Here is a 72,089-nt window from a genome sequence, read left to right on the forward strand (position 1 = left end):
CCGACCTTCAATCACTTGTTTGGCTAGGCGCCCTGATATTTTTTTAACAACTGCCGAAAACCGGACGCGTTGTGGCCACTGTGGCCGAACGGTTACGTCCTGGGCTTTCTAGCGAACGACCAGGGCTCAAGCTGCAGCAGCGTTTTTTTCTTCTTTATTTGGTAGGGAGGGTGGACCGGGGAATTGTTTTTTAGTGTAAAGTGCTTTTCCAGTTCAATTACACAGGTCATTTTCGTAAATGGTCGGGGTTCAGCAGCTTTTAGCTGGGTTTATGCTGAAGGTTATTTTCTAGGTTACCTAGTCATTGATCTTTTAGGCGGGTGCGGACATGCCGAATCAAACTTCTGCATCACATAGGAGTGCCATTGCGTTCCAGGTCATTCACCTTTTTTACAACATGTGTTCTATAAAGAGTAGAAGATACTACGCCGCCTACACAACGACAAAATGCACCGCGAATAGGCGAAGCGACCACAGCGCCGCGGAAACCTAAAAACAGCTCCTAAAAAAAGTTGCTTCAGAACAAAGCTCGCTCGCGCCGTGCCTATTACGGTCACAACAGTGGAGTTTCACGTGCCCTACTTACATCGTTTCTTTTTTTTTTTTTTTTGTGCAGTGTAAAAATAAGAGAACACAGTTCGTTACGTCCCACTTTCTCTTTCGGCGATAGCAGGACGAGCGAAACCGCGCAGCTGGCACAAGTACAATTCTCCTCCACACTCGCTCCCTTGCGAGAGAGAAAAAAAAAAAAATTTCCTCGCGCTGTCCCGGCGCGTGCCGGAGCCAGGCTTCGCGACGAGTGGTCCCGCGCGCTCGTACGTATGCCCCCCGCAATGAATGACTTTCCCACGATAAGCGCCTCCACGCCGCTTCTTCTTCGTCGTCGACTAGCTAAGCGCTGTACGACGTGTTTCCGTCGCTCGCGCCGCCCGCCACCCCCTTCCAGTGTAGCGCGCTCGCGCCCGACTGCCAACGAAGACGACAGAACGAGCCTTACGTGACCCACTTGCCGCCCCAGCGACGTATCAAGCGCAAGGCCATGGCTCCTTCCGACTGTTCTACTGCCGGCGAGGCGTGAGATAACCTTTGATCGAGAGCAATCAAGTTTTCCTTGGCCGACGACACAGAGCTCCCGCATCGGCCAGGGACGCCGCCGCGCCGTTTCACAAGACGCCGAACTACTCGGCCGCCGCCTCCCTTCCGCATAAGCGTACTCGGCGTGACTCGCTGTCGTCTGCTTTCAACAACGCCTGCTGTCACAGCAGACGACGCAGTTGAAGGTAATTACCCCGACGGAAGACTTGGCGCTGTAAGTGAGCCCTTGTGCCGTGATCGCTCTGAGCATACGCTGAGCTCGGACATGGAGGGACACATTGCTGAGACCATCAACAAGGTGATCGAGGGTCGATCGGTGGAGTTTTGGACGCTGGCGAAATACCTGTGGGACCGGCCGGAGCTGGCGCTCAAGGAAGAGTCCGCGCACGCGAAGCTCACGGAGTTCCTGGAACACCACGATTTTAAGGTCCAGCGGAAGTACCTGCTCCCCACCGCGTTCAAGGCCGTGTTTGACGCTCCAGGAGGAACGGAAGGTGGGGTGTGCTTCTTTTTTTTATAGGTAGCGTCTATTATCCCGAAACCATGAGAATTACCGTCAGATATTTCTCACGGCAGTCGTCTCACTGGCTAAGCACGCCACCCATAGATTCTATGGGATAAATATTTCTTAAAAAGCCGTCCTTGCAGCTGTTCCCGTAGCTCTTTGGTGTAGTAGTTTGTTTTAAATGTGAAGGCTCACGTTGAAATCCGCAAATGCAATGTTTTTTTTTAGCTTGCAGAATTTTTCGGCCATCGTGATTTTGTTAGTACGTTTTTTACTCTCGTTCTTAACCTATTACGTGTTCGACGCATAGGACTTCTAGAATGTGTTAATTACGTTTAATATAGGTTGTGTTCTCTGCCGTTGGGCTGGGTTAGATTAGGTTTGTTGCAGATGGGCTGGATTTCAGTATGATATGACGCGTTCTGTTAGGTTACGCTATTTGGTGATGTTATGTTATGTTAGGTTACGTCGGGACGTAATAATATCCAGGAAAATTTATGCCAGCTAGGTTAGGTTTTATCGTAACTGCCGTGAGTACTTCCCCGAGTGAATTCTGACTGCTGCCATGAGATTAGACGCAGCTTGTCTGTATATATGAAGTATTTAAAATAAGCGCGATGTTCGGGCAGAAAGGGGTTGGGGGGTTTGATGGGTTGAGTTCGCCGTTTTTGTTTTCGAGCTAGTGGGCGGAGGAACCATAATCACTGGGAGTTATTTTTTTAATTGGGTTTGTCCGCCTTCACTGCTAGAATACAATATCTGTCTTTAAAACCACCCTACTTCCCAATTTAAACAGTGGTTTGAATTCTTTCATTTTAATATAGTGCTTACTTTAAAATCGGTACGTATATTCGTCTTCACTGCTTTAATGCAACTGCGGCTCATTAGGGCGCTGTACTTCTTAACAGAGTAGATTTGAATTCTTGAGCACAACATAGTGTGTACTCAAAAATCAATGCATGCAATGGTTTTCTCATCCTGGCAGTGGCGTCATGGCTCGACATAAACTTATTTCCGAACCCGTCCGAAAAGAAAAAAAGAATACCATGTGCAAATGCGCAGTAAATGCGAGTGGGGGGGGGGGGGGTGGCGGAAAGCACAGATGTTTCGTGACTCCAGTGAAGCGCCCTTTAACGGGGGGGGGGGGGGGGGTGTTACGTTTTAGCGCAGAAACCGCTGCTATTGCTCTTGATGTGCTCGGAACACTCGTTGGTGTCGGCATGTTTTGCGGCCGCTATGGTGCCTGTCGGAATAGTGACGGCGTGTCGAGCGGAAGAACGTCTTTGTTGCCGACGCAAAGTAGGGGGAGATATCGCCTTCTTACAAGTTGCCCGGCAAATGTTGCTCTTCGACGGCGGAAGTATCTACCGGTTGAATGCGCTGCTTTTGCTCAGAACCTGCAAGGTATACCTTCATTTGAAGAGTGAGAAAGGATACGGGTCGCGAGTACTTCGTAAGTGTGTTTGGCACACACACGTATGTATGGAAGTATATGGGAATTAGGTTATGCATACACACCCGTATGGTCGGCTTACGTTTTATACACAACCATGCATATGTGCCTACCAGCACAAAGAAATCGACAGCACTGCGTGCGTGAAGATATCACAACGTGCAAAGGGTTTTGTCCAGCTAAGCTTGTTGGAAGGCGATTGAGCCGCAAATATTTCGCGAAACAAAAGATGTATTAGAGTGCTTGTTGTAGCCTGTTTCGTAATCTGTATCGTAACGTGTTTCGTAATCTGTATAAGCAGTCATTTCCGAGAACCACAACGCGAACACACTTATCCCGGAAAGGGGGGGGGGGAGGAGGAGTGGCTGGAGGAAATACTTTTATAATGTACTACAAGACACGGTTAAAGGGAGGGTGAAGCTGTTCAGCCTCTCTGCTCTGTGTGGTGTTCTTTATTCCGTGATCCCATGGGTCGAGGCCACCGCCCGTGGCCTCGGGACGATCTCCCGCTGAGATTCGAGGTAAGGGCAGCCGGCCAGGGACACCTCCTAGACCTCCCTCGTTTTCTTCAATTTGGCTTTTATTTCGGGATTATGCTTACTGCAAAGAAGAAAAGGGGGCTCAAAATAGACGAAGACAAATTAGACACAAAGAACGCACACACCACCCTGTTTTCGTTTTTTGTGTCTGCTTCGTTCTTCGTCTTAGTCTTTTAAAATCGCGCCCCCTTTTAGTTTTTGTAAGCATGAAGCGACCAGCTGAACAAGTTTTCTTATGTCACATTTTTCCTGGATTATATTGGCAGGCCCAGGCCATATAGTTCGTAAAATACGTTGTGGCAACGTTAAGCTGAAATTTAGTTAGAATAATATAACTGTATGGGTTATTGTAAAAAAATTATCATGGGCGGTCTCTACTAACGTGAAACCTGGGAGGAGCGAAGCACGCTGTCGTTAAGTGTTCGTGGCGCGTTAGCGTTTTTTCCAATAGAAATGAAACCATTGCGGGGTGAGGTACACATCTTTGCTCGAAAAGTTTTGTTTCTTTGAAGCAGGAAACGTTCTAGCGCGAGGCGCAACGAGTGTCCCGGTGTTTCTTAGTACGCGTTAGGAAGCGTTTCCGCGAGAGGCGCAAACGGGTTTGCCGGTGTTTTTTTAAGTTCAGTGTGTTTTATGGGCTCACCGTGTCGTCGTACCTCGCTAACGGTCGACGCGACTGCCGGAATCAGGCGGCGCCGTGGGACAACGCACTCAAGTAGGCTCTGAGGCACATTTTTCTGGGGGTCACGCTGAGCCTTCGAAAACCACGCGGTTTTAACAGTCATAACAGTTCGAATCTCGTGAACTGCTGGCGCTTCTCATACATCTCCGCGTTGTTTAGAGCAGAGAAAACTGCAGGTACATTTCATGCAAAATCTGTTTATATAAACGGCAGCCCCCACGTTCATTTAGTTAGGAACGCTCGTTGGATTTGTTTTTACGATGGTGAAAAAAAAAAAAAAGCGGCCGCGCAAAAAAAAAAAAAAAAAAAAGAGGCGCGTTTGATATGACTCCCAAACGCTCCAGCCGCCCAAAAAAAAAATTAAAGCCGTTCCACTCAAAGTGAAAGCTGTCCGAAGTGCAGAGCAGTGATTCGCCATAAAGGGGCTGCAGCGCCGTTATCAGCGCACGGCTTCCACCTATTCCATTTGAAATTCCCCGCCTTTCCCGTGCTCGCGCACCCCCTGCGTAAAACTGCGCCAGCGGGAGTTGGGTTGTTTTTGTGCCTGCTTTAATTTCGTATGCTGCAGCTGTTTTGCGCAATTTCGAAACCGTAATTTTTTTCTTGCGCGGCAGGAGCCTTTCTGCGTCAATCCGAACGCGCCATTTTTGTAGCGTGAGCTACACCGACCGAGATTGAGTAGCTCCGCGTGGCTCCTGAAGACCCGTGCTGCGCAAGCGCGGCACATGGTCCACTTGATCACCATGCGAGGGGTGGCCGGGTGTGGAACCGATGGCTCGTGCGTCGCAGCAACACCGGCGTGCGCCGGTCGAAACACACCCCACTCGTCCAGCATCTTCGCCGACCTCCGTTCCGCACGTGGTGGCCCTGTCCACTTAATGATCATCTGAGGGGTCGCCTTGTGTAGAACCGATGACTCGTGCGTCGCAACAACACCGGCCTGCGCCTGTGGAACCAGCTTAGCACTGGCCCGGGCGATTAGTGACTCTGCACCGGAGTACATGAGTCACATAATGCGTATACCGTGTGTGTGTGTCATTGAAGCAGCAGTAAGCATGATAATCAAGCTAATCCTAGGCAATCAGGAAAGCTAAGGATAAGCAGCTGAATTTTAAGGCACGCTACGTATAGCCTGGCATAGCCGAGCTAAGCCACTGCTAATTTTTGCTTGCGCGGTAGCTTTTTTCGCTTCCTACAGGTGAAACCAACCCAATAAGCGTTCCTAACTAACTGCCAGTTATATACAAAGATTTTGCCTGAAATATACCTGCAATTCTTTTTGCGCAAAACAACTAGGAGATGTATGATAAGCGCCAGCGTTTCACGAAGTTCGTACGGTAATGACTGTTAAAACCGCGTGGTCTTCGAAGCCTCAGCGTGACCCCCTAACGACAGTTCATCAGGCTCTACTTGGGACTGTTATCTCGCTGCTCACCGCCTGATTCCGGCAGTCTTATCGACCATTAGCGAACTACGGCGACAAGGCGAGCCCATAAAGTGCTGTGCACTTAAAATGGCGCGTTCGAGAAGCCGCGGAAAGGCTCCAGGCGCGTGAGAAAAAAGAATACCCCCATGAAATGATGCAAAACAGCTCCCGCATACGAAATTAAAGCAAGCACAAAAAGAACAGAACTTGCTCTGGCGCAGTTTTAGGCACCGGGCGCGTGAACACAACGAAAGTCTGGTCTGAAATTTTAAATGCATTTGTTGCAGCAGTGAGCTGATAATGCTGCTGCAAGCCATTACGGTGAATCTCTACTGTGGACTTCAAACAGCTTACGTACGCGTTACGTTCTAGCGCGAGGCGAAAACGAGTGTCCCTATGATTTAGTACCGTGACTACGTGAGACGACGGTTACGATGACGACATGAGACACCGACAGCCCGAGACCCTTAGGGGCTTCGCCCACAAAAAAAGAGGAGGACAAAGCATAGCAAGTTTAATTAAAGAAAACAAATCTTCCTCCAGTTTCTGTATTCATATTCGTATCCCCAAACTGTCGTCACTCGCAGAAAATAAAGAAATCACAAAAAAAAAAAACTGGAGAGGATAAAATTAAGTGGCCGGATTCCTGTCATTTTGCGAACCGTCGTCCGTCGTAGAAACTAAACAAACAACACTTCGACCGCCTCAACATATTTTTTTAAGGGATTAAATATCTGTTCAATAAATGCATACCTACTAACTGATTACCAGTTTACGTTACACGTGCGGGGAGAAATTGTGAACGCCTTCGTAATGTCAACGGTAAAAAAAATAGTATATGTATTCATACAAAAAAAACAGTCAAACGTCGCAGTCTTGTCGCAAAACTGCTATCAATGCTCTTAATTTTCTGTGTTGTCAACATAATAAGCAGTAACACTTGAAGAAGTATTGAAATGTAGAACAAATATACAATATACTCTTAGCGAACGGCGAAGAAAAAAAAAACAGAGAAATAACGAACTATATCCTTCTGAAACTAACAGATACTTGCTTGCAGCGTAGGTTATTCCTTTATAATTAACAAAACACACAGCGTTTGGTGGGACTATTTATTTTAATGCCGCTTTTTTACCCAAGTATCTTTTTTTTTTTTTTGCAAATATGCGACGGTTAGGGAAAAACACAACGCCGGTGTGCTTTATGCGAATACATGTATTGCTTAGGGGCAGCGTGTCAACCGTATCGTACTGCAGGTAATCGCACCAAAACCAATCACAAAATGCGTCAAAATGTACACTTTGGTCACAGAATGCAAAAACATTATCTTTTGACCATCGCAGCGGAAGTGTCACTGGAAAAAAAAAATACATTTCTACAGAAAACCCGTTCTACATGGTGCGTGAATTTACCGGCGAATTCGCTGCTGCGTTTCTGCTCGTGTTAGAAAACGACATGTTTTTTAGGCTCTGGTAATGTAGTGCTCGGCCGCTCGTACTGCACCGCAACAATGAATTCGCTGGTAAATTAGCATCATGTGAAATGGTACAACGAGATTTCGGCGCTTGGAACTTAAGAGGAAAGTCCGTGGTAAGCGCACCCCGTCCAGCTAATTGCCGACCGTCCAAAGCTTTCGGGATCTAGGCAGCCGGAAGGTAGGCTTAAGAGGGCGCAACAGCCCAGCCCAGCCAGCACCCATCCTGCGGGGCTCGTAGTCTTTGTCCCGGGCTGTGTTCATGAGCAAAAATAACGTCGCGATACCAACCTGTTACGGGAAAGAGTGCCCCACCTTCGATCCAAACTACGGCAAACTGTTCAATCAAGAACATATGAACTAAAAAAAAAAAAACCCGCCGGGAACATGATCCCACATACCACGGGATTCCCACGTAAACACGATTCCCACATACGACATACCATGATTCCTACATTCCCACGTATGGTGAGTTGGGGAGGCGGTGACGAAGTCCGAAGCCGTTAACGCAGTGGTTGCCGGCAGCGGCCCTGAAGCAACCAGGGCCGCGGTTTCGCCCGCCAAAATCCTTAGTTTGTTCTGAGCAGCGGCTCTCCGTCGCGTCACGGTACGTGCACTAGCAAAACACCCCCAAGAATGGAGGCCTTTCATAGGAGTTGCGCATGCCTGGGCAGAAAGGGACCCCCAGAGAGAGTTGGCGCGCTTTGCAGATAGGATTCCTAGGATTCGACGCAAAATCCTCAGGTGGTTTTTGGAGGAGATGGTTTTCTTGCTCACTGTGGCTGACAGCGCGAAGAAGTAGATGGGGAAGACGCCTCATAAGCCCCCTACGCTCGATTCGTCCATGGAGTCTACGGCTACGGGCAACTAATGAATAGAAATAATGGAATGCAGTAAGCGCCTGTAGCCATCTATAAACGGGTTATCTCTCAGTATATGAATGAGAAATTTGTTTTTTTATATATAAATGTGCAGCGGCAGCAGAAAATGCGGTGAAGTGAGCGCAAAACATTTCGCTGCCTAAACAAAATTGTTTCCAATACTTCGTTCGGATATTTTGGGTAAATTACCGGTTTCCTTCGAGTAATTTGAGACCGACGACAATTTATCCTTGCGCACTCCTTCTCGGAGTGTGTCCGCACATCTTTATTTTAAATAGCAGTAGCTGTCACAATTTTGGTGGGTTACTTTCAACGAATTTAACAATTTCTGGCAGCAACGCACATATACCGTATAAACCGGAATATAGGTCGAGTTTTTTTCCAAAAAAATCCGCACAAAAGTCACCCCTCGTCTTATATAGCGGTCATTGGCAGAATGTAAATCGTTGTCTGGCAACAATGTGCAAGCGCAGTCCGTCGCCATTGCCATTCGTGTCGGACTGCTCTCTCGCACTATCAGGCTTTTATTTGATTTCGCTTTTCTCTAGTTTTTCGTTTTTTACTCGTTTATTGTGCGTGCGTGCGTACATTTCTGTACGTCTCTGTTCCGAGATGAGTGGCGGCAGTTGATGCCAGTTCACCGCGGCGTAAGCTGGCGGCGATTGAGTCACCGAGCAGAATGCAAATATAGCGGCGCAACGCCAGTTAGGCGTTTCGGAGAAAAGTGTGCGGTACTGGCGGAGCTAGAAAGCTAAGCTGTGTGCGTGCAACCCCCGAAACTGATCGTTCCGTGGACGACAAGCGGTCCACCCCGAGTTGGAGAACAAAGTGGCGGACTTCGTCCGGGAACTTCGCTCCCGATCGCTCCGGAGGCCATGCGCGGACCGGCTCCGCGAACTGTACAATGAGTGGATAGCCGGCGACAACAAAAAGACCTATACGGGCCGGTTGCGACCGTGTCAAGTTGGGTGTCCTCCTCTTGGCAGTCGCTGCCCGACGACATGGTTTCACGAACGTTCAGGAAGTGCTTCATCAGCAACGCGCCTGATGGCATGGAAGATGACTGCGAAGCAGTCATCCTTGGACGACTCTGAGAGCTCAGGCGAGTGACTTCGGCAGGCATAGTGAGTGGCAGTGACGGACGGGCGTCGAAAATAAGTATAGACATTGTGATTGAGCTTCTGTGCCGAATTATTTTTTTTTGTGAACTTTTGCCACCTCAGGGTAGGGGGTCGACCTATATTCCCACTCGACCTATAATCCGGTTTATACGGTACCCACTGCGCAAGACTGCGCGCGAAACGGTGTTCGGCAGAAAAAAGATTTACTTCGGCTATTCGTTTGCAATTCCAATTTCCATCGCGCATGTATTGAGAGCATAAACAGAAGAGAATGACAGGTACAATCAGACCGGTATCGAATCAAGGATAGTCTTGTTTTTGGTTCGCGTTTTGCGCGGCGCGAGCTGGCCGTCTATAGCCTTGTCGGAGACGACCGCTTCCCACGGCGGTCCCCTCATGGCACTATTTTCCAGTGTATTCCCACGTAACACCGTTCCACGTTCTGCTGCGAAGACGCACGAGAAAACCTGGCCGGGCTCAGCGCGAGTTTCCGCATACCTTGACTTGTCCCTTGGCACAAGAATTAATTGTCGAGGAAGAGAGAGCAGGTGACACTAAGTCGAGGCCAGGACAGGCAGCATACACCAGCTACGAGCGTTGTCACCAAAATAACAGGTGACGCAATTCTCCCAAGTCACCAATGGGTATTCCATGCGTTTTCTTTTTTTTCGCTTTTTCCCGTATTTTCGCGCAAGAGACGAGCGTTTTTTCTACGACGTGACCCTCACGCGAGGAGCGGCCGATGTATCCGGGAAGCGTTAAAAAAGGGAAACGAGACACGAAAAACAAAATATCTTCAGCACGGTAGTTAGGTGGGACATTTCCTTTAGCCTTATTATCACCCCCCCTCCTCCTCCCCCCCCTAAGCAGCGATTCCCAAAGAGCTCATAAGTGGAATTGGATTTATTGGGAAATCTTTATTGATTCCTGCAGTGCGTATTCTCGCGCGTAGACAGGGCCTACGTCGTACTCCCGGCGGGCTTGCGGCGCAGATCCCCGCTTGCCGTTTCCGGCTTACCGCATTAATGCCTGGACAGGGCCTCGATTGCCTACGGGAACGGGTCATTGTTGTTCTTCGTTGATGCTCGTAGTCGCGGCTGTATGCGTCCTGGTTAAGCTTCATCTGGTTGCTTGATGCAGTCCCACATCAATTGTACACCGGCGGCCTTCGTCTTGAGGCATGCCTTGAGCTAGTCGTAAGGGTGTCACTCGGGGTACATTCTTTGGAGTAGTGCTGGGCTCGGCAGCGTGGCGGTTTGTAGTTGTCTGAAATCAACGGCCTGCTACCTGCTTTGCCCCGTGCATGGCGGCGGGAGAAGCCTGCAGGTTAGACGGAGGGCCTTGGACATTCCATTGCACTGAACCATAGCCGACGGGCGCCGTGGGCGCGGTCGGTTAGTCCTCACGCCCTGGCATGTGCCGTTTCATTGCAGTTTTCATTTCTCTCCGATGCCTTGCCCGTGTGCTCCGGATACCGCTCGATCCGTATGTTCTCCTTTCCTTTCACTTTTTGTAGTATGCGAACGGCCGACAGGGCGATTCTGCCCTTGGCAAAGGTCCTTACAGCCTGTCTGGAGTCGCCCAGCACGGTCTGGCAGTCCCGGTCTGCGATGGCCAGGGCGATGGCTATCTCCTCGGCCGCTTTGGCTTGTGTGCAATTCGTGCTGGCTGCCAGGCCTGTGTTTCCGTCGGCGTCGACTATAGCGGCGGCGAAACCGTTGCAGCTGGCATACTCGGCCGCGTCAATGTATCTGGCCTTGGAGCTACTGGCGTGTGTGTCTGTGAACGCCTTGACTACGGGTGTTCGTTATTTGGAACTAGATATACTGTGAGCTTGCGTTGTATGTCTTCGGGAATCCAGCATTTCGACCCGTGTTTCTCATGGTAGCCTATGTTGACGTTCTCGATAATAACTGGAACGAATTATTTTGATCAATTTCCTGCAAGTATCAGTGCTTTAAACGCAATGGTGTAAGTAAAGCGCATTGCAGTAGGAATGGGGGCGGCGGAGGGGGGGGGGGGGGGGAGGGGGGTAGTGCAGGCTTTAAAGGTATTTCAAACACTTCGCTGCCCAGTGCTCCCCAGGTGAGGTGTGATGTCACCTCGCACGATGCAAAACACTAAACATGGTCATAGGGTACGCCCCGAACCTAAAGCGACCTACGGGATACCAAAACATTATAAACGTAAACAACGAGCAAAAGGCATCTTAAAAAACGTTTTCGTAGTCATAAAATGGCAAAAATGGCTAGACGCCGCTGGGCCTCGAATCTGGGCCCGTCAGGTCCAGTACCCCGAACTCTCCTTCGGGGCCACAAAGGTTTTATTTTACGGCAAAACCCTTGAGAAAGCCGTTTGTGTGCGCTGTCCGCAGTTCAATATACAAAGACAATTGCGGGCGCTCGTGCGCGTGTGCATCGTGCTAAGCATACCCATTCATGGTGATTTGCAAATATTGGCAAAAAAAAAAAAGAATCTCCTGCGCTCGCCGCGTGCCTCGAGTGCACGTTTGGCAAGGCAAGTATACCCACGTACGGAGATTGGCCAACATTAGCAATAAAAAAAAAAACTCCAGGGTTTGCCGTATCGTGGCAACACTGGCTCGAACGAGAAAGGCACGACATAACGTACGCCCTTCGCTCGTTCGCCCTCGTATCGCCGTCCGCATGCGCTCAATACCCTAGAAGTGCCGAGACTTGAATGTCGCAGCTGCTGGAGGTGATCATATACTACAAATGGCCCGGCCTCAGATAGTTCGCAATGCCGAGGAAGAGGCCGCGCTTCCGAGAGGCTCGGCGTGCGCGGAATTGGCTCGAGACGTTGAGTAGCGCGTTGCCGAGAGGCTTACGAAAAAGGCTGACCGAAATGACGAGCTAACTATGACATTGCTCAACATAAAATCATTTTAATGCCATGTCGCCGACTTAAACCACGGCATCACAACACAGCAAAACCCGCCTTTGTGCCCGTGATTGATCACCTACAACAGTTACACCATTCAAGTCTTGCGCGTGGGCGCAAGCTTCCAGTGATTGTTTTCTTTATTGTTACACTTTGAAAAACCAATTGCGCCATCAAATCAAACACAATAACAGTAAAACTGCTAGCCAAAACCTTGCCAGCAGAAAGCGGCTGTTTAAACGCAATGTTGGGCACTAAACGTTTTCTAACGCGCTCCCTGATTTTGTAGTTACTGCTGCATGTTTCTGTATAGTAGGGCAGCTATTGTTGCTGGCCGTAATGCTGCCGGCGTCATCAGAAAGCCCCGACTCAGTTATTTTTAATGTTACCGCGCTCGTGAGCACGTGCCTTACAAGGAGCGCCTGGCGGCGTTCACGCTTGCGTGTGGCGCTCCAAAATACCAAGAAAACAGTTCCCGTGCGTCCACACCTCAAGGGGGGCGGGGCACACGACAGCTCGCGCTACAGACGCCCAGTTTGCGCAGCCGGTTGCCGCCGGTTCTAGCGCGTGCTGACACGTTCGTCGTTGGGAGAAATGTGAAAGCCTGCAGACAAAATGATCCGGGCCCGCCGGTCATGCGTGAGGAAGACAGCGATATAGATGGATATGACGATGAATACTACTACTACTACTACTACTACAGTGGAAAGCGACGACAGAATATTTAAATAACTAATTTCCAACGTAATGCAATCCGTGGCTGCGTGTCCTTTAGTGCTTACATAGAACCTCGCTATGCTTCGTCTTGCGGGATTTAGTGGAAGATCCGCAATTTTTGGAGCACTTACAGGTTCTTTTAGGAAAGTAGTCCAGCCCACCAAGTTACCAAGTGCCCGCTCCACGCTCGAATGCCTGTCTACAGTGACGCGAAAAGGATTGTGTCAGTAGCTTTCTGGAAATGTATTGCAAGTTCCGTTGAGCAGATCCGTTTACCATGCGGGGCCAGGACAGAATGTACTGCAAAGATTTAAAGGTACCGCCATGGGTTGACAACTGTTTCAGGGCGAAGCTGCTTAGCAAATCGTAAATGTTAGTGTCCACAGTTAAAAATGCCAAGAAATTATCGAGCACGCGCACGTGAGCGCAGGCCTAGAGGCGATAGTCGGGCAGTTAACAAAACCAAGTAAATGCTTAGCGCTCGTGCGTGTACTCCTCGCGACAATCGGCATGCGTCGCGTGCGCACGTTTGTCAAGCCAGGCATACCCACTTAGGGAGATTGCCCTAGATTGCGGTGACCGCCCCGCAGTAAAAAAAAAAAAAAAAAACAAGAAAATGCCCAGCGTTTGTGAGTGCGTGCCTAGCTGCAACCGCCCCACGCAATCGACGCATGTTTGCAAGCCAAGCACACCCACTTGAGAGAATGGCCAAGATTGGCAAAAAGAAAAAAAAAACTTTCCAGCGTTCGCCCTAATCCTGGCAACACTTGCCCGGAGCGAGAAAGACACGCCATAGCGTACGCCCCTACAAGGTGATGTCCAATGATTATCAGTTCCAAAAAAAATGAGGAAAGTTCGCACTTTTAGTAACAATGACGGAGTAAAGGTCGTTCAGGCAGCGAAGAAGCAAATTGGCTGCTATCGTGGACCTAAACCGTGGTGATGGTCGTGAACGTTGCGCACAGCTTCGCTATCTCCATGTCTTACGCGTTAGTGTGAGCCTCCTTCATTTTTTTCCTTACAATTCACAAGGGTGTACTACCAGTGAAACGTAGGAAAACAGAGAAGGGTATGTACCTCCCATGGGTTGTTGACTGCTACCCGTGTAAGAAGACAGTTGTACACGTGTGCCGAGAGTTTGGGACGATTTTTGTTATTTTCTTGGACGTGCTTCAGCGGACCTTTAAAAAAAAATTCTGTGTACACGGGATCCGTTTTGCACCCATTGACAGTGATTACGAGGCGTCATATGATGGTTCTGGCCCTGCACGGCATTTGGAGGTACATAGCTACTCGCCCTCGTGACGTGCATGCAAAGCGTCCTAAGGAATATTTCTCCGATTCCGTAAGACTGATGATTGAGCTGTGAGTGCTCAGCCTGAACCCTACATAGTGGCTGTCGGTGATAGAGACTCTGACGAGGTCACAGGAATTCAGCGTCGAACCCCCTTTAACAATCGTTCCATACAGCATCGAGGGAGTGACACCCCACAAGCAACGGGGGGGCGCTGACCAGCAAAGCGTGAGAGAACACTCGGGAAGGACTCACGCACCCGGCTACCCCAATTAAAAGAAGAATGCTTTATCATGAAAGGAGGAAAAGGGAGGAGCAGAACAACAGAATAAGAAAAATGAGTCAAACCTCTGAAAAATGCATAAAAATAAAAATACAAGGACTGTGAAGTGACGCCGTAGTTCATTTATTTATTTATTTAACATAGTACCCACAGCGCATATTCAGGGCATTACAGTGGGGGGTGGGGGTGGGGTGGGGTGGAGGGAAGAAAGTAGAAATTCGTTCAAAATACAGGCAAAACTGAAATATCACGTAATGCACAATGACAAGCCAAAACCCGGCATGTTCAACGAAGATACACTGCAAAGAACACGAAAATACATCATTAGATATAATTGTTAATACATTTTTGGGTAGCGTATTCCATTCGCTAATAGTTATGGGGAAAAAGCATACTTGAACAATTCGGTTCTACAATTTATTTCTTTTATTTTACAGGAGTGATCTGTGCTTAGTGAAACGTAGTCTGGACTCATTAAATAACAACTAAAATTTCACAATGTTTTTTCTTTGTAACGAAAACAAACATGGAAGCCTCATATGGTTAGTGCATTGGGTGTCCCGACCGGAACAACTATTGGCTGTCCCTATTTACAGGCATATTTCGTGTTTGTGTTGCTCTCTTCGTTTTTCTCTTTATTATCCGTTTACGTCGCGTTCGCGTGACCGACGTACACAAGTCATTTATTTTTACTACTCATATATGCTGATCTCTTTAACTATCAATTGCCCCAAGTTCCACAGAAACGTCACTTCAGATTTTGACGCTTGCACCGCAGTTAAGGCACTCGCCCGTCGTTGCACGCTGGAAACAGCCGACATGCTTACAAGCGGGAGCCTGTAAGTCCGGCCCACATGTGTCCCAGGCTTCGATTGCCGGTAGCAGTGACCGCGGGGTGCGGATTTACTGCGCAAAATGAATCCCGTATTGGTTGCGCTCCGCTCACGAGAAGGAAGCGTTCCCGTTTCGTTTTAGCGCCAAGAGTTCACGTACGGCTGTGTTAGCCGTGCCCTGCCAGATACAGTATAGAACCACTTATAGCGAACACGGTTTTAACGAAATAACGGCTATAACGAACAAAACTTTGTTTCCTATTACCATTTGTATAGGTCGAATTTGTGTCCAGATATAGCGAAAAGCGGATATAATGAACTGATTTCAATTTTACGGTGTGTTCGTTATAAGCGGACTCGACTGTATCCTGTATGTATTAAATGAGCCTTGAATACCAAATATAGAACTTTTTTTTATATCTGAACGAACTAGCTTTTCGTAATACCGTGGGCTGCATTAGAGCCACGAAAAAAGGTTTTTTTTTTCCTTTTTTAAAGCGGAAACTGTCTCAGTGGGAACTATGGCGTCCTGTAAAAAGAAACTAAGACATTTTCCTGCCATACGACGATTGGCCTACCGAAAAGCTCTGATAAGATATCGGGACACACGTTGCGTGTCGGAAACCGGGCTACCGTTTTGTGACAACGGTTACTCAGAAATCGTCAAAAAGGGACGGTTCTTGATAAGGCAACCATGGAGAAGGAATACAATAGCATACCTTGATCTTATCAACCTCGTAACGGTATAAATTTGGAACGTTCGGGAGTGCGTTCGCGTGAGGCGCGGAATGTAGTCTTGCGGTATCTTTTTTTTTTGTTTACAATTTGGGTCTGAAAGTTTCTCAATCGATTAAACCTACTTTCAGCGAAAATTGGGCAAATGTTATCAATGGGTCTGGCGCACACCAGACGCATTTTGATGTCAGTGACCTTTCGCGATTCTCCCAACTTTCTTTAGTAAGAGATGGTAAAATTTTTCGTGTACAAAAAGAAAGAGGTTTTGGAAACTTTCAAATTTCCCGGTATAATGCAGTAATACGGAGGCGAAGTTCGTAATGCGGGCCAGCACTAAAAAAACCATAGCTGTCAATGTGTGACCTGCACATTAGCATTCAAAAGATCGAATCAAATGGAGCTAGTCGTCTCGCTGCAAACGCCCGGTCAACTTTCTTGGCGGTGGATTAGGCCAGCGTTCGCCGATTGCGCACGAAAGATTCGATGACATGGTTAAAAGTTCACTGGAAAGGGCTGTGGGGTCCCAATGCTTGAATGTTTTACTCAACATCGCGACATTTTGCTCAGGATTTTCGATAAAGCTATTATCATTTATACCGGGGAAAATCAGTTTTAAAAAACACTATCTTGTTTTTGTCTTCCAGGTTGCGTAATGCTTTCGCATTCGCAACTCATAAGAGGGGATTAGATTTCTCTTCGCTCTTTTTTTTTTTAATTCCACGCATACATGATCTTGTTAGAGAGCTTAAAAAAGTGTGACATAATACTGTCAGGTCGGAAGGGCACATTTCAAGCAAAAATTGGCTGGCGATTACTGTACTCCTGATGCTATATTTGGGCGGAGCAGCATTGCGCTGCGGCAGCATTCACTCGTGGGTTCTCTAGAGGAGGCGGAAGAGTCAAACTTTATTTTATGATATAAATAAAAGAGAGTTAAGGCCTGTGGCCCTTCTCACAGCACCCCTCCCTATTCCGGGATCGAATTAGACGGCAGCTACCATGAGCCTATGCGTGGGCGGCGTGGATTGCGCTCAAGAAGAGACCGCGAACTGCGTCTTAAGCGTACGCACAACCACGGCCGCTCGATGGAAACTAGACCTAGTTTCCATCGAGCGGCCGTGGCACAACGAACGCACGAGGTGCTCGACAGCGAACGCGCCGTCGAGCGCTTCGTGTGGGGCAGCGTACTGCCCCTTCCCAACCCCTACCGCACCCTTCGGAGAGCGCTGGCTGGCACCGCCACGGCGAACCGCCCTCACCTCCCAATTTCGCGAACCCGCCGCGGTGGCTCAGTGGCTAAGGCGTTGTGCTGCTGAGCACGAGGGCGCGGGTTCGATTCCCGGCCGCGGCGGCCGCTTTTCTGATGGAGGCGAAAAGCAAAAACGCCCGTGTGTACGAGATTTCGGCGCACGTTGAAGATCCCTAGGTGGTCAAAATCAATCCGCATCCCTCGACTACGGCGCGCCTCATCGCCTGCGTTTTGTCGGCGCGTTCAATCAATAAATCAATCAATATATCAATAAATAAATAAATAAATAAATAAATAAATAAATAAATTAATTAATCAATCAATCAATCAATCAATCAATTTCGCGACCCTCTCCTCCACTGCTTTCTTTCATCGTTCGCTTCTTGTTTCACTCGTCGGTCCAGGCCATCGTTCCCTCGGTTACGCTGACAACCGGCTCAGCCCAGAGACGCCCGCCAAGGGGCAGCGGCCTGAAAAGGAGCTGATTGATTGCACAATTGTTTTTAAAAAACCGGTTTGGAAGGATGGCGAATACTAAACCCTTACATACCTCCGGCTGGAACTTGTGCCAGCACGCTGTTTGCCAGAAGTGCGCACGCTTATGACAGGGGGTAGTCAGGGGTCCGCCCTTAAAGGGACACTGAAGTGATTTGTAAACGTTGTGGGACGGAATGAATTAGTAGTTAAACCCTCCCTCCTTGTTTTGCTCGCGATGACATTCATACCTGTCATTTTAAGAGTGGGTTCTTTCTTGCAGAATTATGCACATTGTGCTTACTTCCAACGGCATCAGCGAATCCGTATAGAGCGCGTGGTGACATGATTCCGCAGGTACGGGGAATATGTCCCATTGCTTTGCCGTCTACACTTTTTTGTTTATTAGAAAACAAGTTTCAATAAAGGAAGCAAGCTTTGACCTCCATGGTTATCACTCTGCTTAGGCAAACCTTTCGACAGATAAGTGTCCATGCTTTCTCCTAAGCCAAATTATTTCGGAACTGCTATCATTGAAACACTTTATCATACCCACCTAAAGGAAGCTGGGAGAAGCGAAAAAGCTTGCGAACATCAAACGTTCGTCAAATGTGCGTTCAACCTTCGCTGGAAGTACGTGCAAGCGACTGTTAAACCTCCAGACACTCCAACGGCAAACTCAGAACGAGCCCATGCGACAATATTTCGCGCACTACGCTAACGCTTGTACGAACCATTTAAATATTGTCACGAAGCCAAGGACGACGCAGTTGTCTTGAATGAGAAATAAAAATTTACATGGTTCGCGGCAATATACAAATTAGTGATTTAAGAGATAAAGGTATACTATTGTAGTGCTGCTTTATTATGGATACGTGCATCGCCTTATCTACAAGTGCTGTTTTTTAGCGATTTTCAAGTAATCGGTTTGACGCAAAGAGAGACCAGTTTGACGCACACGACGGGCGTCCGGAGATCTTGTGGGAGGTTTGTGTTCGAAGAACCGCTCTATGGGGAATTGCATTATTTTTTTTTTTTTGTTGAAAGGACGCCATCGGTCCAACTAAGAAAGCTTTCGCTTTGAAAGTGTGTGGGTGTACGTGAGGCCAACACCTCCCGCACCAACTTTGTCAATATTTGCGGTTTAGTATCACTCGGCCAATATTTAGTGGGGTTCTGTAAGAAAATTAATGGATTTACCCAGACATCCGTTGGCTGAACGAGAAGCTCTGATAAGACATCTGGACACAGGCGCGTTGCTGGAACAGGGAATCCATTGTGTAAAAACGCTTACTATAAAATCGCGGAAAAGCAAGTGTTCCAGATAAGAAAATACACGCATCGATCATGAAGGAGTACAATAGTATACCTTTACCTCATACACCCCGTATGCTAATACATTTAGATCGTTCGTACATGCGGTTCTTGGTCGCGAAAATCGTCGTATGACTTCCTTCTTCGCTTAATTAAGATTTGTGTGTTTGAATGCTTTACAATCGCTTGGACGGAATTTCAACGAATATTTGACGCTCTTTAGCTATAATTTTGACCCCATTTCCACGCAGTTTTGATGTGGCAAAGCGGTGGCGGTGCTGTACACTTTCTTTAAGAAAAAATGGTAATTTTTGCTCACTGCTGGACGAAGGCCGGTTTCATTCGTGGGAAGATTTCGGTCGAATAGTTAACGAAGATGGCCAGAACGTTTTTGCGATGAGGGAGGGATTGTGCTGTCTCAAAGCGCCTTCCTATTGCAGTCGAACGAGTCAAACGTAGCTTACCAGGCACTCGGGTATGATATTATTGCGAAAGCACGATAATTCCCGCTTGCCTAATAGCGTGTGCGCCGTGGCTAAGATACGGTATTACAAACACCATTGGCTCCGACCGCACCTATGCGCCGGTATAACTATTGCACAGGCCCTGTACGCCGGTATGCGCACGCGTTACGTCCGAGGCATGTATGTGACCACCCGACGACAGAGCTAACGTCCTCTGTTCAGGTCACACGCCGTGAATTGGTGCCCGCAGCTTGACGGTTTTGTAACGGACGAGCCAGCACTCCAGGTCTGAGTATATAACGATAAAGATAAGAATGTCAGGGACAAGCAGTCAGCGCTCTCTTAAAAGATACGGATGTCATTCAAAGGTGAGCCTACAAAAAAAGAGAGATACTAATGTCGAAGTCTGTGCACAGAAAGACAGCGCAGAGATACAATGAGATGGTGGTGCCACTAAGAAGCGTACTGCACTCTTTGAACGATATGAAGGTCCAATGATACCGTAAAACGCTACTGTGACAAAATACAAATGGCAAAGGCCACAGGCAGGTACAGAGATATCCAAAACTACAGATGCCGACGGGAAGCGGTATATTGGTTCTCTTTAAAAGATACCCATGTTACCTGGTAGCGTGGTGTGATTTCTTGCGTGATAACCTCTCCTTGTAAGGCGCTGTCGGTAAGGCCAGGGAAACCATTCAAGACTGCTTTAGAGCTGTGCGGTTGCACGCATTCCACACGAAGGTTCTTTATGCACCAGTTGACGCTAAGAAAAGAGATTCAACGTAGCATACAATGTATTCCCTGGACATCACGACGCAACCGCAGCCCCCATCAATGATAGCTGACTTGCTCTTCACTATTGTAACGGCGTAAAGAATACGTGCAATGCCGACTATGCTCGCCAGAGCCAGTAGCGATTATTCTGTTTCCTGCAATGTGATGTAGAAAGCGCAATATAACTACTAATCATACACCCGTAAAAACATGCACAAAGATGCTGTAGAACAATGTCCACACGCCCTATAGCGTGTGTGTCGAGACGTGGTGGAGGGGGACAATTTGTGTGTCTTTGAGTAGGGGTGGGTGTCTGAGCACAGAAGACAATACACAGTGTGTTGTGATTCTTGACAGCGCAGTTAAGCGCAAAACGTTGTCATTTTGGATGGTTTTATATTCATCACAGTGTCTCAGTGCTGCGTTTTCCCTTGCGTAAGAGCGAACATTCAGATATACCACAAGGCATGCGCAACGTCGAGCAAGAAGCGTCCTCAGCAGGAGCACGGGGAAAAGCTCCTGTCATTTAGTCTTTGTAAGCAAGGATGGAGAAACCTAAAGTTGGGCGAGTTGGTACGTATTCATGATGGAAAGTAACAGCGCAATAAACGACGAGGGAAACAGAAAAAAAATCACAAGACGGGCGCTGACTCGCAACTAGTATTTTATTGGAAAGGAACAGAAATTTATAGCCGACACCAGATCACCACTTCAGTCTTCACCACACCAGGTTGTACGTGTCGGCTATAAATTAGTGTTCCCTTCCAATAAGATACTAGTTGCGAGTGAGCGCCCGACTGGTGCATTTCTTGTGTGTCTCGTGGCTCATTGCGCTGTTACTTTCCATGATGAATGATGGCAAAGTGCATCGTGCTCTTAAGCTTCGGGTCACTGCTTCTCACGCAGATAAGCAACTCGTGCCGGTCAAGCTGTATCTACAAAGCCACGCGTGCCACTCCGTGTCGCACACGTGCCTCTTTACGCGTTTCCACCAATCTGCACAGGTCCAACGGTTGCCTTCCTGTGCGAGTACGACGCCCTCCCCGAGATTGGCCATGCCTGCGGCCACAATCTTATCGCCGAGTGCTCGGTGGCGGCTGCCCTCGCCGTCAGCCAGGTTATGAAGGAGTGCCGCAACCTCCGGGGCAAGGTGAGCGACCACTGGTATGGGTAAGGCTGTGAGATTACAGAACGCATCATCTGCAATTTCTCCCTACGTGTAATTAAACAGTTCCCGGACAAAACCTCTGGGCGCTGTCTGACGATGCTTACGTGTTATATACACGACCACCCTTCGATGGAGCAATCACGCTATTTTACGGTTCTCAATCCGTCCTAATACATCTTACTCCATCCTAATGCACGTTTATTGAGCTTAAACCCTCGTAACTTATATTTATCCATCCCAACTGAAGCAAGCCCGCAATAACCCATCTTTTTGCAACTTAAGCCGTTTTAATTAATTTTAATACTCCGTATTCTTATCTTACTAACCCATAGTCTCAATAACTAAGTAATGATTACTTTGGTACTAATTATTTGACTTTTATGTACGGCTGGCAAACCTCCTGTCTGCAGTTGCCACCGTAGTGGTCACGCGAATTTCGGTACGGGTTAACGCCGCTGAGGATGAATTTTGTCAACTAATTAAACACGAGATTTTCGTATTAGTAAACACTTTTTTTAAAGTAGGGGTCACAGCCTCGAAAATAATGAAGTGAGATATATTATGTCCCCATACACACACAATCCCTAAAAGGACTTCTCTTCGAATCACACCTCATGGAAGAGAAATTCGCTGCTTTGAGAGGGCAACAACTACAGTGGAAGTAATTTTTGTCAATTTGGACAGCGGTGTCTCATGACGCACTCGTTATGAAGAGAACTGGTGAGGGGATTCACTGGCCACTTCTCCGGTTGCACGTCCCATAAGTAACGCACCCCGACCTGTCTTCAGAAACAGCGTGGCGGATGAGCAGACAGCCGTCGGTCACCTCGCGCCTCTCACCAGTACGCTGATGCACCGCCACTGGCTATGGGAATGGCGCTGATGATCGAAACCGCAAATAAATACCCCTAGCGTCTTGTAAGAGAGGAGAAGGTCATGATGGCGATGCAAAGTTATGTACAATCAGTCAAAAGTTTCTAGGCCATGCCAAATGGGGCATAGCCCGCAAAAAATTCAAATTACCAGCGTATGCCTCTCAAGCGAGGCTACAATTTAAAATGCCAGAAAAAACAGGAGAAAACACGTTTCTTTTTCACTGTAATAACATGATACGCTTGTGGTAGACGTTAATCTTTTGCTTTAAATTTTTTGTGGCCAAGAAACATTTATGTTTGTCTAGAAAATTACGACAAGGACTGTACGTGCGTACGTCTTAATGAAGAGAAATTTGTCAAAACATTATTCGTTTCGTGTGGGTCGCAGGTACAATAACAAGGTAGCGCTGTTTGTGCAAAAACTGTGCGCTTAGCGGTGGCGTACGCACTTCCGGCCTTTGCATGTGGCGGTCAGTGCAGCACCATTCACGGGCGCATCCAACTTCTCAGCGTCTTAGTCCAATGATGTGCGTCCGTATTAAAACCAATTATGCTTGGTCGGCACACATTAGGTTGAACTCGTTGTTGTAGGCTGCCAGCTGCTGGCGTAGCCCGCCAGGGAGCTGATATGCAACGCGCCTTCAACCCCAATAAGGCCTAAACCAATTAGACAAAACAACGAGTTTTCACCCGTGGGCTCCGGCATCGAGCCTCCCTAAATGCATTAGAAGCGGAGTGGGCAGATGGCTTTGGCGAGGCCACACCGCAATCACTGCGGCGATGCGTGTTGCTAGACTTGTCTAGGGAATCGACGCATGATGAGTGGGAGTCCGATTGCGCTCCAATTACCGTCCGCTAGGTGACCAGACGGAAAAATATGGCGATGCTCGGTAGTACTCAGGAACGTTGACAGTATTGTGCTTAGCATCACATTGATGGGAGGGGATATACGTCTAGCATTGGGTGGTCTTTTTTTGAGACGGGACTTGCTGGCTAGTCATACACAGCGGATACAAATAGGCTGCCAATGGTTATGAGGAGGACGGTAATATCAACATGATCATAGGACTCAGGAATATTATGCAAGTCTCCGTGTGTGACCGTTTATATTTTTGTTTGTTAACGTACACATACATAGGGGCAGTCACATCAAGTGTCCCATCTTGGTTGCTCGCCTACTACCGTACTCGGCTGGCTTGTAACTCCTTATGCCCCCACGAGGGGAGGGGTGGAGGGAGTGCTTGCTTGCCGACAGAGATACCTATTCGCACTTTCCAGCAACGGTGGCGCCACCGCGCGCATTTTTTCCGAAGCTGTTTGTAGATGATCGGCGTCCTGGGCGAAGGCAGCCGGAGCGTTCTGAAACGTGAGGATTGAGAACGGAAAACCAAAAAGCAATCGAATGTGCAGTGTACCGCAGTAGAGAAATCGCTCAGTGCAGGGTAAAGCCAGCGTTCATACCTTTCCTAGAGATAAAAAAGCCCGAAAGGTTTGGATAACTATGCTCCGCATTGGAAAAGGTGTAGGCAACACAATGGGGTTTGTAGTAGTCACTTCACGAAAACTGACTTCTTCTGGAGCAATATCCGTAGGTTTAGATCGTTCTCTCGTTATTGATGGTGTGTTTTTCGTGCGAATTGAGTGGGTTGTTTATAATTACATAGTCTGTAGCTTTTGAAACCGCAGTTGAAGAAAGGCGCCGTGCCGCCACATAGCTTTCCTGAGCGCACGCACGAGAAAAAAGTGAAGCCAAGAACCAACAGGAGAACGTCATCTTTCTTTTATTAACGTGCTGGTTTCTTTTAATAAATGCTGCATTCCAGTTGCATTTTGTGCTTTGTTGGGTTGTTTGTCCTTCGTTCACTTTTTAGCATTATGGGTGATTACTGTTTTGAACTTGCTGCTTTTTTTTTCTTTCTCAAACCCCAAGCAGGAATGGGTGATGTAGGTATTTGTAATAAATAAATAAACTTGTTACTGCAGTATCGTCGTTTCCGACAGAGCCCTGAAAGCACAGCACAGCTGATGTAACAGGCCCTGTCGTAGAGGCATCAGCGTTTGATATTTAGTTTCGGTATTTTTTAGGATACAGCACGAGTAAGTGGCTGAGAGAGTCGTGAGCGTGAGCGTATTTCCGCCGGGGCGTTTATTTAAGTGTTATAATGCGGCCACAAGGTAATTTGCTGGAAAACGTTGCTAAGGTTCAAAAGTATTTCTTTCCTATTTGATACTCCCAAAAGACGAGATCACAACAAATTAAATTTAAATGCTTATAATATTTACGTTCCAACTTAGACATCCAAACATTCAAAAAAACCACAAATGTTCTGTAAGGGGCGATAAAGGACCCCTTGCTACCGTGATATGGAACCGAAGAATAGACAGCACTTCTTTGTAAAGACTACAAACTATAGACTTTGAAACGCTCAACTGATTAGGTACCTTATTACAAACTACTTTTTACACAGCCTCAAGATAAGTTCACGCGGTCGTGTATAACAGGATGAGCACGTCACAGCCGCTGCTGCCGTCTCGGTTCTCCATGCAGAAAAGCTCACTGCCGTATTGGGTATTTCAGTTGTCGTTGTATATGTACCATCGGCGGAGGCAGACGTCATTTCTTTGTCTGAAGGCTCCCAACGTACGTCGTCTGCGGAACTGACCCCGTCCAGGGGAGGCAGTTAGTTTAAGTGCAGAGCACTTTGGGGGCCTGGCCTATCGTCGTAGCTCATCTGAGGTCGGTCTATCCAGCTCGCGCTGTAGCGCGACGTCGCACACCCAAGCAGAGTTTCGCGGCGTCACGCTCCTAAACAGAGGCTTCGAAAAGATACACGCTTTGCCCTAGAATAATGTCTCTGGCCCAAAGTTAAAAATATAGCAAAAGAAGAGGTTTATCTACCCACAAGCGTTCGAATATCCTTGAACCTGTGACATTTGCCGGAGATTTCCTAGTATTTAGCGCAAAGAAAGCTGCATGTACAGGTCCGGGCAGAAGTAAACCGAGCACGAGAGCAGTGGCCGAACTGCATCGCTGCGCCGCGTAGGCGCGGCATCGGGAACCGAGGAGCGGCGTTCAGCCGATATGGTCGCACTGCCCGACACCCTCTCTGATATGCTTAATCGCAGCTCTACTGGCGCGTCAGACCGTGCATGACCGTTTTAAAATAGCAGCGCTGGGCAATCCAATGGCGCTGGTTACGTTGCCCCTCGCAGCCGGCAGTAGTGACCGAACCCGTTGCTTATGGGTTCGCATAAACTACACGCGCTCGAAAACATTGCTTGCTGCGTTCAGCAAAGTGCAGTTAGGAGTCGTGTTCAGAGGTGGTAATGTATTGCGTGCTTTTCGGGTTTCTAGCGGGGCGCCTATGCAATGCAAGCATTACAAGGTGACAGCAAAATTATAATGACTTGCATCGCATAGGCACACCGCTAGAAGCCAGAAAAGCAGGCAATACTATACCGCCTCTGAACAAGACTCCTAACTGCAGTTCTCTGAACCCAGCAAGCAATGTTTTGGAGCGCGCGTAGTTAATGCGAACCCAGAAGCAGCGGATTCGGTCACTATTGCCGGCTGCGAGGTGCAACGCAACCAGCGCCACCAGCGCAACCTGAGACATAGAATTTGCGATAAGCAGAAAATACTTGAGTCATTTGAGGCTTGTGGATGACATAATACTGCTGCGTGGGACTGCAGAACACATGCCAAAGATGCCCGTGGAACTATAATCTGAAAGCAGGGCCGCGGGGCTAGAAGTAAATATAAAGAAATCTATAGTAACGAGAAATGAGTATACCAAAAAAGTCCTCGTCAGCTTTGGAAGCGAAGCGCTAGAGGAAGTGCAAGAATTTAACTCCCTCGGACACGTGGTTAGAGCTGCCCCAACCACGAGAGAGATATCCGCGGCAGAATGGCTATTGGTTGGGGAACCCTCGGCAAGCATTCCAAATTAATCAACAGTAGGCTATCTCTGTCACTCAAAAGAGAAATCTACATCCCGCGCATACTGCCAGCGATGATATACGGATCTGAAACTTGGTGACTTACTAAGCAAAAAGAAATCAAACTGAGGTCGGCTCAACTGGACCTGGAACGAATAATCTGGGGAACACTTAGGGACAGAAAACGAGCTACCTGGATCAGAGAACAAATTAGAGAAGATATAGTTCAAACAAAGAAAAGAAATTCCCGCGCCTTCCCGCGAGGGGAACACGAGTAAATGCAGAGCATTGGGGCCTCAGTACTGATTGAAGGCAGTGTTGCTTCCATCGCTTCTTCCGTGATGCTGGAGTAGCAGACACGAGTAAACGTGGGCACGAGCGTCAACCAAGGAAGGAAGGAGCAACGCAGTGACTGAAGCACGAGCGACCGCTAGCCGCATTATAGTTGCAGCGCGTGCAGTAGAGGGAGAGCAGTACGGGGGGGGGGGGGGGGGGGGGGAGAGCGCGCACGCGCAAGCAGCGCGCGCCCTTCCACGACCCACCGCGCTGCTATCACGCACCTGTTACGCCGAGACCGCGACGAAGCGAACGGGCTGACTACGACGCATGCGCGCGCGAGCTGCTGTTGAGAGAGAGGAGGGAAGGAGAGGCGCACCTGCTGCGGACGCGAATCTGTTGACACCGTCCGACGCAGCAACAGGCGAGGCTAAGAAATGCTCTGCATTTAAAAATGGACTTGGGCTGGCCACGTAGGGCGATGAATCGACAACCGGTGGACAGTTACGGATAATAGAGAGGATACCAAGAGATAGGTATAGAAGATGGGAAAGGCCATGAACCCGATTGAGGGATGAAATTAAGAAATTCGGGAGTAACCTGTGGACTCGAGCAGTGGAGTGCAGGACCGGTTGGATGTCAAAGAGATAGCCCTTCGTACTGCAGTGAACCTGAGTAGGGTGATGATGAGCATGGTGATCTGTGCTAATGTCGCAGGGTGCTGTAGCCCCAAGCTTCTTTTTATTTCTTCGTTTCGAACAGCATAAACAGGTCACAGTGTATTATGCGTACTTTATACCACCATACTGTATATTGAGTAAGCCGCGCTCCTGGGGAGTACATTGTCAAAAGAAGCTTGCTCCCTGTTGTATAACGCATGTAAAATGTCGAGTGCTGCTTGAAAAGTGATGATTGGGGTTATGTTGTGCTGAAAGGAATAGAAAACTTCAAATCATATTAGCTATTTTAATCGCAAAAGACGCTCCTGATTTCATAAATTCGGACTAGTTGTGAGCCTTGCTGAAACAACCACGGCAGGGGGGCGAGGGGGACACCTCGATAAATATTTCTCTACCACGGGTCCACATAGTACCAATATGTCCCCCGCCTTTTCAGCCGAAAACTTCCCCCCTCCCCCACCATTCCCAACATATGAACCCTTGCGAGCCCTAAACAGGTTGTCCAGCTATTAATTACGGTATGCAGACACGACATGTAGGGGCCAGACTTCCGCAAATGCTATCATTAATTGGATAACGACAGGTTTAAATTTTCCCACAGGCGACAGACTTCTTTTAAATTAAAAAAAAGGCGCCAGCATTTGTAATGACGGCTTAAAAATCATTTTAAAGCTTGGCTCTTATGTTACAAACCTTTTTCACAAATATTTTATAAACATTTTCACAAACCAGGTCATCGGAACACGTTGGTAAGCCATAGAGTTCGCTATATACGCTGGCGACATCCACAAGATTACGCGACCGCAAAGGGTATGTGGATATCGGGGCCGCAAGTTACCACGCGGGTTAAAATAAAGATAGCATTCGAAATGCTTGGGTCACCTGATTACGCTGAGTACGCCTTTCCGTAATTCGTAGTAGGCGGTGAGGGCCGTTTTTTCGCGGGGAAATAAATGGATCATTGCCGCACGTCTATGGAGACTGCCGACGCCCTCGTAAACGTTGTTTGCGTGCAGAAAAAGCAAAAATCGTTAAACACTGGGCAGGATAGCGGGCAAGCAAAAAACGCCGGAATTAATGCTGCATTGATTTATCGTAATCCGAATCGGTCTAGAGTGGATATTGTGATTGGCGGTATTACGTTTGCTATTTTTTTAAGAAAATGTCGTCATACAATTTGCATCTTGGCTGTGCTGGGTTAGATCGATATTTTTTAGCCGGCCTTGATTTGGTCTATCTTAATGCATCCTCATAGGGAGTAAGCGATCGCCTCGTCTTCGGAGGTTTCCGCTTACCCGCGCTGCTCAATGCGGCCGCTCGCAGTGAGTCCGCGCGCGTCTCGCTATTGCCCGCAGAGTTTGACCGGCCTGGGGGCAGATGTCGCCGCGAAAGGAAACATGCCGCCGGGTAGAGCGAACAAGGGGAGCTCAACGTACAAAGGCGCAACGACGAGGGAGGTTCAAAAGAGGAAGAGAGCTAAACGAAAGCTGGGTCCCGCCACCGCGGTGACATTATCGGCCCACGCAAATGATTTTTAAAGACGATAGTCTTTCTTGGGCTCCTTAAACCCAGAAATTTTGGTCTGTCTGTATGTCTGTCTGTCCGTCTGTCTGTCTGTGACTCGATTCAGCCACCCGGCCAAAGCAAAAGAATGCCTGCGCAATAGTCTTATATAGTCACAGCTAAATCTACCCGTCTTGGTCCGGTGTAATGTTCATACTTGTCAACATTGTTGAAGAAGAACAAGACATTACGCAAATATGAGACAACAAATCAATACAAAAGTGATATTTGCAGTGTTCCTTTATAAAAATTCAAACATGCGTGACTTTTGCGAAATTAAATACTTCATCAACTGCAGAAAAAGAATTCACTCCGCCGTCGCCTGCTGTCGCCAGCGCCACTATAGCTTCTGGCGCCATTTTGAGAAATCAACCGGCAACAGTTACGCAAGGTTCCACTAGATAGTTTCCACGTTCTGCTTGCAACGCACGTGGAGTAGGGAAACGCGGTTCTATAAACGTTGAAGTAGGGTGCCTCGATTAACGCGCATCTTCGCCGTACGGCGGCGTTCGCATCGACACACCCGGTTTGGAGCAGTGGAACGCGGGAAATTTAAAATGATTTAAGCAAACCTTTGGTGTCTTTACCTTGGGAGGAGCGCGACGCAAGAGGAACAACATGAGAGGTGAGCGGTAAAGCGAAGGGAGGCATTTACTTGGCAAAATTCGATAAAGACTATCGTCTTTTGACGACATTTGCAACGAAAGAAGCAGATACGCGGCCAATTTTTTTTGTGGGCCACAGTCGCCGCTTCCTTTTATCTCACTCCATGGACTTGTCAACCAAGTCTGCTTTTCTAGTAAGATGGGAGCGACATTGTGACTTTGATGAGTTCTATCAGTGTGGTTTTTCGTGACGCATGGACTTACGGCTGGACATCGTTCTGCTTCATTCAACGAATACATCACAATCTACACTTGGAATGCTCAAATGTGTAACTCGTGGGAGAGGCAACAATCGAGGAAGACAAGAAGATAAACCTAGGTGGTGTGCCATTAGTGAACAAAAAAAACAAGACTCGATTTTGCGTCAGACCTCCGAATTCCCCGTTGTGATTCAAGAATGGCTTGGGTTTGGGCAAGATGGTATACCATTGCATGCAAGTCCAGGGCACAAAAAGGGAACACGGAAAATAATACTAGGACAAGCGCTACTTACAACAAAAAACCTCACTTGAAATTCGCGCTTGTCCTTATCTTTGTCTGTCTTGTACTTTGGTGCGCTAAAGCTACAATATCAAATTCAGTAAGGCGAAATTATATATTTGCTGGCGTGCCTGTGTTGCGGAGTGCATACAGAGTATGAAGTTCTTGAAACTCGCTTTGTTAAACTTGGCACCATGGCTGTTTGGGGAACTAGTTACTTAGCCAGTCTGTTCCAGTATTTTATCTTGCCGTGTCTTTTGTATCCTTTCTTGCCAATTGTCCCTATGGTTTAGCCTGGTCAACCTTCAAGGATACCTCTTACGCCCTCCCTACCTTCGCAGTTGGTCGTCCTGGGCACTCCCGGAGAAGAGAACTGCGGCGGCAAGCAGATGCTCATCGATAAAGGGGCCTTCAAGGACATAGATATCGCTCTCATGTCCCACCCTTTCCCTTATGAGGCGCTCCGAGTAGCATTCACCGCCCGACAACAGGTGATGTGCAAACTCTAAGTCATGGAAAGCAAATGTTTTTTAGCCAACCTCATATGGCACGGCTAAGCTCGTAATACCAAAACCGCCTTTTCCTCACTTCGCACCCCCAGGTGAAGATGTATTATAGGGATTATGAAAAGTTTCGGCCACGGATTGATTAGTTGTTAGGGGAGTTTAATACAGAGATTGGGTACTGGACCAGGCGAAAGAGCATTTTGGAATAAAGCTAAGATTCCCGAGAGACCTATGCTTAAAATTGGCTTGGCGTTCGGCCTGCCGGATGCCTTTAAAATGTTTATAGAACTCCTACATTGCAATTACCATAACCTGCATGTATAGCAAGGACGTCCGCTATCGTATCCTTTGTGCCACAGGTGGTATACTAGAGTTAATGGATGGTAGGTAGCTTCTGACGCGGCTGAAATGGTCGAGTCACAGAAGCTGGGATAAAGATAAAGTACTCTTACACCAAAATATTTCGAAATGACGCTTCCTGCCACCACTTTAGTGCAGGAGTAACTTACATACGCAATTGAGGACAAGAAAATGAAAGGGAATTAAGTCGCTCCCGTAGCCCGATTTCTAGAGCACCCCAAGTGTTACCCGTAGTTAAGGGGGCCGGAAATCATGGAGGGTATAAATGTTCGTTCATATTTTTTCTTATTTCACCACAAGTGCAAGCTGCGCCATTTCTTTACGTTTTGGATGCTGTACCATTGAATGGTACGCTTGGTAGCTCGTTGTGGGCTTCATGGCTTGTAGGGGAAGGGGGTGCTTTGTGGAGGAACAGACAGACTCGTTCGTGTTTGAGACGGGAATATGGGCGAAAAAGCAATCCTTTGAAGGTTTATTGTGGTATAGTGGTTGAATAGGTAGTTGCAATGCCGTTTAATTTTGAGTCCATTTTTGTCATAACAAATGGCATAATCATTTTCATATCGGACATTTATAATTAAATCACATGTATAAGGTATTGAAGATAATTAGATAATTGGGCATTAAGCCCAGCACGAAGCAGGTATTGCAGTGCCCGCTGCGAAGGAGCTAATCTGCAATACTTAAAGACTTTAGCAACACACAAATATATACCATACTTTGGTGTGTGCCTCCTCCTGCACATACCATGAGCCCCGTATGTTGCATTCTGAAAGATGAATGAAATAATCATTTCAATATATTCCCCACACAACTGTTCGTGTAGTGGAAACTTTCAGTGAAGGAAAGATTGCTCGTTGTGGAATTCGGTTCTGCAGGTAAGCTGGAGTAATATAATTATTTACGGGGTTAGCGGAATTGCTTCGTTTAGACCAGTAATGTTTGATTTGTTTCATCATAAGCCTGTTTCCGTGAACTGTAGGACAATGGCCTCTCTCAAAGATCTCAAGGCACGTCTCTTGCAAGCTAGTCAATTTTGAGTGCTAGCAGACTCTTTCATATTACAGAGCATAAAAGGATGCTAATTCTACATAACAAGGGAAAATTAAGCTTCCTTCGTTACACTCGAATATCCGTGTTGTAACGTGGGTCTTGGGTACCCGGATTTATTACGGACACTGAACGCATCTGGTATACGTTTTTCAAACGCTAGGCATGTAAAAACGACAATGGGCGTATAAACACTATTTGTAATGTATGTTTGCAGCAGGACGATTGCTTTGCACTGATGTCTATCAGGCGTCATTGCATACGACCACACCGAAACTGTTCTTCTGAAATGCATCCATCTGTTCAGGTGACCGTCCGTTACCGTGGCAAGACAGCGCACGCAGCCGAGTCTCCTTACAATGGTGTCAACGCACTGGATGCGGCTGTGGCTTCCTACATGAACGTTGCGCTCCTGCGTCAACAAATCAAGCCCACGTGCCGAATTCACGGTGCGATCACTCCACATATCTTTCTTTCACAATTTGTCTTAGTATTATCGGGGGCTTACATTTCGCTTTTCTCTATAGTATAAAAGGTGCTTGCTTGAATGTTAAGACGCGTCCTGTTATGGGTATATGACACGTTTTAGCAGGCGATTCGGAACTGCAAGGTGGAAACTCTGGAGAATCAGTTATTATTATGGCGGTAATATTGCGGTTAAAACAACCATAGTGTGTTTGTTTTGGCGTACTTTACGGGTACTTTTGTTCACATACGCATCTGGTTTTCCAACAAAATTTTGAATCATACACCAACTATTTTAGGTAAGAGTTTCTATCGGTCAATTTCAAACATTGTACACATCGAATATTGAAGGTTGCTATTTGTTTGATTAGGCAAGGGCGAAGAAGCCCCTTGCGTAACGATCGAAATTCAGTTGCGAGCGCGTTAACCGGGAATATAATCGACATCCCGCATAACAGTGTGATAAGTGAATCCTGTACTCGTAGTTACATGACGACCATAACTATAGTAATAGTAACGTGTTCGTAATGCGGTGCAACTTGAAAAAAATGAAGACATAAGCATTCGTTACCAATTAGCACTGGAAGACGGGTGGTACGTCGTGGAAAATGGACTCAGTCGTGTTCTGACTTGCATAGGAAATCGAAATAAGATTTTACTCTTGAGAGACAGCAGACAGACCGACAGACAGAGAGACAAATAACTTTAATTGGCCGTATCAGGTGCGATTAGGTAGGCGACGTCTTCGCCGCCGTCTGTTGGGCGGCAGGGCCTCTTTTGGGCACGAGACGGCTCCGTCTGCCAAGCGGGCCAGGTCTTCTTGTACTTGGGCGTTTGGGTCATGCTGGGTGACATTCCGAATATTTTGAAATCGAACCTTTATAATCTGGCGGCTGGGCCAGCGAATGTGAGAAGAAAATTCTAGGCGAGGTATGGCGCAATGGCGCAAGTCGGCCCCGCAGCTTTTTCTCGCCGCTCTCGGGCGGGAGTTATGTTTCCACCTCCCAGAGGGGCGATTACACTGCCACAGTCACGTATTTGGAAACGCGTCGCGGCATGGCTCGCTCTGTCGCTTTTAAATGCGATAGCCTTTCTTGGGCTAATTAAACGCAGAAAATTTCGTGTGCCTGTATTTCTGTCTATGTGTCTGTCCGTCTGTTACTCGATTCAGCCACCCGGCCAAAGTGAAACGAAGTCTGCGCAATAGTCTTATGAACTCACGGCTAAATCTAAACGTCTAATCCGGTTTGTATGTTCATACTTGTCAACATTGTTGAACAGAACAATGTATTACGCAAATATCAGACAACGAATTAATACGTAAGTGATATTTGCAGCGTTCGTTTATAAAAAAATCCCAGATGCTTGGTTTTTGCGAAATGAAATACTTCAGCCACTGCAGAACAAAAATTCACTCGCCGTCGCCTGCTGTCTCCCGCGCCACTATGGTTTCTGCCGGCATTTTAAGAAATTCACCGGGAACAGTTACGAATGGTTCCAATAAATATGTTCCACGGCCTGGTTGGAATACACGTGGAGTAGGGCAACGTGGTTTGATGAGCGCTGAAGTAGGGCGCTTCCATTCATGCACGTCTCCGCCGTACGGCAGCGCCGGCATCTAGGCACCCGAACTGGAGGAGTGGAACGCGGTAAATTTAAATCGACTTGAACAAACCTTTACCTTCTTTACCTTGAAAGGAGCGCCAGGGAACGGAACTGCCTGATAGATGAGCGGGAAAGCGCAGGGAGGCATTTACGTGGCCAATGTCGACAAAAACTATCGTCTTTTGTTGAGATTTGCAACAAAAGGAGCAGATACGCGGCCAGTTATTTGCGACTGGGGTTGCAGGTTCGACGGTTCAGCGATAAAAATTACGCGCCAAATAAAAGAAGCCAATAGGCAGAGAAGCGACAACGCCAATCAACTTCATTAATTACCGTCCCACTTGCCAGACCACCAAACAAAACGGTGGACGCAGAACGAGTTCTGAAATTTTGATCAAACGCTCGTCCCGCTGTACCCTCCGCTACTCTTGGAGCTTCGCCGCAAACCCGGTGGCACCCGTACATGACCGAGTGTTACATGCCAATTAGGGGTTAACGGCGATACAACGCGGGAAAATTCACGGAGTCTCGCCACATGACCAGCCAGAAACCTTGGCCGCGTTTCCAAACCTAACCATAGATAAACGTAGCCGAACCAAGAATAAGCAAGAATAGGGCCTCCAGCCTTGTGGCTTTCCCAGTCCTTACGTCAGTAGTGCGAGGCTGCCAACATTTTTTTTTGATGCAGCGCGTTCTTTTCGACCACAGGTGGAAGGAGGGGGGATGGCTTGCGGTGCTCGAGCTCTTCTAACTCCCCTTTTCGTTTCTTTAGCAACTCCTTCTAGTTCGCTAAAATTGAGGGGGGGGGGGGGAGGTGGCATTTCGGAAGAGAAATGCATGTGATGCCCCCCTTCCTTCTTTAAACGGAATTCATGCGCATGACTTGTATTACGTCGTTTTTGTTCGTCGCCCAAGCATCATGATGTTCCTCCAACAAAGTGCCTTTTCAAGCAGTCTAAGTTGCAATGAGACTCAATCCTCCGGTTCCATTCATTTGAGCTCGCCGTATTCAAACTATATTTAAAAACAATACATGTATTCATTTATTTATTTATAGTTACCCTCATGCCCAGAGGCATTAGAGAGGGGAGTGGATGCGAGGATACAGGTCAAATACAAAATTTGTGGGATGAGTACAGGCTTGTTAGGTTTGTGGAAATAAATTATTACCTAGTGCGGTACGAAAAAGTCGGTGCCCGACAACGGTGGCTGTTTGTCCGAGAAGGCGGTTCCATTTTTTTTAAGTGCCTAGTATGAAGGACTGAAGGGAAGTTCTTGTTCCTCAGAGCTGGATTCAAACTTTATGAACGGGGTAGACGTGTGGGGAAATGTATATCGATAGATGTATGAGTTCGGTACGAAAATGAGAACTGTGATTGAATTTTTAACAAGGAAGTCTTTTATTCCTGAATACACAGAGATTTGACTGACGTCACATCCGTCACGGAAAGGACGCCAGTAAAATGAAGCCAGCGGCTTGTAAAGGGTGCACCCCTGTGCACAGGGTGTTCTTGTGTGAAAGCAACCTTTAGTAGTAAAGGGTACGTTATATTTAGGGTTGTTGGTTTTCGGGTTTTATATTTTAACACGAAATTGTTTTATGCCGCGATACCCGGAGATTTCCCAGACGTCATATTCGTCACGGAAATGACGACAGTATATTTTTGCGGAAGTGACTCGCTAGCAGGACGTCGCTCCCCTAGCACACCCACAAGACAGCCGCCGGCCCGCAAATCATGCTCAGCTGCAGATTTCGATGCACGTTTCACTTTCGTGTTTAACCTTTCCTATCACAGGGGAATCAAATGCACCTTTTAATGGAATTGGGGCATAGGCGAGAAAATTGACGACGGGATGCAAGGCAAGAAAGTTGCAATGTGTTTTGCATGGACGATATGCTTGCGGCATGGTTGTAGTTAGGAAGTATGAAACGATCAGATTTATTCTGTTCTAATTCGAAGGAGTTAACTCCAAATGGAAGAGGCGTATTCCAATGTACTACGAAATATGTTTTATGCAACGTTAGTTTTAATTACGTAGGAGCGGAAAATAAATAACGGAGCAGATACCCTAACATTCTGTTGGCGTTGCTAATAGTCATGTTAACATGCATTGACCGGGTGAGGCAGGAAGTAATGTGAACATCGAGATTGCGGTAGGAAGTCACTGACTCGAGAGGGGAACTATGAAGATTGTGCGTAATAGGACTAGGTAAAGAGCGCGAAATTCACATTGCGTTACAATTGGTAGTGTTAAGGTCTACTAATCACGTGTCCCACGAGTTTGAAATCGCTGTCATGTCAGTATGCAGGATGTGAATGTAGTTTATATAATGAATCTCTCGAAATATTACGCAGTCGGCCGCGAATAAATAAAAGTTAGGAGAAACACAACAGGGAAGGTCGTCAATAAATATCAACAAAAAAGCGGACCCTAAACTGAACCCTGAGGGACGCTGCAAGGAACAGAACTTAAGGTAGAGTTGAAATTCCTAGCAGTAACAAACTGCGTTCGGTTGCAACAAACGTGCTCCAGCCATGTTAAGCGATCGCGACCAAGATTTTATTTGCTTAATTTAACAAATATTATCTTGTGTGATACCTCTTCAAATTTATTGAAAAATGTGGGAAAATACAATCTGCCAGTGAAAAAAGATGAAGGATGATGTTAAGTTTATGTGCAAAGGAAATAAGTTGGGTTTCACAAGAGAAGGTTCAGCGGAAGCCATGTTGGGCGCGGTTAAAAAAAGAATTACATCCGAGATATTTATACTGCTTGCGTAAAGAACGTGTTTCAGCATTTTTGCAACGAATATTAGTTAGAGAGATTGGATGGGAACTGAAAGGTGAATTTTTACTTCCTGACTTATGAATGGCCACCGCCTTCCCGACGTTGCAGTCCTCAGGAAGAGTGCAGGTCTCAATATATTGCTGGAACATCTTTGAGGAAATACAATAACAATACAATTTAGTACCTTTTAAAATTTAATGTTAAATAAATCGATACCAGGGCTCGAGGAATGATATAGTGCATGAAATATTTCTTAACACGAAAGTGTTTTATGCACGGGTACACCAAGATGTGATCGGTGTCATATCCGTCACGGAAATGAAGCCGCCAGAAAAAGTTCCATTGACGCGGCTTCGCCCGGATGCGGGCCACTAACTCAGTCGGCGCAACGGGAATGTCACCCGTTTCCTTAAATTAGGGTGCACTGTCAGAAGATATGGGGAGTCGACTCCAGAGAGCCAACAAACCCCACCGAATCCACAGGGCACAGGTGACAAAGGGGGTGGCCGTCTGATGTGCGGCTTTCGCCGACCAGAGCGGCAAGAATGAGCAAGAGCCTTGAACAAAAAAAAAAAAAAAGAACAGCACAAAGACCTATATTTAGACAGGCAAGTTACAACATATGCACGAGGTAACGGATCGATAATGACAGACAACTTAGATGGAATCGAATACAAGAAACGATCCAAAATTAGACAAAATTATTTCAAACAGGAGCGTTAACAAATGAATATTACGAATCGGAGCAGTTAACTAAAAAGAAACGAACAGTTCGATGCATATGAGATACAGAGTACCAGCATATTCACCGACCGGGCCGGACGATGCACCGCTGTCGGAGGCGATTCGGCTACCTGGGAAGCGTGGCTTCGCTGTAGGCCAGGCCGTCCGAGACGATCACGGTGATTCGAGGCCCGGGAGTACGTTGGAGTCCTCCAGGGCGCGGGTCGCCGATGGTGTGATGTACAAACTGGCAGGTGCCGTTGTCAATCACGACTTCCAAACGTAGCTGGTTTGTTTAGGCGCGGCTTCTCTCTTTATAGGCGCGCCGGCGCGGAGAGGGAGAGCACAAAACACAATTCGCCCGCCGCCGTCAGCGAATAACTTCCCTCTTCTCCCTTCTAGAATAATCGAAGCTCTTTAGAACTGGCAAGGCCATGCGCACCTCCTCGAAAGTACTGGAAGCTTCGACGAAACCGGAGCGGCGGAGGTTTTATTTTTGTTGTTTTATCGCCGGCGAGCCGGCGAGTGATCGTGTTACCGTCTCTTCGTTCGAGAAAGCTCCATATTGTCTCGGGGCGAATGGAACCGAACTGAATGAATCGTACGACTGAAGAAGAGTTAGGCGCTGTACAATAAAATGAAAAATTTATACGGTACTTTTAGACGTCGTATGCTCGAGTTTGTGACAGGGAAGAACGGAGCGCTCTGCCCACTGCGCTACGAATTCAAGCGCAAAAAGGTCCACGAAAGCACCTTATATCTTTCCAACTATTTTTTTCAGTCAGATGCCGTCTAGAGATGCTGCCGTCTAGGAGAAGTGAAGCGAAGTAATTCATCATGACACAAATGAGCGCCGACAGTAGGCGTCTCGATGCCAGCGTCTTCGTGTACGCGGGACGTGGGTGAATTGAGCCCCCTACGTCACCTACTTCTTTCGGTTTCGGATCCGTTTCGTTCGCACAGTTTTCATGGGGCTGTGGTTTCAGTTGGATTTACACAATGTTCCGGCGCATGCAATCGAGTGTCTAACGTTGGTGCGTCAAACGGTACCATATCTACGTAATATAAATAGCGATGTGCAAGCTCTTATGGATGCACAATAAATGCTCCTTTGAAGGCACAGTTCACGTTCATGTTTTACCGATTCCTATAAAACAGTCATTAACCACATTTTTTTTCTATTCATTGGGGCTCGATAATTATTGGATCCATTTGTACGAATTGATAAGTGGGTAGGTTTTGAATCACAGTGCTGGGACCAAAAGTAACAAAATACCTCAAAAACATCGTTTAAAATCACTAGGCGTAGTGTATAAGAATGACCGAGCCATCCTCAACGAGCAGGTTGTCTGAATCATTAGTGTTAGTGTTAATGACTCGCCAGAATGCTTGATTGATTGATTGATTGCGGGGTTTAACGCGCCGACGCTACACGGGCGATGAGGTGCGCCGTAATGGAAGGCTCCAGATTAATTTTGACAACCTGGGGATCTTTAACGTGCGCCGAAATCTTGCACATGCGGGCGTTTTTGCTTTTCGCCACCCTCAGAAAATCAGCCGCCGCGGCCGGGAATCGAACCCGTGACCTCGTGCTCAGCAGCGCAACTCCTTAACCACTGAGCCACCGCGGCGGGTACCTGGAGCAGTGTCACGCTGCGAAAGAAAAACAAGTGGCTGCTTCGTTTGCCACGGGATAGTGCTCACCACTCAGTTCATCTTGATAATCATGAAGAAATTTTTTGTGCAATTCAGAATATTTTCGTAGCTACTGCCCCTTACGGCAGTTGTAGTATTCGTTAGATTAGCGCCTTTCTACGGCCTATTTCAGCAAACATGTAAAAAAAAAAACGATTGACAAGCTTAGAGTCTTCATAACATCAAGGTTAACCGCTGCAACGACTTCGTTAAGCCAAGGTCACAAACACACATGATTCAAGGCAGTGGCAATGGGGAATCGAGAAAAAGAGGCTCCAATCCACGATGTGAAGGTGGTTGGAAAGCAAATTTTAAACGACGCCCACAACAATTACCCACACGACTTCCCTTGAATTCACATACGTCGCTCCAATGCCACCATAACTCATTCCCTTTCATCTCTTCCGAAGAGCACTGGGAGGCGGCGTTACGTAGCTCGGACCGTCAAGTCCAGCAAGGACTTGCTGAACGAGCAGCTCAGGTCATCGGCACCCTCCAAGCGCTGGCAACCAGTCGGAGTTACCCACACTAGTGCTCAAATAAAGTGTTTTCTCTCTCTCCACAAAGGGTGAAACCAGAGATTCGGCCATCCGTTACCTGGACTTCGCGGGGGAGGCGTCCCCAACGCCGCAGCATAGGCGACGGCTGGTCTAGAGCGGCGGACGCCGCCGCTGTAGCCTGACCGTGCGTCGGCGTAAAGAAAACCGAGAAGAACATCTTTCGAAGGGCGAGACCCCAGCCATTCTGATGTGCTGCGTCGGGGTTACATCATCGCGCGACACAAGCGCAGACACCGAAACCATTTGGAATGTGAACATAAAGATTCCCGCTGATACCGACTTAAACTAGTTAGTTTAGCAAAATTGAGAATCGCGAGAAAGCCGAGAGAACTTTTAGAATAGCTATTTATCAGAACCAGTCGCTCCTTTCGTCTTTTGTGATTCCTCTCAAAGCACAACCGAATTGGTATTCACCAATTATGAAAACGAATGGGCATTCGTGCAAGCAGTGCACAAAAGGTAGCGTTTCTCTAGCGGTCAGATTCCTTTATGTGGTCTCTACATTTTGTTTTCCCGCCCTGCAAACCAATCCTTAACGAATATATGCCGTACGCTCACTTACTTCCGTCGGGACCGGGTTACCCAGGTGCTGCTGTCGAACAAGTTCATCAAGCAGTGCGAGAGAAGCCACAATGAACACGTAGGTGCGCAATAACTGCAGCCGTCGCTAAAACAGACGACTAAGTCATCCAGCAGACACGCCCGCCGGTGTGAGCAGGCACCTGTGCGCGGGGAATGCTGGGCAACCGTTGGCCGCGCTATCTGCACTGTGATCCGTGAGAAAAAACCGCCCTCCTCCTCCCCAGCCGCATTGGGAGTTTCTTGTCGCGCACGCCAGGAAGGAACCGTTTGCTGGTAGAGGCTGAATGCTTTGCATTGAAACTTCGCTATATCCAGAAATTCCTTACCTATAAGGTTCGTTACACCCACAGGTGTAGTCAATAACGTTGAAGCTCGGTTTGTACAAACCCCCCTGACGCACACGTACACGCCCGGACCTCTGTGTGCGAAATATGTGCGTCACTCTGAAATAATAGCGCTGCATGCAACCGCCTGTCAGCCAGACATCTGCAACAAGGCAGGATAAGCATCTCCCCTCCGTTGAAAACCGTTCCTCACGATATACATCGTGATCCATGCGGCCCCGTGTACGAAAGAAACCTTAATAGATTCGGAGCCTATCATACCGCGACGTGTGGTAAAAAGCCCGCACCAGTAGCTTACTCTCAAAAGTAAACCAATAAGGACGTGGAGTCTCTCGGATTTTCACTATGATATCGGTATGCTGATGGAAACCTCGGCGCCAATGAGAATGCCGTATGTATACGCACGGACATCTCTCGACTCCTGTCGAACCCGGCGTACCAATTATTATTTGAAGACTAGATCCCCTCCTTCTACCGCACTGTATTTAACGGCGCCAGAACATTTGGCATGGTGGGAAAACCTTTTAGGCTGTGTAATATTTCGATTCAGAAAATACATCACAATGCTCGCTTTATTATCTGCGACCTCTCGCAGGAGTGATACTTAAAGCCGGAACCTACCCCAATGTGATACCGGAGTCAAGTGAGCTGAGCTACCACATTCGCGGTGAGAACGTCCACGAGCTCGATGACCTCGTTGGCCGAGTCGAAGGCTGCTTCAAGGCCGCGGCCCTGTCTACCGGTTGCACCATGAGCTTGGAATGGGGCGTACGCTACAAGAACCTCGTGCACAACCAAGCGCTTACCAAGGTCTACCGGAAGCACGGACTCGCCCTCGGTGAGTGAGTGAATCAGTCGAAAGGCATACTTAAGCTACGTTTGTGAATAGGTGAATAGGTAGGTGAATTTGCTTCTTTGGAGTGCCGTGTAGTGACTGCGTTTGTAGAAAAGCATCAGGCGGGAATCACGCGGCTTTTCGCTGTAAAATAAATTCTTAAAGAGTTAGTTCACCCTCACTGATGCCTAGCATTTTGGTTTCGTTTCTGCTTCATTCGCGCGAGCCTTAACTCGAAACCTGCTTGTAACGAATACCTGGATGTAACGAAGAATTGCTAATTTTTGTCAACTTCGACACATCCAGGTTTACCTGTAATATTGAGATCTTTAATCATACCTCGTGCCTTCATGCTGCCAGCTTGGATGGCCGAAAAATAAAGGCGTGATTGCAGAGCAGTGTAGCAGTGTAGCAAAAGATGAAGTACTGACCCAAATATTCGGAAGTGACGGCTTACGAAGGTAAACCTTGGCTTTGGGCTGATACCATCCCATCACTTTCTTAAGCTCGCGATGAGCTGACAACTAAATGCACGAGTGTGCCTATTATTATTCTTGCGCCGTACCTATGTGCAACAGAAAACATCTCTGGAGGGAACAGACTTATCGAAGGTAGTGTTTGAATTTTTGTGATTTATACATGCATTTTTGGTGATGAGGTCACGGTGGGGAACGACACCAAACGCTTTTGAAAAGTCATTTATTTTTCTGCTATCATCGTTCACGTTAGCCCCTTCATGAACGATGCATGTATTTTTTCACCTAGAACCGGCCGTTTTTGCGATTTTCAAGTGACCGTTTTGACACAATGTACCTCGGGTTCATCAAGCACCGTGTGTCCAGTACAACCGGTCGTGGTATTCTGTCGTACATCTGGCACATCCGGAAATGCATCCGTTTTTGACAGTGCGCCATGGGAAGCTAAGACAGCTCTCACTTTATTAGCAATATGCATCTTACAACCCCCGCAGGAACGAAGTTCAAAGACGCCGACATGGCCCATGTGGTGCCGACCGGAGCGGCCACGGACGCCGGAAACGTGTCGCACGTGATCCCGACGCTGCACACGGTGTACAAATTGGACACCGAGAGCCGCAACCACACACGAGGCTTTGCCGAGGCCGCCGGAGACTTGGGAGCGCAGGGCCCCACGCGCAGGGTGGCCAAGATCCTGGCGCTGACCGCCATCGACCTGTTCAGCAACCAGTCGCTGGTTCTCGACGTGCAGACAGAGTTCGACCACTGGCTCAACAACACGGCTTCGGTGCCGCCTAGTCATTCGCAAGTCAAAAAATAAACGCGTTGTTCGACTGCTTTTTTCTTCTTCCTATGTCCAAACTGGCGTTTCGGCAGAAGTTGTGCGACTCGGGCGAGCCGTGTTTACGTAGAAATTCGTCCACAATGACTCATTCCTAAAGCCTCCCGCGCGTCCCGTGTGACTGCCGGTAGTGTGAGCCGCTACCACAACCGAAAACTTTACGCTCGTTCTTTTCTGCTCATTGCTGGTAAAAAACCTGTTGTAGGCCGCTACCCAAGCGAGAGAGACGGCACTACACGTCTTGGCGACTTGGGGGCCTGATTTATTCAAACCGCGCATGTATGTTCTCCGCTGCTCATTGCGGTATATATTAGATGCGACGCATCTCTTGCTCTGAGGCATGTCCCTCCTGCGTCAGCGTCGACGTCGGCGGCGTCCGCACGCCACCTGCGCATGCGCGCCTCTCGTCCGCTCTTCTCTCCGACCGCTGCATGCAACACTCCCATTCTGTCTCATTAACATAACAGCTGCACATGTGCGCTTCGCTACGCTCGCGTCTGCTCCGCCACCGCAAGCGCGCGCATGCGCGACTCTCCTCCGCCGTCTCCTCTCTTTCAGGCGCTGTGAATACAAAGCGGGTAGCGCGCTGCGGCGGTTCAGTCAAGCGGTCGCTCTCGCTCGATTAAAGGGACACTGAAGTGATATGTAAACATTGCGGGATTACTTGCGCAAATTGTAGTCCGGAGTCCCCAGGCCATGTTTCGACCACCCTGGGCGCGTTTACGCGGTTTTATTTAGTAGAAAAATTAATTCGAAAATGCTGTCCTCTCTTTACGCTCGCCCATTTTCTGCGGCGTTTTCGTGTGACGTCGCGAGGAGCCGAGCTCGCAATTGGCTGCGCTACTGCACGGCTCCCCGGCCTTCAGACAGAGTCAGTCGGCCCAGCGTTTCGTCCGCCGGCCACCGACGGGTCGTCGCAATTGGTTCGCTCAGTTGAAACGAAGCCAGGACACGTTTGTGAATGGAAGAATCTGCCTTTCTTTACTTGGTTAGTTTGTACACTGTATCTAGCTCCAAGTCAAGGTCGCTTCACACAAGCGCTGCACAAGCGCACATGCGAAGCTTCGCTGACTGGTACGCCAGTAGGAAAATATAAGGCCTCTTGAAGGCGGGAGAAGAGTCAGCGAAGTCAATATAGGTACTAAGGAAATAAAATCAACTGATATTTTTACCGTACAGCGTAAAATTAGGGTGCGGGAAGCACGTTTTTGCGCTGGGCGAACAAGCACAGCGGTCAGCAGCACGACTACGCATCTGCGAACGCTTTTCCGTCTACGAAATGCAATTGCTAGAGGTGAGCTATTGTGGAAACTCGGGCGACGCTTACTGCACGACGCTTACTGCACGAGAACAAATAGTCACCTAAGCTGCTTGAAATGCCAAAACTAAATAAAAGTGTAAACTGGTTGTACAATATATACCCTATATTACCAAAGCCAGCGGAGCCCGCCCCGTGGCCGAGTCTTCTGGGGCGCTAGGTATGTCATTGCAAGTATTTTGCAAGTCACGAGTTCGAATCCCCGCATGTAAGTGCTTTTTTTGTAAGTTAACTTTTTCGTTTTTTGCTGATATTTTCTATATTGAGTTCACCTTTTTTTGGGCCGCAACGTTCATGGCTCCACGAACTAGTTCACAAAACGCGCGCAGGCTGGCACTGGCGCGCTAGCGAGTTTTCGTTGGCGTGCTGTTGCCATAAGCACCGACTGCTTGCAGGCAGTGGGCACAGGCCAGAATGAACAGACCCTTGGCCTGGTGCGAACACGCTTTTTACGATACAGGCATGAGGGAGGCAAGTTGCGCATGACATTTGGGCGTCTACGGGTACGCGGAGGGCGTTCATGCACTGCGTAGGTCTCGGCTAGTGAATGCTACGATTCCAAGCCGTCCTGGGAGGCTTATCTTTATGCATTTTTACAGCTGACAACATGGCAGAAGCGCGGTACGATGATTACTTAGTTATTGAGAATGCCCATCCAACAACGCCACCGGTTGTGTTTTACAGAACCGAAACCGAAACCGAAACTTGTTTGGTTGCTCACCTTGGGCATCATCCAATCAAGGTGCCCGCTCCTCCCAACGTCACAGCTTTAGTTGGTGCGGCCGCCGCAAACCGCGCATGGTAGTTTTTCTTCTTTCGCGCTTTGTAAAATAATTACCGATTTGTCAACCGAATAAACGATGAAAAGTGTCCTAATTTGAGCCAGTCTACGCAGTGCAAGCAAAAACGGGAGCTTGACAAATTCACTTCAGTGTCCCTTTAACGGCAGCCAGTCTCTCTCTTAGTAAAAGAATGAAAATTACGCCCATCTTCCACGTATGAGAACACCTGCATGTGATGGAATGCATCCTACGCATTCACAACACGTTTCACCCGATTTAGAGAATCAACCCAATGGGAACGCCAATTGAACCCCCCGATGCGTCGCATCACATCAGGGTTCCCTCGCGGGAAGATGGGCGTAATGTTTTTATGATCATTGTAAATTTCGAGCTTTATGGGCACCGAAACCGGTAGAAGGTTGATGACGCCACCACAAGGTCGTTGACACTTTCCCCGCATCACCCTTGTTCGCCGCAAGGATGGAGAATCAGCGGTACTTCCTTTGGTTTCCGCCTGAGAAGCAGCGCCGCTATACAGATCGTGCTGCTTTGAAGTGGTATATTTTCCTTGAGGCCTGATCATCCTCACCACCCAGGTTGAGTTATGAATATCAGTTTGTATCACAGGTCATGCCACCGACCCCCATAGGTCAGGCATCTTGGGTAACAGAGTGATGACAAAGCCACGAGATGGTTATGTTATACCGAATTCCTTTTATTTTGTTGATAGGTTATAAAACTTTAGCATTTCAATTTCTTCCACGGTTCACGCCAAAGTCATATTTCTACGTTTTTTCCCTAACGTCTTCGTTTTATGAAAACAATTACGGGTTTGTATCCGGTAATCTGGTCCTGCTAACCAGACTACCGGACTGCTGATTACAGATTACCAGACTGCAACGGCGTGCGACTGCTGAACAGATTACGCAAACTACTAACACCGTCCTCAGTGTGTCATTTCAGATCTCGACGATGCCCCTATTGGCGTGAATTGCAACCGTGAATCCGGTCTCCAGTGTTATCTTAAACCCATGTGCGTTGGGTCGAAGCGATATTAATATGGGTTTGGTGACACGTCATTACTGGGCTTTATTACTTTTTAGTTTCTAGTCCATTTCGGCCCCACACAAACCTACAACTGCTGCAATTGATTTTGCCCTGCGCATCGCCGTTCTGCGCATTATTTGAACGGTCACTTCAAATAAAGCGTTGGGGGCTTTCCGCGCTCCTGTCCTGTTCCTTGTTTTGCGGAAAAATGTATTCGTAATCCTTCCGTTTCTTTTGTCGGCAAGTCAAACCTATGTATCACGTTGGCTATTTCAGCTCTATGTAGCAAATTTTAGGTGCGGAGCACCTTAGGACCTCACAACGTCCGTCCACGTCCGTGCGCACAGCAAGTACAGTCGCAAAAACTTACACAGGCACCGGCATATTTCCAGCCTGTGTCTGTTAGACCGGGCAGAGCTAGTGTCAGTCGTCTTAACAACTGGGCTAAGACCGTGAGTTAGTACCCAGAGTCAAGCGGGTTACTCCCTCGCCTGCAACAGTTCGGAGTAGATTAGGACCTTGCAATGTCCGTCCGCGCCCATCCGTGCGCATCAAGCGATTTAGGGAATAATCAAGGTGCAACTCATGGCTCAAATCGAATGAAGATCGGGCACAAATCGGATGTCACTCGGGGCGCAACTTGGATGTTGCTTTGAATTCCCGTACTCCACACCCTAGCCATCATCCAAGGAGTGGAGATGCTGCCATTTTTTTCCCTTGCCTTTTATCTATTCGCTTCTCGCCAAAGACCCTAATTACCGTAGTGAACAGGTGTTCAGCAATTAGTTTATGGTGTCCGCAGTTAACCACACACAAAAAAAAAAATGCCGAGCGCTCGTGTGTGCTTTGCTTGGGGTGAACACCAGAGTAGAGCACTTCACGGGCCCGGGCCGGCCCAAAAGCCCGGGCCTGGCCCGGCCCGCGGTGGGCACGGAGTGGGCTCGGGTCCGATGCCGTGGGTCCGGACAGTGCTCGGGCTTGAATTCATAGGCCCAGCAGGCCCAGCCGTTAATAGTTCTGACGTGAAGTGTCGAAAAGTGCATTAAAATGAATATCCTGCGTTTATTTTTTAACGCCTGTCCTAATTTTAGTTGCACGCATTGTTTTAAAAACGTGTTTTGCAAGGTCTGATAGTCATTACACTGTAATTTCAATGACATTTTATGTACTGCATCAAGATTTATAATTTGGTGTATAATATACCAAGCATTCGATTGCAAGGAATGGCCTAGCGGTGAAGGAATTATTTCAGACAACCTGGAGCTATGCACCTATGTTTATGTACACGTGTGTTTTATCGAAATCCGGCTGCCCTGGCCAGGAATGAAACTCGCGTGCTAGAGAAACTCCGCCGCTTAACAATCACTGCAGGTACAATATTTCAACGAACGTACATACTAGTACATTCAAATTCGGGGTAAAAAAATTCAGAAATACTACTAGTGGCTGAGACAACCATTTGAAGCTGCCAGCAGTCTGGTCATCAACAGTGATGTGGACTCTCGTGTAAGAATACGAGCTATTATTACGCCGACATGACGTGAACTGCAGATGGTGTAAGGTAAACTTCGTACACATTCAACCATTTATTTTCTTCGTTTCAGTTCAGGTAGTTCTTGTAGCAAGTAGATGCTCCGTCTGATTACGAACTACGAAGACACTCAACCACATATAATCAACAATTTTTTTTAGCGTCTATGACCGGGCTTGGTGACGCTCACGAGGGCCCTCCATAGGCTCAAAAGTAAATTACCCGGCCTGGGACGGGCCTGGGCTTGAGACGACGGGCCCGGCCGGGCCGGGGCCAGGCCCACTTATCAATGCCCGAGCCCGGGCCTGGCCCAGGCTAGGTGGTACAAGCCAGGGTCGGGATCGGGCATTACATAGCGAGCTCGGGCGGGGCTCGGGCCCTAAAATCAGCCCGTGCAGTGCTCTAGCCCAGAGTCCCCGGTGCAAGTTTGTCAAGCGAAGCATACCCACTTAGGGAGATTGGCCAATATTGACAAAAAAACTCCAGCGGTAGCCATTATGTTAGCAACATTTCTCGTAACACGAAAGACACGTATTGGCCTTCTCCCCTCCAAGGTGATGTCCAATGAATCACTTCCAAACAAATGAACAAAGCTCACACTTACCGTAATAATGATGGAGTATAGGTCGCTGCGGCCGCGAAGAAGAAGCAAATCGGCTGCATTAGGGCGCTTAACCCGTCGTTATGGTCGTAAAAGTTGCACACAGCTTCGCTACCTTGCGTTACTTCCTTCAGTTTTTTCTTTACATTAACTGCGATATCTAATCACATTTGTTCCATGATATAGGACATACGTTTCTTCTTCCTAGTTATTACTCCTATCATTATTCGTTCCATGGCCCGTTGAGCTGCAGTAAGTTTGCTTTCCATTTGAGTAGTGTTTTTTTGCAAAAAAGGGTCAAATACACCTACAATGAATTTGTGAGAACAGCAGAACTTTGTTTCCGAGCTTACATGCAACGCCGTCAGAGCTATTATGTGATATGTTTTACGTGTTAGCAAGGCAAAGTTTATGTCCGCAAGTAATTTAAAACCACGGGCAATATTGCGGGACATGGCCTCAAGCTGCAAAAAATTGACACCACGTGGAAAGCAAGGAGGAGAGCAAAAATATCTTTAACTCGGGGCACCACGTGGTGTCCAGAGTTGAAGATACTTTTGCTCTCCTCCTTGCTTTATCTTTTACGGCACGATAAGCAGAGACTTCGCACTTTTGTCCAGCCGCTCACGACCGTATACCCATGTACAAGCTTTTCTGTGCAGAAATTCGCTGAATTAGGGAACAAAATAGCAGGGGACTACTTACACATGAGCTCCAAGAGACGTAATTGGCCTCTCCTCGCTTTCGCCTCCAGTCCGACCACAACCGTGGTGGAGACGCGTGGCGCCATTCATACCACGAGAAATGCATCCATCCAAAAACAGCGACCTCTGCGCCGTAGAGTCATCCAGAGCTCCACGTGTCGCACTTACAAGTTTAAAGCTGGCTCTTGTATGGCTTAGACGAAAAGGCTAAATGCGCATCTTAGAGGTGCATTATATAAAAAAGGCAGATACAGCGCCCAAATCACATCCCTCAATCAAAGCAGTGGTTAAGTAGCGTTAAAGCGGAGTATCTTCCGCTGCCGTATGCTATTTTACGTGAAAACAAGAATACAAAGTTCAGTTTTATTCAACAGTTTAGACAGCACGCTAGAAACAGTGATTTGAATCTGACACAACCTGTCACATCGGGAGCGCGACTAAAGAATAACGCGGGTGCCTAAGCTACCGATTAGTCCAACGAATGTATCCACATTAAATATTCATTGCAACATATTTCTTTACAGAGGGTCAATTTTTACAATATCTATTCATTGCTTCGGGTACACAATATTTAATACATTAGAAAAAGAGATAACAATTTATACAAGAAACGGAATGAGTCGGAGTTTACCTGTGATGATGACCACTTTCGGTTGGCCTGAGCGCCTGTTTGAAAAAAACATTTTGAGACGAATGCGGGCGAGAGAAACCAGTTAGCGCATTCAGAATAAAGGTTTTCATTTTAAAACTTTGATAATGTATGTCGATGGAGGGTTAGCGCAATATTCCAGGTGTAACAAGACTTGATGCACTACATTTCTTACTATTGCACAATGATCGGCGGAATTAACCAGCAGACCAACTGCTTTCAGATATTTTTCTGCGCGCAGCATCTCGTATCTAACATACCTTTATTACGGCATTATTTAATGGCAGACTAGTGCACTACACACCTCCAGCTGTGGAGGCAAGCAGTGTGCGCACCCCTGGATAATCGCTGGGGAACATATAATTTCCCTCGCTTAATGGATCCCTTGCTTGTGTTTCGCGAAGGCCGCATACCAGCTTAAACAGGCATTGCACTGGTGCTATTGCTAACTTCATTTTTACTAATGGATATAAGTTTGGTGCTCTATTTATTGCATATAAGGAGCTTGTCAGCGAAAAACCAGCGCGTTGAAAAAGTCACGTTTATCAAGGCGCAGTAAACTTAGTGCGGTTTTTTGTGCACCGTTTAAATGAATAAAATGTTTGTTCATTCAAACGTTTTTGTAAACGTACGTATTTATTAAAAAACTAACATCACGTTTACAAATGTTGCTAGTTCAAAGATATAAACTTTAATTCTAGAGAAAAGTTATGGACTAAACAAAAAATGGATATTCCACTTTGCGATTTGTATTTTTCTTGTGCGTTGACGGCCGTCAACCCTGAGAATGGCGTACATACATAAAATCACAAACACACTTTTATTTTCTCTTCAGCTTGAAAATGTTGCTTACTTAAAAATGCCCATCGAAGTTATCAGACGTGTAACCTCGAGGTCGAAACAATATTTTTATCTGGCACTAAGGCGTTGCGCTACTGAGCACGAGGTCGCGGGTTCGACTGCCGGCAGCGGCGGCCGCTTTTCTGGTGGAGGCGAAAAGCTGTTACATAAACTGGTATATAAAAACAGTTATATAAACTGTATTCAGCGTCGCAATGGTTGGTTGAGTTGTGTGCATAAGCTCATAACAACTTTACGCGTATATATCGTTTTGCTGGATGATAACGCATGAAACTCTTCCTAATGCTGAAGTATTACTTGGCATTCCATGCAATCTCTGCGTGTATAGTCAATGCAACTAAATTATCAGTATTTTCATCGGTCGTCGTATAAACAGAATATTCAACACAATAAGCTTTCTTCTGTTCATCTAGCCTTGCCTAATGCAAAAGTACGCCGATTAATGTCTTAAAGCTCTTTATGAAACTGCTGTGCTTCCCTAGCTATGCAGAGTTTTAGGATTCATCAATACCAGGTTCAAGTTCCCAGGGTTGACCTGCCCTGCATACTGGTTCGTAGCAACCTCTTTGGTACAGCTGGCCGCGCCACCAGCGTGGTCAAGTGCTTTATACATACTTTTGGACTGAGAGACGACAGTTCCCTTGCACGAGGTGCCCTTAGACTACCTTGGGGTGGCTAGATGCTGCTTTTGTTGATGGAGCTCTATTCGTTCCTTTAGAACCTTGCTAGCATGATTAGGTCTGCAAGTTGGACCTTTGAGGTATCCGAAAGGGTGTTGATACCAGAAGGACCAGGTAACGCTCAAAAGCTTGGTGGCTTTGCAGAGAATACTATAAAATAGGGAGAGAGATGGCAGTTGGGAGGGGGTGTAGGAGCAACGCACACGTTGGACGATGCAATAGAAAGGGGTCACCAGGAGCCAGAACATTAATATACACAATGAAGACAGCGAAGAACACGACGTCATTGGACACGTGAAACAGGTCCTGTTGCGCATCCAGCGACTACAAGGACACCGTTTGCTTCTTGGCAAATTTGTGAGACGCGAAATTTTACAACACTGCGCTAATTTTCACATCACTGCGATTGATTGTATGATTTATTGATTGATTGAGGTGAGCTTTACGCGCGTAAGCTACACCTTAGGCTATGTGGCGCGTGTTGTTTGAGGGCTCCGGATTAATTTTAACTTCCGGGGGTTCGCTAAGATGCGCAAAAATATTGAACATATGGGGCAGTCATCCTCACGGACTTCAGGTCTGCCAGGCTGCGGCTGAATGCAGCCGACCAGCCCACCAACAGCAGCGGCTACCCGGAGCGTTACCTTGCAGCTGAGCTGCACGCTGTGGCATCACCAGGGTGCGACCTGCGGCTTCGCTGGCTGCCGGGTCACACACAGTGGCATACAGCGCAACACGGATGCCGACGCTTTAGCCAGGGAGGCCCACTAGGGGGGGACCCCAGTTTCACGGGACGTCACCGCATTCGACGAGGTCCGCACCGCCCAGGCCCGCAAGTTTTAGACGACGCACCCCGACCCTCGGGTTTTGAGTGGTCTGGCACCGCGGCCGCTGCCTGCATGTATCAGCAGAGTCGACCGCTGCCTGCTGCTTCGTATGCGGCTCCACTGCTACAATATGGCGGAGCGCCTGCACCGAAACCGGCGAAAGGACTCCGCTACACGTGCGCACTGTTTGGAACCAGATACTTTTCGGAATCATACTTGTACCCCTGCCGGGAGGGACCGAGAGAAGAGCTCCACGGAACATTCCAGCGTCATGACCTTCCCAGCGCCAGCATGGAGGACCTTCTGTTGCCGAAGGGGCCTGCCGCCACGCAACGGGATTTCGTCGCCCATCTGCTCCATTACCTGGAGAAAGCCAGCCTCATGCAGCGGCTGTAGCATGGACGGGAGTGACTATGTGCCCGGACTCACAGCCCTATCTCTTATTGTTTACCCTATTTTTATATATTGCCCTGTCTCTCTCTCTACTTTATCCTTTCACTCTTCCTGTACTTCCCTTCCCCCGCCCTGGGCTGTAGGCTGGTGAGCTCCCTGCCAAGCCCAAAAATATCTCCAGTTCCATTCCTTTTCTTTTCCTGCACACCACGACACCCCCGCCCCCCCCCCCCTCCGTGCATCCCAGTCTCCGAGTGCCTTCGATAACCAGACGGGCTACCCCCCCCCCCCCACGCATCCTCAAAATCTCCTCTTGGCCGGCTGATCTGTCCAGAACCCCCTTCCAAGACCACCAACTGCAGATAGAGCGTGCGTGCTCGCTAGCGTCAGCCATTGAAGTCGTGGTCTGATGAACGCACTTATAGAGGCTGCTCTTACACCATCCAACGAATGCAAGAATTTTTTCACCTCCACGACAACGGGAGTTTTCGGTTATCGCCTTCATAATGAAGATAGGTAACTCGGCCGGGCTATCCATGGATTCCGTGGTCTCAGCAGAACACCCCCTTAGCTACAGAGCTATTCGGCAGGGGAATGTGCTAAGTTTACAAAGACGAAACACTGATGGAACACACATGCACGCTCAGAAACGTAGTTTCATGAACGTGCATCTTATATTTATGGGTTATTTTGTGCCTGTAAACATGGTCACCGCCCAGCTTTAACCGTTACAATTACAGTAATAACGGCGGAAAACAAGAGTAGGAATTCCAATAAAGGACGATATTGCTACTATAAAAATGCTTTATTAAAACCAAGAAATTCCACTTTCAAAACATAATCCGGGCGTTTTCATTTATAACTGCGAGATTTTTTTACAGACGACTTTTAGTTATACCGATAGCACACTTTTATGCAGCGCAGATGTGACGGTGAGGATGGCAGTGACGGCCGAACGGGTTTTCCCCTTCAGGCAACCTAGAAGTGCCAGTGAATATTAAAACAGCCTGGATGAAATCCTAAACACAGAATTCTCGGCCGCATGCTGGAATTATTTAATGGGACTAAACCCAAAAAGGGAGTTCGTTCAACACTTTTTGCGCGATAAATAATAGTCTTGTCTCACATTAAACAATCACATAATAAAAAAATTCACATTGTTTTCGTAAATTTATTTCTGTGGATTCAACAAAGTTGATCATACGAAACGTTAGTACATATGATATAGGTACACAAATGATAAAGCGCTGACGAAAACACCAGAGGCCTTCCACATCGAGTAAATGGAGCTTTCAATAGCTCCCCGGTACCACAGTAGTATAACCGGTTATACCCAATGTAACAGTACAAAAAAAGGGCCAACCGGCAAAGAGAATTTTGTCCGCCCTAAGGTGGAGAGAAATTAACGGGAAAAGCTTTCTTGGGACCCACCGCCAGGGGGACGAGCCCGGGGGGACCCCGCTTGTCCCCCCAGGAAAAAGCCGGATAGGGTGGGTCGCTGGGAACGGGAACTTGGACATTGGGATGGGTTATGGGAAAAGGGTGGGAATGGGGGGAGCAATTTTGCTCCAATCCATTTGTCTGACTCTCTTCCAAGACTGGTTGCTCAGCGAGGGCATCAGACAGTGCCAATTGCCAAATGTGCGGTCCCTGCCACGGCTACTGCTCACCTATAGGGTCCGATAACTGGGTCCCAACCGTCGGAGACAGGAACTACCCTATTTGGTGGCGACGGCTGGGCCCCACCCCGACCCCCAGCTCAGCGGCCGATGCGTACTAACGTCCTTGATCGACGGTCCCGCACCAGGTATTCACGAATCACCAGTAAAGCTTTCCACTATACACGGGTACTTGCAACACCTGCTTTTCACGGTCTCCGGACACCGGAAGTTTGTATGCGCACGGTGCCTCAACGGCCCGTTCGCAAGGTCACTTCGGCATATAAGGGCCTATTCTTATGTTCTCCTCTTTGCCTACTCTGTCGCTCATAGGAACAAGAGCCTCCGGGCATTCCTTTGCATCTGGCAGAGGAGATCGGTCCAGGCCTACTAGACGTTACTAAGCCAGGAGAGTTTCCCCCCATCGGTGTACTAACTTCACCTTTCCTCGTTTTCCCCGTGCGGAACACCAAGTAGCTCGTGGTAGCACGTCCCGTGGCAGCTAGTGAAGATCAGTCTATAGGCCCCTCGCAGCAAGGTTAGAGGGGGGCGCGACCCTCCCCCGGCCTCATACCGACTGTCTTCCACAGTGGGAACACACAAGTAGAGCGAAGCTGGCGCTCCAGTGGTTTCGGTTTTCGGTATATTTAGAGACAATGACGTATTTGTATAGCGCGGATACGTCAAGTGCGCCGCAAAGGTGGCCGACCAAAATATGTATTGACTGCAGACGCGAACGCAAGTTACACGCACCCTTCTTCATTGCCCCTCCTCCCAATACACTCCGCCCCTAAACATCGTTTTAGCCAGCACAGTTTCACGACTAAGGGGGGGGGGGGCGGCGAGTTCAGTGGATCCCGGAAGGTGGGGTTACGTCGCCGAGAAACGCTTGTCTACATCGCTCTGTAGCCGGAGATGAAAGGCTGGACCTTCACCATAGACAGCTTCACTGTAGAAACCAGTTGATGGAGACATTATACATTTAAAAACACAACAAATTTCCAAAGCACACGTTGTCTCCTTCTAAGCGCGGCATAACACTCCCTAATGCACCAGTGTATTTACAGGAAGAAGAATGCCTTAATAGTTGCTTTTGGTTCCGTAAACATCGTATGGTCATGGCATTGCTGCCCATGGAAATACCTTTGAGTGTTGTGAAAGACACAAAGTGCTTTCTAACATGAGATAGAAAGGATACTGTGCTGTGGCGATTGAAAAAATCTTGTCTGCGCATTGATGCTAGGTGATATAAAAGCAATTGTAGATACGTATGGCGACGGTAGGTTAGCATTGAGAAGTCTCCGTCCAGAGAGAGCTTTGTGTGGGCAGACTCCGAGCGGGGGGGGGGGGACTTTACGTGTATCTTGCATTTGCGTCAGAAACCGCACACAATTTGGTATCTTTTAGAGGTCGTGCGCGCATTATTTTATTTACAAAAGATCAGGGAGTGCGATGTAAACAAAGGTGATGTAAACAAACAGCAGTAAACGCAAGACTACCGGTTCAGCCGGCGGCGTTGAATTAAAAAAAAATAGATGATTCGCAAGGCACGAGTCAGAGATTGTTGGAAAAGTCAAAGAGGAACTTGCGTAGCATTCCACACTAAGTTACGAAGCTGAAAAACTATACCTTCAGCGCTACGTCACAAACATCGTTGCCGTACCGGGCTAGGAATAGCACGCCATGCCCAGGATGAAAGAGTACCATCATTAAAATTGGCTACACTCGACTTACCCCTGGGCACACGGAAACATACAACCGCCTGCTGTGACCTCCCAAGGAAGAGAAACCCACATATGTTGTCGATGTTGATGCAGAAAATGCAAAAAGTTAGACTTTGCACCCCTGTCGTTTCTTAAATGTTTTGTGACTTTATAGACCATAGAGTTGCCTAACTCTTGTGCAGCCCCTTGTGCTGGCGCACAAGGGGCTGCACAAGAGTTAGGCAAAGTGAGGCGGCACTCGCCAGCACCGCAAGTGCTCAACTACTCCTCCTGCCGGCCTACTTCAACCTCTTCCTTGACCGTCGGCGCCTTTCGGTACCATCGGCATCATTTTGTTCGAACCACTACCTCCAACGCCATCTGGATACCGTTGGATAGGTACGGCTGTCGACCATATGAGAAGATACGCTGAAACAGCACCCATTGTCTCTAGAACAGCTGCTGAAGTCGCTGACTTCATACTGCACAACAATATTTTGCGCCATGGCGCGTCGCGCGTCCTCCTCAGCGATCGTGGTAGGGCTTTTCCGCCCTGTGTAGTCGAAGAGCTTCTGCGTTCTTTCAACACGCTGGACAATACAACATCCGGCTACCATCCCCAGACGGGTGGTTTAACTGAGAGATTCCATCGAACCCTCACGGACATGTTCTTCCTGTAGATCAGCCCTAAGCATCGCGACTGGGATATCATGCTGCGCTTTGGGACTTTCGCATACAATACTGCAAGGCAAAAGACGACTGGATACTCACTATTCTTGCTAGTCTTTGGCCGCTCTCCCTCTGTTACCTCCCACTCAACTTTCTTCTATGCTCGTGTCGCTTCTGAAGCGCCATCTCAGGAGCAGCACGTTTCACGGATCGCCCACGGACGCCAGCTCACGCGAAGTCGAATAGAAAATCAACAGCAAGAACGCAAAACTCCCTACGACGTCGCACATCGCTCAGTTCAATCTCGGCCGGGTGATGAAGTATTGTTAAGGACCCCTGTTCGTGCACCCGGTCAGTGCGAGAAATTTCTTCACCGTTTTCTTGGTCCATACGAAATTACGGAACAGACTTCGTTATTTATCATGTGGCGCCAGTAGAAAAGTCGTCAATTGTGGTCGCCGTGGTACTGAAATCGTACACGTATCCCGCCTCAAGCCGTTCAACCGCAGGACCGCAGGATAAGTCGCGGCCAGGCGGCCGCTTCCGGCCGCGGAGGGGTAATTATGCGAGACACTTTGACTGCGCCCCTGTCGTCTTGAAAATTTTATGCACATTTTCTCAATTCAGCATATATTATCATCAGTGCTAGCTCTCATGGCCTCGGCATCATCATCGCATTTACCTAATCATCATCACCACTTAATAGGTCTCTTTCGTCGGAGTGTCCGAATAAACCGGTCATGCTTCCCATTTTCCCTCAACATGATTAAATCTAAAATAATGAGGAATAATTCTGCAATAAACGTCGTTTTCAGATTAGCTAACAGAATGCTAGAGGAAGAAGAATATATCTACCTCGGAGCTTTGGTTAGTGCTAACCCCAGCCACGAGATAGAAACTTGGCGCAAAATGGGTATGTGCTGGGAGCACTCGCGAAGCGCTATCAAATAATGAAAAGTAAGCTACCTATGTCACTCAAATGAAAAAATTCTTCAGGCAGTGCATACTGCTATTAATGACATACCGAGCTGAAACTTGGCGCTTCGAAAGAACTTTAAAGCAAACTGATTCTGGTTAAATGGGCCACCGAGCAAATAATGCTAGGATTAGAAATCCTGTGCAGGAAACTCGGTACCTGCATCAGAGAACAAAATAGAGTAGAAGATATCATAGTTGAAATAAAGAAAAATAAATGAACTTTGGCTGGCCATGTAGTGAGACCAGCCGACAACCGGTGGACGGTTACAGTTGCAGAGTGGGCACCAAGAGACAGGTATGATAGAAGGACGAGGCCATAACCCGATGGAGGGATGAAGGAAAGAAATTCGGGGGTAAGCAGGAGCGGTTGGAGGTCAATGAGAGAGGCTTTCGTCCGGCAGGGGACCTGGGTAGGCGTATAGGAACTATGATGATTATGATGCAAAAAAAAGTGACACGCAGTTGCGTCCAGAGTTTTTAGCACTGCCTAGAATCGCCGTTAAAAAAGAAGTTACGCGTTCGAAATGACGAAAAACAGCTCCAGCATACGAAATTAAAGCAAGCACAAAAGATCCTCCTCGCGAGGGGCACGATCAAATGCAGAGCATTTCCGGGGGCGCACGACGTTAAGTAGTTTGCGTTACGTTAGTGTTGTTGTACTTGTGGCAACTGCTGACGAGAGAGCGCTCGTCAGCAGTAATTTGAATGAGTCAACGATATAAGGCGCGTTCGTAACGTCCCATTCTGTGTCGGCTTTGTGGCGCAGTGGGTAGAGCACCATGTACATTGCGTTCCGCCCGCAGGGTCGAAGGATCGAAACCGGGCGCCGGATAGTATTTTTTTTTATATAGTAGGGAGGGGTGCGGTGCGGACTACGGACGCCAACGCGGGTGACTTCGTGAGTTACTGAAATGCTCTGCATTTAAAAAATATAAGCAGAAATTTTGCCGTTGATCCTTGGACACATGCCAAGCAATGAGGAGATAAATAGCGCGAGCTTTGAAAATAAGTTCATACCAAGGCACTGGTGACCTTGGTTACAACTCTCCATGGTTCTGCGTAGTCTTGAAGGGACGCACTGCGTTACAATCATGACCCTGAATTACCTGCACCACTTAGAAGATACTTTATTTCGCGAGCAGACTTTCTGTCTAAAAGGAGTGGGCACGCGATTGGCAAAACCTTTACTTCGCACGTTGTGTCACCGACCGGCTTTACATAACGACCTGCTCATTCTCTGCGAATCTGCGTGGCGAATTGGCTTTGCTTGCTTGGGTTTTTAATTTTGTACCGACACCAATGCACCGGCTTGCGCTGCATTTGCTCTACACTGCTCCGAAGTTTCCGCGTTTGCTCTGACTGACTTGTTGCTATTTCGTCTTCCCGCTCCGTTTGCGTCATTTCACTCGGTTCAAGGGGTCATCAAGGCGAAATACAACATTGTTTTGAAAGTCTCGGCTCCAGTAATTTGCTGAGCTCCAATATGCCCACTAAAGTAATATTTTAAACTAAATAGCAGGAAGTCCTGGCACAATTTAATTAACCTATGCAATCACGTGTTATGGGCAGGAATGACGTCATACAAGCCAGCAAAATATTTGATATCAGTGTGTTAACAAATGTTAGCTTTCAAGGGATGTAATGAAACGAAACCAGACACCCAGTGACAATTGTCCAGGCATGTATATTAGTGGTGGTTTAGGCCAAGGGCCATCATTCTCACAAAAACATTCTGTGACGACACAGAAGTGTGGTCGGAAAGTGGCCAGGGAGTCGCCACTGTTTGCATGTTTTTGAATACCTCTGTTACTTCTTTAAAGTTTGCGATCAAAATCTTACGACTGTTACCAAAACAAAGCGGCCCTGTTTTGAACGAAACTTGTGTTTTGTCTTTATGGCTCCTTCAAATAAAAGCGTTTGTTTGATGCGGATTCGTAACTTGTATAGGCAACTATTTCGCGGGTTTAAGATTGGTGGAACTGGGCTCGCAGCCGAAACATGAAGTCGGCGGCGGAAGCTATGCAACAACGTTTATTGCGGCCCACTTGCCGATAGACGAGAGAAAAACAACCCAGCTGCTAGAACGTTTTGCTTTTATGCCCCTCAATCGCGACGCAGTATGATAAACAAAAGAACCATAATTAGCCCTCATGCGCAACAGCACCAGTGATTTTCCGTACTGGGGAGAAAATACGCATTTCTAGGTTGAGAAATTCCATATATTGAGGCTTTTTTCTCTGAAAGGGTTCTCAATATTTTCCTGTAACTTTCCCTGTATTTTCGTTTTGCCGCTGATACAATTTTACGGGAATTCATTTTCAGTTTTGGTCGCTAGCCAGCGTCAGCTCTATCTACTTCACCTAGCCTTCCGGAGGAACACTCCATCAGAAGAATCCGAGTTTCAGCGTGAACAAAATTCCACTACACACCACACCTGTCGCTTAGCAGCATTTGACTAAACTTAAGATGTTTTGTACAAAGCAACATGCTTGATGTGGATGCTTAAAGTTTACAGTAAAACTGCCCGCACGAAAGAAGAACAAGACTGTGTTGGTTAAGTGAGGTAATTGTAGCTCAGTGCCCGGACTGCTGGATGCTTATCTTCTTTCCAGCGTAATAACGCATACCCGAAAAAGTTTTTTGTATGTTGCGCAGCAATATATGCGACCAGTATTCAGCCCTTCAGCCATCACCGCTTCACACTGTACTAGGTCTTTCTCATCGCGTGTTCTTTCTTGCAGGCTCCCTGCTCTTTGATGAACTGGATTAGAAGCGCTTTTCTATGCTTGTGGCTGGCGAGAACACGACTGCGGATATTTGCACAGACATGCAGTAAAGTTTGGTTCGTAGAAGGTGAGTGGTGTCGTCGTGGAGGGTGGTGAAGGACCCGATGACGAGACGAGGCCAGTAGGTGACGAAGAAAAAGAAGTCTATTTACACGTATTTACAAGAGACGACGAAACATAACATAAGACAAGGAAAAACTGGATTAAAATTAAAAGGCGCCGCAGCGCGCAAGGGGGTATCGCGGCACGATCCCTGGTGGGGGCCCGGAGGCCAAAAAGGTGCCAAACCGCCGCACGGTTGGCTGGAAAGATGCGTGGGGTCCTGGTGCCCAGAAACCGCCACGGGAGCGAGTCTTGGTGCGACCACTCTGGGCCGCAGCTCCGAACAAACTCGTCGAAGCGTGTGCGAGCAGGGCGCGAGCAATGCCGCCTCCCCCACAGCAGCGCACATGCCAATAAGGATTTTGACCTCCGCTCCCCCCCTGGCCGTCCCCGAAGGTCAGGATGATAGAAAAGCCTCCCCCGACGCCGCGTGAAAGCCGCCGGCGAGGCCCATACAAAGGGTTGCGACTGGCTGTCGCCGGCGGAGGCCGCCCCAACATTCCGCTACAGAATGGGGAGACCCAACAAGGCCACGAGAAGGGAGGGGGGTCATCGTCAAGACGGGGTTCATCGGCGCTGCAATCATTACAGCTCCCCTATCAAAAGCCTGTGTCAGGACTGCTTGGACTACTACAGGCTCCAAAACAAAGTGATTACAGCGCGGATAACCCAAACAAACGACAAACAAAACGCGAAGAATATCCTTTGAGGGCTCCATGCATGCAAGCGCGATTTCCGCATGCCAGCAAAGCACAAAGTGAAAGGCTACACGAAGAGAAAAACAAATGCTGCATACCACGCCCGGGGCACATCATGCAAACCAGAAAAATACCCGCGTACGGGATACAACGACAAAGACAAAATTAAGACTGACTCGCGACAACAAGGGAAAGAACAAGAGAAAACAAAATTGCTACGCAAAAAGAAATAAAACACGAAGGATGCATAACACTCCAGGGGAACATCATACACCCTGCAAAATACCCGCGTGTGGGATACTGTATACAACAACAAAGGCAACAGTTAGGCTCACTCGCGAGAACAAAGGGAGGAACAAGAGAAAACAAAATTGCTACGCAAAAAGAAATAAAACACGAAGGATGCATAACACTCCAGGGGAACATCATACGCCCTGCAAAATACCCGCGTGTGGGATACTGTATACAACAACAAAGGCAACAGTTAGGCTCACCCGCAAGAACAAAGGGAGGAACAAGAGAACACAGCAGCCACATGACAACGCAATTGCAAAACAACACAAGGTGAAAAGTTACTCTCACACTTAAGCATAGGACGAAAGAAAAAAAAAACAGCAGCGAAATGAAAGCCGTATAGGAGCGTTCAATCTGTCCACCGCAGTCCATTCTCTTTTTCACCTATAACACTCGACTTAATCAGGCGCAGCTTCGGGGTGAGAGTCCACACTTCGGTTGTTGCACCAACCGCGGTTTTTGGCGTTCGTCGCCGAGGCGTCAGGTGGTCCGCCTTTGCAACCCGTGCGGGAGGTCCACAATGCCAGAGCCACGTACATGACCAGTATCCGAAGCTTTAAGCCGGTTCCCTTTTCCTGTCCGCGGTTGACCATGTTCCCTCCAGTGCAAGCCAAATTGTTCTCCGCCACATTTTCGCCGGCCCCTCTTCTTCCCTGTGACCCCTGCTGATTCGCTGTGCCCGCAAGCAGCGGGTTCTCCCCGTTCGGCGCTTCGGAGCTGCACCCAAACTTGGAAGGCCCCAACAGCCCGTCGAGCGCAACGTTCGAGTCGTTGTCAGAGCCCTTTGGCGAATTGTCAACGCAAGTGAGCCCTGGCGGACACTGCTGTGGGCGCGTATCGGCCTGTGCGGACAGCGGCTCAGTTCTGTACGAGTCCATGTCGCCCGCAAAGGCAGCACCCCTTTGCGTCAGCCCTCTGCCTCCCGCCGCTGTGCCTGCCGTATTTCCGCCCCCGCAAATGTCCGCGGGAGAGTCTTCCACCAGCTTAAGGTTTTGGCCGGCCTGGTCACGGTACGGCAGAGCTTTTGTTGAACCCAAGTCAGCATTGGAAATCTGACCGCCCGCCTCTACTCCTGTAGCCGTGACGCTCAGCGGAGACGCCTTCCATTTGCCCGGCTCATCTGCTTTTCCTAGAAAGTAGACCGCCCCTTCCACGGTGCGTGCCGTCGAGACGAGTGTACCTGTCGTACCTCTCGCCTGAAGGGCCGACTCCGCTGCCCCTAGCTGTATAGCCGCGGTGCCAACGGCCATAGGCTTTGGCGTCGGACGAATAGCGGGGTCCGCAGTCACACCTTCATGGGAAGCTTCTGCCAGCGAATCAGGTTTAGCTGACCTGTTCAGCTGATCAGGGGTGATGACCTTTCTTAACACCGCAAATGCCTTGACGGTGTCGAGACTCAGTTTGAACGGCATAGCGGTGACTCTCGGCCCCACTAGCACGCCGCCCACCTTGCGTGGTCGTTTTTTGGAGATGCCAGACACCGCCACAGTGACCACACGAGGTCTTTCTCCCGGCTCCGGAACTACTACCTCAACCCACTGTTCCCTCTGCGGGGATGGATCACGTTCACGATCGAGGTAAAGATAACGGCGGCAGTCGGCGGACGAATGCGTGATTAGCCCGCAACTACAGCACGGCCGTACTACGTAATTATTTCCCGGACGCGCCCGGTATTCGGTTTCGGCCAACCTTAAGAGCCGCTCGAGCTCTCGCGTTTTTGCGCGTTCAACCACCAGCTCTTTGTCCCTGGCCATGCTGGGCTCTGGCAATGAGGATGTTCCCCAAAAAGGAAGGTGCAGAGACAGACCACTCACCGGCGATGATCTGGCCGCCAAGCTGCACCGCGCACAGCACTCCCCCTTCTTTACCGCGGAGATCGGAGGGTCCAAGGATGTTTTCTTCCGGGCAGTTGAACTAACGCATCGCTGTCTTGCAGGCGGCTCGCAGCCGCCCAGCTTCGTCGTTGTCCTTTCCTGTAGCCGACTTTCTTCTTCTGCTCTCGCGGTCACCTTTGGGTCGCACTTCGATCACGAATTCGTCACTTGAAGAGACGAAAACATCCACGACGCTGTCGGGCTGCGCCAGTAAAGTTTGGTTCGCAGAAGGTGAGTGGTGTCGTCGTGGAGGGTGGTGAAGGACCCGATGACGAGACGAGGCCAGTAGGTGACGAAGAAAAAGAAGTCTATTTACACGTATTTACAAGAGACGACGAAACATAACATAAGACAAGGAAAAACTGGATTAAAATTAAAAGGCGCCGCAGCGCGCAAGGGGGTATCGCGGCACGATCCCTGGTGGGGGCCCGGAGGCCAAAAAGGTGCCAAACCGCCGCACGGTTGGCTGGAAAGATGCGTGGGGTCCTGGTGCCCAGAAACCGCCACGGGAGCGAGTCTTGGTGCGACCACTCTGGGCCGCAGCTCCGAACAAACTCGTCGAAGCGTGTGCGAGCAGGGCGCGAGCAATGCCGCCTCCCCCACAGCAGCGCACATGCCAATAAGGATTTTGACCTCCGCTCCCCCCCTGGCCGTCCCCGAAGGTCAGGATGATAGAAAAGCCTCCCCCGACGCCGCGTGAAAGCCGCCGGCGAGGCCCATACAAAGGGTTGCGACTGGCTGGCGCCGGCGGAGGCCGCCCCAACATTCCGCTACAGAATGGGGAGACCCAACAAGGCCACGAGAAGGGAGGGGGGTCATCGTCAAGACGGGGTTCATCGGCGCTGCAATCATTACACATGCCAAGAAATGTTGATTACATAATATTTGGTGCTGGATATGTTTTATTGACATTATTGTTCCCTTTAAATCCATGACTTCTATATTTCCCTTCCCCGAATAGAGATTCCGCTTTCCCCTTTTGCCGTAAATTACTGCCGAAATTCCCACAAAACGGGAACTTACCCATCCTGAACATTATTGGGCGGAACGCGAGTACTTTCATCATTTCTTGTGGGCATCGGCCACTTCTCAGACGTGCGCTGGAGTGCAGACGTCTTGGACAGATCGATTTGGGTCCGACCTTCTTAATCACACAGAGACACACGTAAGCTACCGTTCCACAGTTCCCGGCCGCTGCGGCCTGTTTTAGTAAGCGCGCTTTGCTTAGTTTAGTCCAGTTCGGAAGAGACTGAAGGAACGCTTGGGCGCCAGTGTAACAGAGCCCACTGAAAGAGGGTCTATACTGAATCGTAAATTGTCGGTGCAGACCGGTATTGTAGATACTGTGCGGTACAATTGGTATTGGTTGGTACTACCACTACAATGTATTCTAGCACCCACCGATTTCCCTGCAAGTGAAACAAAACCTCCGATGTTGGGGATTATATTTAGCACCCACTTGCGAAGCCCGCTGTCCTTCCACGGCAATTTTGCAGCAAAGCTGTATACCTGTAGGCACCAATGGTTTCATTGCCGTGGGCATAAACGATGTTCTTTGGCAAAAAAACAAAGGCACCAAGGCATAGGCCTCCGACCGCGTGCGTCCGGCTAATCAGAGATATAGCATAGAGGTCAAAATTCCTTTAAAGAAACCACAAAACAAGCATCGAAACCGCAGTATGGATAAGGCGCCTGTGCACAATGAGACCCACGACACCTTGTGCTCCTTTTAAAGATTCTCGCGTGTTTCTGTGCCAGCTAGGAAGCACAAGCCTCATGAACTAGAGCAGTTGGCGGCCATGATCCCGACAGCAGGCGTCAGGCTAGGCAGGACCCAGAATTCGCCGCCGCATTGGACACACTTCTGCTGCTTAAATGCATTTAAACTCGTTACCTTTGATTCCCGTTCTGAACAAGGTCAGCGCGCGGAGTCGCCGAGCCCGGAGGACAAGCTTAACCTTCCAGAGTTGACCAACTAAAATGCATAAAAACTAAACGAAGGCGCACATGTACAATTTGCAATGTAAACAATAGTCACGTAATCTTAACTGACCAGTGATCATGGCAGCTGCACGGAACAATAGGGGAGAAAGTAGTGCCGATACTCTGCAGTCTATTCTAGTTACACTAGCCGAGCCCAAGCCTGAAGCCCGCCGTGACCACGACAAACATTGCATAACCTCCCCCGTCACTATTTTAGTAGTGTAAAACAGCTTATTGGCCGTCCATTTTCGCAGGGCAGCATGGAGACTAATTTTTTTCCTGGCACGGTGGCTCCAATTGTAGCAGGTTCCTATCGAATGTAGCTATCTTTATATGATGACAAATTACTCTTCTGAATGCATCATTAAAACAGCGCAAGGGACAGGACAAGAAAAGTTTACAAGGATGGGTGCTGACTGATAACAAAACAAAAGGACTGCGTAATTCACATAAAAAGCAAGAGAACACGGAAACAAAGCTGGCAAGGGCTCGTCGTTGTCAGCTTTTCTTGTCCGGTTCCTTGCGATATTTTAATCTAGATCATTACCGACTCACCCAGCCTCTCATTCTTGTTTAATACGCTTCTCCTGGAGTTTAATTCCGGCTTCCCGCTCCGGACGGTTAGCCAGCAGTGAAGGCTCTTCCCAATTAAGAAACACGGCCGCCCGTCATGGCTAGTGGTGGCTCTAACAAATTCATCAGCTGTTCCGTCCGGGTAGCGGCCAAGGTGAGTTCCGGCGCGTGTGTGGCATGCCGAGTTATCCCCCTACGCCTACTCGAATTTGTTCTTTGGGAGTGTGAGAGGGAGCTATTGTCCCCGAGTAGCGAACTGACCCAATCCTTGGCTGTATCCATTACTGAAAGAGTCGCCCATGGAAATATCTGCAGACGATGCCTCTGCTAAAGTTCTGGAAAGGGTACCCTGTCTCCTGAAATTTTGTTTGCAATTTTTCTATTGTGCGTTTTTTTTAGCCGCTGCTTCTTATGTGGCACACGTTGAAGAAGTGTGCAGTCAGATCATCTGGAAGTTCTTGACACTGCCGGCTTGACAGAGACGCTGTAATTCCGCTCTGACGCTAGGATTGCTGCTGTGGTTCCAAAGCGCCACTTGGTGTTTGGGACTCGGTGAGCCCAGTTATTTTCATTCCTAGCTCTTCAATTTCGCTTGCAAGAATTTCGAGTTTGGCGCCTTAGGTCAGCATTGGGACGCTATAGAGCGACTTGGGTTTAGGTTGTGGGAAAAGATTGCAAAGAGAGAGAGACTTGGAGGCACCGATAGGCCAATAATCCCTGACCTAGGTTTGCGCTTTTGGCATGGTTTGGAAGTCGTCGGCGCTGAAAATCGGTGACCTCCGCACGGTCCATGAACCGGTGTTCATTTTAGTTGAGCTTATCGGCCCGCCGCTGATGTAGAATTCTTGTTGCTTTCCTGCTTGCATGTGTTTTCTTAAATCCTGCTTTTCGTTTGGCTGTTGCTGATGAGGTAACCGGCTCAATCGGTTTCCGGTATCAGTCGTTCCATCTAGTAGTCCCAGTAAGATTGTCGCTGTCTTTTGAGCAACCGTTAGTGCATTCGTGTTCGACAGGGCCCTGGGAAGCGATAGCCACGTCGACGCCGCATTTCCTAACTTCGGCCTTGGGAACATATCTGACTTACGTACAACCGTGCCACAACGATGAGAGGCGGGGGTATTGTTTTTGTACAATCTCACTCGAGTGCCGTGGTCGCTGTAGTTGGTTTCGCAGGAAACTGTTCACCCCGCGAACATTACCTCAGAAACGCTGGTGATCCCGATTCGTATCACGGAGAGGTCTTCCCACCGCAGCTTGGGCTAGAAAGAGGTCGACGTATACTTGGCATCGGTGGGAATGATCCCTTTACAGATGACGCATGTGACTTGGGCAGGTTCCCATAATGGGACCTCCGGCTGTTGGCTACAAGGTTCACGCCATCGCGTAGTTGTCGGGCGGCAAGCTCAGAGTTGATTTCACAAATTATCACGTTTTTTTCGCACACTGGCCACCCAGACAGTTTCATGGTTCCGGATTCGCGTAAGAGAGTGCACACTGCGGATGCCATTAGGCCTGGAAAAAAACTTGCTTTCAAATGTAGCATTGCGCTCAGCTCGATGGCCACGATGAATCCATTGCACCTAATGTGGGGTGTTTATTGCGGTAGTCACCACAGTTTGTGCATAATTGAGACCTTGCTAGCTACACCCCCTTGAGAAGCATGCACAAACGTTGCGCCATCGTGTTGGTCAAGGGTGTAGTTGACCTTCGGAGGCTTTGTAGTCTGTGTTACCATAATTAAATCATACCTCCAAAATAATCTTTCCCGGATGGCGAAGATTCCTCGTGTTGGGCGGTGTCTAGTCATATTGCCTTTGTTTTCACAGGATTGTAGCCCGTAATTGCGTCCGGCATTGTCCCCGCCGGGGAAGCCCCGGCCTGCGCTGGTGGCACCATGGTGACAGCTTAACTTAGTGGCTTGGCAGTCAGGGAAGTGTTACACCGCTCACAAATTGCTCAAAAATTGTACACCTTAACATTGTATCCCCTCACGCCGCTAAGCATCGCAAACAAGTTGATGCCGATATTCCCGGGGTCCGAGTCGAATTTCGGAAATGATGGGCAAAATCCGCAAAGCATAGAAAAAAGGTGACTGTTACATGCACGTGGAGGAACGCATCTCCACGATGGATGCAGCTTCCGCATGTCCCAGCAGTCGAGCACTCAAAAGCGGCATCTATACTTCTGTAATCCTCTCTGGGCCTGCGCAGGCGTTCACGACTGTTCGGGCCATGGCATTCTTATCAGCCGTCTCTGCAACTGCTCTCTCTTCGTTGGGCATGTCCATGCCATGGCCAGGATTTCCTTGGCTTTGTAACGCTCGTTTCCTTTGTTTTTGTTTAGTTTTCCGATTAGTGCTGCACACTGCGCTCACCTTTGTACTTATACAAGCGTTCGCGCTCAACTGGCCAGTTATAGGATTAGCCTAATAACGTTAGTGCAGAACTCAAACCGAGTGGCTTGCGTCGAAGAACGCCGGAAAGTCGATTTATTGAAAGTAAATGTGTGTGCGCCCACATTTGGAGCATAGCGTCTTTCAAAAATAGTAAACATTTCAAAAATAGTAAACAAAAAATAGTAAACATTTCTGCTCGCAAAAGAAAACTTCGGCTGTGTGGAAACAGGTTACCTTCTTCCTGAAAAGAAAACACGGTTGGCGGGCCTGGAATTACATCAAAAGGAACCAACTGGTGTCCTGCTTTCACGAAAGGAATAATAGATGTGCGTAGCCTGGCCTTTGGAAAAATGCTGGAAGAAACGACATTTACGGCTTTGCACTACATTGTGTTTTGTTGCTTCAAATATTGTGCATTTATAGGTAACTTAGTTTAAACCAACGTTTGCTAATCATAATACTATGCAGTTATGTGTACTTCTCTTCTCTCTTCCGTAGGTTTGCTCATGTTTATTTCTTAATCACTGCTCCGACAAACTCACTTTGTGCGTTTTTATAGAGGGTCCCGTTACAGTCTGCGGACTCTGGGACCCTCTTCTCTATATGAATATGCTTGTATACCTGTACTCAAAAATAAATTTGATTTTGACTTTGACTTTTGACTTTGAATAACGCATTTCTCAGGAGCACCAAGGCAGCCGTTTTTTTATTGATTCTATAATTTTACAATCCAAGTTATAAGTTCTACAAAACTTGTGTTTAGGTAATAAAGTTGCCCAATACCTTGGGACGAAGCTGTCTTGTTTAGACACGTAATATTACAATTTCGTGCAGTATATTGCTAATTCATCCAAAATAATTCTTCACAAGCAAAGCGCCAAAGCGCCAATACCATCTTGTCAAAACTATTAACAGCACGTCTGGAGGGGGTCTTCAGAAAGCCTGACTGGGCAAACCCAGCATTATGGAATTAGCTCTCTGAGGTCCGCCGATGACCTGTTCTTCAAAAGTGAGTATGCAGGACACCTGGAAAAGTGCACAAGTCAATACGACCGCAATGCTAAATCGTGGGGAGCAAGTAAATAAGAATATAATTACGTTTAAGGTAATGGTGAATACATCAGGCGGAAGCGCCATTTTTAGCAATGTAACCCAACGCTAGAACAACAACTACTATATAACAACCTCGGGCAATTCCTCTCTGCAGGTACAAACTAGGAGAAAGAAATCAGGTGCAGAGTAGCTGAGGGCTGGGGTGCATTCGGGAAGGATTCCTACAAAATAAAAGGTTAGCTTTTTATATAATTGAAAGGAAAAAGATGCACCGTATTTGTTCCGACGGTGTTGACATAGGGGCGTAAATTTGGCGCCTCAGTAAAGAACTCAAAATCAGCATGCCTTGGATCAAATATTCATAGGAGATATTTTAAAGGTAAACATCCGAGCTTCCTAGAGCTCGAACCTAACTCGATTAGAGGATATTGTTGTTCGAGTAAAGAGAAAGAAGTGGACATACGCTGCCACGTAGCAAGGAGAAATGACAACCTGTGAACCACAAGGGTAACCTAGTGGATATCAACCGGCGGGTGCAGAAAAGGCGGAAGGCCAGTAAGTCGATGGAGAGAAGAAACCAGGAAATTAGGTGGGAGGGAATGTACTCAGGTAACCCAGGACAGGAGTGGTCAGAGCTGGATGAGAGAGATCTTCGTCCTGCAGTGAAGCTACTAAGTTGTGGTTGCTCTTGTTGATGACAATGGCAATAAAGTCCCAGACCATTGTTTTTGTTTATAAAGTGCTACGACACTAACTGTTTAAAAAGCCGCTTTCTCGTGCTGTGCAGGGCGGACATAGGAGTACAAATACCAGCAGCAAAAAAACTGTAAGAATGCATATGATAATCTAAGATTGCAGGCCTAGTTATCTATACATCTTTTGCTTCCTGAGGACACACGTCCCTTGGAAGGTGCGATGCGTGTGAATATAAATGTTCCGGGTGTCTGTTCTGTTCATTCACGGTCTCTACCAAAGGCTTACACTATTAATAAGATAATTTTACTTCAGGCACGTTCGTCTTACACCTTTGGCATGCATCTTGAGTAACTAGTTACAAGTAGAGTGATTTGTTAAACATCTGTAGAAATAAAATGCAAATATTTTGTGTATTTGTGTTTGTGCGCATGCATGATGTGTGTATATATATATGCATGGAAGTATGCATGTATGTATGTGTGGATGACTGTCTGGCTGGCTGGCTGCCTGGCTAGACGGATGGATGTCTTTTTCGGGGATGGCACCATATATGCTCAATATAAAAAAACCAATGGAGGAAGCTCACACTAACGTTTAAGGCCGGAAAGTAGCCAAGCTGGCCGCAAAAATATCGTGTTTCCTCTTTTTCGCCCCACAGCGTCCAACCGAGACCGCTGTAGGAGGGACCACTGCTGGATGTTCGTCGTACTCCATCGCACACGGCTGAGCGCGCACGTCCCCATCCTTTGTCGCGCCCACTTATCGCTGCGGGGGCGGCGTCCTCGCCCTCCTCCGCCATGTGGCGGCACGGGGCCCGCGCACTTCTCCCTTCCCTCCTCGCCTATCTCTTCGGTAAATCGCGTGCGGCTCGCATCCGGGCGCTTGAAGAAGGGGGTGTGGTTTGGCCTCTAGCTCTGAAGGTGAAAACTGGTCACGCTGGGAATACTGCCCGAGGTAGCATACTCTAGCTTTCGCTACAACAAAATTTATGTTACCTTTTCATCTAAATCCTCGCGACCTCTACTGCTCGTACTAGAATGTTTCGCCGGTCACCCAACGGCAATCACAGACTTCACAAAGTCTAAGGGCTGATCATTTTGTCGGCCCGAATTTCCTAAAGGGGACATCAAGGACGAGCCGACTTCATTCAAAATGGCTTTACTTCATGAGCATTATGAAGCATTGGCGATAAGGTTTTTAAATAATGAGAATTCCTATTCGAAGGATCTGCGAACACATTTTGCGTAATTGGACTGTTCAGTAAAAGCGGCCATGTAAGAGGGGATATTACCACCATAAAAATCTAAACCGACTTCGCATGAAGGTATGAAGCCAGCGGACAGGAGTAACACTTCTACACAATTGTTGCTTTTCTTGTCAACGCACATTGATAACTTTATTCGCGTTTTGAAATGATTGGGGGGGGGGAACCCTACTACGGGCGATTTTTGTGCCGGATATGATCAAATCACTATTCCTAAGTCGGTGACAATCTTGGAGCGGTAACGGTCTAAATAGTGCCGCCTGATCGAGCGGTGGTAGTTGCCTGTGTTGAATATACACAACCTGCCTAACCGTTCCTGAGCACTGCCTAGCAAAGGCAATGTAAATAAATGTTATTCAAGGTCGATGACAATCTTGGAGGGGTAACGGCCTAAACAAATTTTGGTTTCGGTTCGGTAAAACAACATGCTTGACAACCGACGTTATTGTTGGATGGACATCCTCGATATCTCAATAATCACCATACTGCGCTTTCGTCATGTTGTCGGCTGTAAAATGCCACAGATAAGCCTCCTTGGACGCTTTGGAATTGTAGCAATCACAAAACGAGGCCTACGCCGCGGATGAACGCCTTAGTGCCGCCGCAGGCGCTCAAATGCCATGCGCATTTCCCCCATGTTTGGAGCTTTCCTCACTAATGCCTTTATCGTAAAAAGCGTGTTGGCACCAGGCCGAGGGCCTGCTGATTTTGGTCTGTGCCCACTGCCCGCAAGCAGTCGGTGCTTATGGCAACAGCACGCCAACGAGAAGTCGCTAGCGCGTCAGCTTCAGTCTCAGCGGCTTCTGCGAACTCGCTCGTGGAGCAATGAACGTTACGACCCAAAATAGGTGAACGCAGTACAGAAAACTTCGGCCGAAAACAAAAGTACGCGTTCCTCTTGCCAGCCGAAGACAGCAAAGGTTGGTGTCTTTAATCAAAGCGCTCTCGTTGCATTTATTTCTTCTGTTATATAACTGAGAGAAGAATTGTCTTGTGAGAGGGAGAGAGAAGCTTCTTTGATAAGTACATCTCTGACGCCGCCATTCTTGTGGTGGACGGTAAAGTAGGCAAATATCAAAGGCCGCAGACGCGGCCGCGGAGACGCAACGCCATCTCTCGCCCCCGCCGCGGATCGTCCCGCGGCGAAGTGCGAGGAGGTGGCGCCGCTCATCGGCACCCCAGCAAAGAAAGAACTGAAACTAAAGCGTGGCAAACTGTTCGCATGGCGACGCAGTGAAACATCCCCCTCGCGAGGGGCACGATCAAATGCAGAGC

At 48.1% G+C, this 72,089-nt stretch overlaps 1 protein-coding gene across 1 annotated transcript; it reads left to right on the forward strand.

Moving 5' to 3' along the window:
- The first annotated feature begins 768 nt into the window (after positions 1-768).
- Positions 769-42,690, forward strand: LOC144150264 (xaa-Arg dipeptidase-like). Its single transcript, XM_077682124.1, has 6 exons — positions 769-1,589; positions 21,222-21,367; positions 30,205-30,354; positions 32,087-32,228; positions 41,139-41,381; positions 42,349-42,690. The coding sequence occupies exons 1-6, from the start codon at positions 1,361-1,363 to the stop codon at positions 42,672-42,674; spliced, it is 1,236 nt and encodes a 411-aa protein (XP_077538250.1). The 5' UTR covers positions 769-1,360; the 3' UTR covers positions 42,675-42,690.
- Positions 42,691-72,089: the final 29,399 nt, after the last annotated feature.

Source organism: Haemaphysalis longicornis, unplaced genomic scaffold (assembly GCF_048455015.1).
Source record: "Haemaphysalis longicornis isolate Haplotype H1 unplaced genomic scaffold, Haemaphysalis longicornis Haplotype H1 scaffold_8, whole genome shotgun sequence".
NCBI classification, from domain to species: Eukaryota; Metazoa; Arthropoda; class Arachnida; order Ixodida; family Ixodidae; genus Haemaphysalis; species Haemaphysalis longicornis.

Coding starts and splice junctions, on each gene's coding strand:
- LOC144150264 (XM_077682124.1), top strand. CDS start 1,361: ATGGAGGGACACATTGCTGAGACCATCAACAAGGTGATCGAGGGTCGA. Junction 30,355..32,086: donor CATTCACCGCCCGACAACAG/GTGATGTGCAAA, acceptor CCATCTGTTCAG/GTGACCGTCCGTTACCGTGG. Junction 32,229..41,138: donor GCCCACGTGCCGAATTCACG/GTGCGATCACTC, acceptor GACCTCTCGCAG/GAGTGATACTTAAAGCCGGA.